Source organism: Lycium barbarum, chromosome 4 (assembly GCF_019175385.1).
Source record: "Lycium barbarum isolate Lr01 chromosome 4, ASM1917538v2, whole genome shotgun sequence".
Lineage (NCBI taxonomy): Eukaryota > Viridiplantae > Streptophyta > Magnoliopsida > Solanales > Solanaceae > Lycium > Lycium barbarum.
Window position 1 is genome coordinate 128618904 of NC_083340.1, and position 72089 is coordinate 128690992.

General features: G+C 35.7%; 6 protein-coding genes across 7 annotated transcripts; 4 read left to right on the plus strand and 2 right to left on the minus strand.

Annotated features, from left to right (window-relative positions):
• The first annotated feature begins 11465 nt into the window (after positions 1-11465).
• On the plus strand, positions 11466-16688 carry LOC132636426 (TPR repeat-containing thioredoxin TTL1-like). Its single transcript, XM_060353280.1, has 7 exons — positions 11466-12900; positions 14165-14360; positions 14451-14632; positions 14715-15048; positions 15139-15343; positions 15421-15527; positions 16006-16688. Exons 1-7 carry the CDS (start codon positions 11939-11941, stop codon positions 16156-16158), a joined length of 2139 nt encoding a protein of 712 aa, XP_060209263.1. The 5' UTR covers positions 11466-11938; the 3' UTR covers positions 16159-16688.
• Positions 16689-17584: 896 nt separating this feature from the next.
• LOC132638580 (anther-specific protein LAT52-like) lies at positions 17585-18913 on the minus strand. Its single transcript, XM_060355414.1, has 2 exons — positions 18675-18913; positions 17585-18093 (listed from the first exon to the last, which is right to left on the minus strand). The coding sequence occupies exons 1-2, from the start codon at positions 18826-18828 to the stop codon at positions 17762-17764; spliced, it is 486 nt and encodes a 161-aa protein (XP_060211397.1). The 5' UTR covers positions 18829-18913; the 3' UTR covers positions 17585-17761.
• Positions 18914-32232: 13319 nt separating this feature from the next.
• LOC132637771 (uncharacterized) lies at positions 32233-32865 on the plus strand. Its single transcript, XM_060354809.1, has one exon. The coding sequence runs from the start codon at positions 32233-32235 to the stop codon at positions 32863-32865; it is 633 nt and encodes a 210-aa protein (XP_060210792.1).
• Positions 32866-33558: 693 nt separating this feature from the next.
• On the plus strand, positions 33559-37899 carry LOC132636427 (multiple organellar RNA editing factor 8, chloroplastic/mitochondrial-like). The gene is made up of 4 exons (XM_060353281.1): positions 33559-33971; positions 36127-36224; positions 36324-36389; positions 37019-37899. The coding sequence occupies exons 1-4, from the start codon at positions 33643-33645 to the stop codon at positions 37741-37743; spliced, it is 1218 nt and encodes a 405-aa protein (XP_060209264.1). The 5' UTR covers positions 33559-33642; the 3' UTR covers positions 37744-37899.
• Positions 37900-38994: 1095 nt separating this feature from the next.
• LOC132636428 (uncharacterized) lies at positions 38995-45731 on the minus strand. Of its 2 annotated transcripts, none has more exons than XM_060353282.1 (6): positions 45588-45731; positions 43836-44236; positions 43702-43754; positions 43313-43350; positions 40045-40474; positions 38995-39490 (listed from the first exon to the last, which is right to left on the minus strand). In XM_060353282.1, the coding sequence occupies exons 1-6, from the start codon at positions 45611-45613 to the stop codon at positions 39245-39247; spliced, it is 1194 nt and encodes a 397-aa protein (XP_060209265.1). In that variant the 5' UTR covers positions 45614-45731; the 3' UTR covers positions 38995-39244. The 2 variants fall into 2 exon arrangements, with proteins under 2 accessions (XP_060209265.1, XP_060209266.1); XM_060353283.1 differs by lacking the exon at positions 45588-45731 and adding an exon at positions 45226-45559.
• A 2092-nt stretch (positions 45732-47823) lies between these two features.
• Positions 47824-50721, plus strand: LOC132638581 (transcription factor GTE1-like). Its single transcript, XM_060355415.1, has 7 exons — positions 47824-47888; positions 48021-48078; positions 48976-49053; positions 49157-49381; positions 49565-49663; positions 49792-49850; positions 50694-50721. Exons 1-7 carry the CDS (start codon positions 47881-47883, stop codon positions 50704-50706), a joined length of 540 nt encoding a protein of 179 aa, XP_060211398.1. The 5' UTR covers positions 47824-47880; the 3' UTR covers positions 50707-50721.
• Positions 50722-72089: the final 21368 nt, after the last annotated feature.

A 72089-nucleotide genomic window follows, 5' to 3' on the forward strand; every position in this document is an offset into this window, starting at 1 on the left:
AGATACTATTGCTAAGGTACGTACTCAAACCTGGTAATTTCTTAAACCCATTATTTAACCCTCACAGGTAATAAGCATAAACGAAGCGATGATAGTCAGATTTAGGTCGGAAAACACGTGTTGCACTTTTTTTCCCTTAGCCCAGTTTTGTCCCAACTTAGGTTTTCCGACAAGGTTTTTAATGAGGCAACAACGTACAGCGTGTTACTTAAAAATCTCAAAGACTGGCTACGAGTCGGGACTGGGGACTCCCTGTTAGCAACGATAGTGTTTTTCTTCTCATACTTCGAACATAAAACACTGGGCGGACTAGAGCATAAGACCCCGTGAGATGTGGAACCTAAGGCATCGAAGGGTTTTTTGTGTTTTTTGTAAGGGCCAAACGAGCGTATGAGTCGTGCCCTGATAGATTATTTGTAAGGGCCAAACGCCCGAATGAGTCGTGCCTGAATAGGATATGTTGCAAAGGCTAAATGACTAAATGAGTCATTCCCTTAGGCTCTATAATCAATTGTGATTACGAAATGAGAAAAACACTTCGGTTCAAACATTATGAAGTTTCGATCTGTTCATATTTCTGTTTACTCCCTATTCGCAAGGGACTCACCGTTATAACAAGACAAAATAAATCATGAACCCAAACAAATTCTAAGAGAATTTAAACTCGATGCAACCATAAAGGCTTTAATAGTCCGGACTAAGCCTGATCACTATCTAAGTGCTTCTGAGGTCGAAAAATATTGACCTAAAATGCTCAACGTGCTGATTCGGAGACTTCCGGATACACGAATAAAAGATAGGGCCCGTGATGGCGTAAAGGTCCGAAAAATGGCCTCAAATGGATAAGACGAAAGTTCACGTTGCTCTGGGAATGAGCTTACTTCGATCTGTCAGTCCGAAAATATGTGTATTGTATTCGGCCCAAGCATCAAAGCATCAAAAGAATTAAGGTTACAACCCAAAAACTATCATATATATATGCATCGGCACAAAATATGCCGAATCATTTCATGCACTCAGCCTTTAGAATGGAACGTTCAGTGGCCTACTAGACATCGGCAACAGCTTGATCTTGGATCCGAAGGCGAGCTGCCAAAGACTGGTTTAGTTGGGTGGTCAGATTTTCCATGACCTTGGCTTGATCAGCCGTCACATTTTGGGCCATTTTTAGAGTCTCACCCTATGCAGAACGCTCAGCCGTCAACTTTTCAAATTCGTCCTTAAGAGCATTAAGCTCCTGCCTAAGGTCAGAGATGGCAGCCACCAGTTCATCGAAGGCCTTGGAAGATATCTCGGCCTCCATAACCAGTCGTTCTTTGTCCACCTGAAGAATGGTGTACTTCTCGGCCATGGCCGCCAATTCATTCCCAACTCGGAGGCTCTCTTCCCTAGCAAGGGCAAGCTCAGTTATTGCCACCTCGAGTTCGGCCTTAGCAACATTAAGACCGGCCTTGACGGCGTCGAACTTGGCTTTGAGGATGGAAGTATCATGGGACTCCGATAGCCGTTTTTCGGCCTCTCGCAAAAGGGTCTCGAACTTGTGGGTTTCGCGACTATGGGCGTCCAATTGACCTCGGGCATCGTCAAGCTGACTTCCCAACTCACCACTCTCTTTCGAACCCCAGAGAAATCCCTCGTGCAGCAACACCACGGCCTGCATTTGAGAACGGGTTAATATGAAAATTTAGAAGGAAATAAAGGATAATTCACCAGTACATACCCGGTTGCAAGCGTGCATACTCTCCTTCAGGAGACACGGCCACAATACACCATCTATCTTCTCCTAATCTTCATGGGACACCAAAGGTCGGAGGTAGCTGGCCACATCGACCGGGCGGGATAAAAAATGCATATCCTCCGGTATAGAAATAACGGTAGATCTCATCCTCCTCGGGTCAACACTTGGCGCAGGAAACGTGCCTACAAGGTGAGGTCGAGAACCCGTTTCAGTAATATGCATAGGCCGTCTCCTACCTTGGGGGATCGGCAGGTTAAAACCCGAGGGATCAGCCCTAACAACATCAGCCGGGGCAGCCTCTTCCAACATAGTATCGAGGTCGAGGCCTTCTCCGTACAAAGAAGGGGAAGAGGAAGCCCCGGGTAAATTAGTCACATCGGTGGCACGTTCCATACCGGATTGATAGTCCTCGATCGTAATAACATCGCCAGTGATCCGGACTGGGCTCTGTGAAGGCTGCAAGTTCACGCCAGCCATAGTAGAGCTAACCACAGAGGGTGCAGTTTGTTGCACACGGAAGGCGATCATGAAGTCCTCATCATCCTTTCAAACACATCCTTTAGTGACCATAATGGTTTACTATGAGCCATGGCAGGTTTCCTTCTTTTTGGGCCCGTGAAAAATGAAGGTTGTGAAGATCTGCTCTGTTTCCTACTCGGGGCCACCTCGGCAATGAGTTGCTCGGTGTCGGTCAGATCGAACATTGAACTCTCCCTGGGGGACACGGGCGGAGGATCCCTCAGTTGGGCCTTGTTTCGCTTTATGCCTACGAACATAGCAGGAAGTCACGAGCCAAAAAAAATAGAAAAAAAAGGGGGGGCGTAAAGCCCGAGAATACTCACTGTGATTTTTTGCTGCCCATTTTCCCGCCGACAAATGGCTCCAAGATCGTAGTACATGGGGGCACTGGGACATAAGGTCCTCGAGCCACTCTTAGAGGTTATCAATAAAGCGGGGGACCCATTTTTTGGCTATAAAACAGTGAGAAAAAAACGTAAATAGATGCGTAGAAATGAACCGAAGAAAATTTTAAACACCAAGGTTACTCACGTCGTTTGTTCCACTTCTCAGGGAAGGGACGATGGCTCGGAGGAATAATTTCCTCAGTCTTGACACGGACATACCACACCATCTATCCCCGGTCTTTATCTTCCACACTGGAAAGGATCGGGAACTTTCCACATTTCAGTAGCTTCACTATTCCCCCGCAAACAAAACGAGCCGAATAAAGCCGGATCAAATGATGAAGATTAAATTCGGTGTTGACCTCGTTGGCCAAAAATTGAATGAATGTAACTACGCGTCAGTCGGGTTCAAATTGAACGTAAAAGGGAAAGTGTACACACTTCAATATCCCTCCACGTAGGTAGTAATGTCTTCATTGAGGCTCGGGATCACGATTTTCGAGGGGTCGTATCTCCACTCAACTGTAGGAGGTGGTGTTGGACTGACGTTCCAGCCACACTCAGTTCGGACCTTTGGCAGAATTGCCTTGGTGATAGTTGTAAGGTAACACCTGATGTCATAACCCCGATCCGCATTGTCTCCCTTCGGGGGATACTCGGGAGCAAATTTCAAGTCGAAGTTATATGCCAATGGCATCACATCCCTTCCCCGAGGTTCATAAGGGACCGTCTCGGTATCTGCTTCGGCTGCAGAGCCAACGACACGAAGGGAATCGGCCGGAGTATTTTCACGAGAGGAAGGTCTGGAACTTGAAGCCATATCAGCTTAGGAAGGAACAAATTTGGGTGTTGGAATATAAACAGAATGAACAGAGGGCTGCAAAAAATGTGAAGATCAAACAAGGAATTGTTGACGATGTGAAGTGAGTTTTTGAAGTTTTTTGAAGAACTGGAGCAAGATTTGAAGGTTTGAATGTTGGAAAGTTGAAAAACTTGAAGATTAAGGGGAGCAAATTTCAGAACCAGTAAATGGGATAAAGAAGAAGTGAGCTGAGTATTGATAGAGGATGGAAAACGCTTCCTATTCATCGCCTCCCACACGATCGGTCGCAAATCGACACGTGCCCCATACTGACCAATCAGGAACTGACGCGTGCCCCGAAAGGACCAATCGGGAATCGACGCGTCCCTCGTGTTAGTAAAAAGTGACGTGATGGGGCGTTTGGATTTCCCGCGTATTCCCAATGAGTGCTTAATAGTTGTCTGAATAGTCTCTCTGAGCAAAATTAAGTTCGAAAAAGACAAGTCGGGCTACGAACCAATTCAGAAATGAAATTTCAATTAAGCATCCGAACAAGAAAATTGACATCGGTCAAAACGACCGTACAAAGCAAATAAACGAGAATTGACATCGGTCAAAACAACCGTACAAAGCAAATCAACAAGAATTGACATCGGTCAAAATGACCATATAAAACAACTAGAATTGACATCGGTCAAAACGATCGTACAAAACAAAATCCTAAACGTCTGGGCTCTAGACCTCGTCAACCTTGGGCTCGTCAAAATCTCCTGATAAAGCAACTTTAAGCCAATCGTTCTCTGCCCGAAGTCGGGCAATCTCCTCAAGAAAGTTCTCCTTTGTTCGGGCTGCAGGAACTTGCAACAGCCTCTTCTTCGGGATCATCCTCGATCACGATCAGGTGGGACCTTCCCCAGAAGATGCTCTTCGGGAGATTCGGCGATATTTAACCCTGGCACCAATTCCCGAACCCACAGTTGATGCCTTCGGGATGACACTTCTCTTCGGCGCCTTAGCTGAACCGGCAGCGCTTCCTTTGGCAGCGTCTTTGGGGTTTACTTTGGCGGCCCTTACCGTTGAAACCTTCTTCACCGGAAGCCCTGATACACAGAGAAACAGGTTAGGTTGAAAAAATTGTAAATAATGGTAGCAAAAGAATGGGATTCACCATGATTATTGCCCCTCCATCCAATTGGGCCTAGGTTTTTCCAAGAACGACCTACGCGTTCAACCGCACCCAATACAGCGGTTAACCATTCAAACATCCCTGGTAAGAATTCGGGTTCAACAGCAATTGATTCGGAATTCCACTCCTCCGATAAGGATCAGGATTGGCACGTTGAAGTTGGGCCGTTCTCAGTATAACGAACCGATGCAACCATCCCCGATCAAAGTCATCCTTGGGGTCAATCAGGCCCCGAGGGATCAGATGCACAATGCCCCCACAGATGACCCGGGGAATGTAGATATGGATTAAATGGTCCAAGGTAACTGGGACTCCGGCCATATCGGTCAAAAATTGGATGCAATAAATGAGTCGCCATATCTAAGGAGCAATTTATCCTAAGCAAATCCAATAACGTCGGCACAAATCTTCGATCACCTGAGAAACCGGAAGCGTGAACCTGATGGCAAATGGATAAGTGTATACAAGAGAATAACCTGGGATGTGGTGATTAATCCGTACACCCTGCCCAGCAGATGAAACCTCAACACCGTCGTCTAAATGACACTCTCTCCTAACCATAGGAATTGTGGCATCGACAAGAAAAGATTCAAAGTGCCTCACATGGTCGTAGTGATGGCCAACTTTGCAGTCGTCCTCATATTTGAACCCAGCCGGAACGATTTCAGCCGCTTGAAGCTCGAGGTCTTTCATGTCAACAGGTTCAGTGGGACATTATGGGGGAGAAGATTCAGTAAGAGATGGAGGAGGAGAATTTAGAGGCAAGGCAGTATCGGTCAACAATAATAGAGAAGAAGACATCATGAACGAGGGGAAGAAAAGCAAACAAGCGTCAAAAGCCAAGATTTTCAGAATATATAAAAAACGGATGCAGTGCATGGCTTTATATAACAAAGGAAGCTGAATTTGAAAAGGTTTCTAGTAACGTTACAATATGGAAGGCCAAAGGATTCTGACAAACACACGTTTCTAAGGCAAGACGGCGGCGCAGCATTAATTGGACTCGGACTCGAGCTAGTCGGGTACGCGATCGAAATAAAGCACGGTCTTGGGGAAGAACGATGTTTGTTTAATCCATTTCCCGCATTCATTTCTTTACTCCGGAAAATGGAAGGACTATCTGTGTACGGTGAGAACTTAGAGAGTTCACCTCGGTTCATCGAAGGCTCATACGAGATGATTATCGATCAGTCCGTGAATACGGAGGGAACGACTCGGACGTGCACGAAAAGAGTTTGAGAAGATAAGCCTCAGTTTATCTTTTTGCCGACTTCTCCAAAAATCACGCCCTCAACCGACGTGTCTGGGATTTCCGGAACTATTTACCCATGTTGTTGTTTGAGTCGTGTAGTTAGTTTAGGACTCTAGCACTATAAATGCACTTGTAACAACCCAATTAGAGGGCATCTTGATCTTATCTCCATCTCAAGTTAGCAATTAACACTTAAAGATTACTTTCAAAGCAAAAGTCTCATCTCTTTTAGTTTATTTTCAGTCCAAGCAAGGAGATAAAACCTCCTCCCACTCGGACTGGTCATTTACACTTGTTAGACAGGATATCTTCTCCTTAATTTTATGTTGATTCTGTATTTTTTTATTGTTCATTTTATACTGTCAACAAGCCCGATCAAATATCCTTTAAACCACGTACAAATTCAATTGTTGCTCTCCTTTGAGGGTAAACAAATACAATTCCTCCCTCCTCTCTACAAAGTTATTTGTTTGCTTCTTTTATTTATTTGCAATTATAAAGTTTTATAACAAAGGAGTACATTTTGGACAACCATTTTTACATTGATTCTGTATTTTTCAATTGTTCGTTTTATATTGTCAACAAGCCCGATCACATATCCATTAAACCGCGTACAAATTCAATTGTTGCTCTCCTTTTGAGGGTAAACAAATACAATTCCTCCCTCCTCTCTACAAAGTTATTAGTTTGCTTCTTTTATTTATTTGCAATTATAAAATTTTCTAACAAAGGAGTACACTTTGGACAACCATTTTTACATTGATTCGGTATTTTTCAATTGTTCGTTTTATATTGTCAACAAGCCCGATCACATATCCTTTAAACCGCGTACAAATTCATTTATTGCTCTCCTTTTGAGGGTAAACAAATACAATTCCTCCCTCCTCTCTACAAAGTTATTAGTTTGCTTCTTTTATTTATTTGCAATTATAAAATTTTATAACAAAGGAGTACATTTTGGACAACCAGTTTTAGAAATTTACCTATTTTATAAATGTCATCTCCACCAACACATATAGAAAGTTGTATGTGCAAGCCGCGTCATGAGGATGGGACCCAATAGAAGTATGGTGAACACATGGCCACCTTGTTGCCAAATCACCATACCCTTTTGTTAGCTACTTGTCAGTTGGCATGGCCATGGCCCACGTGGGGAGAACTTTTTAAGGTAACGCAAACTATACTGTGGAACGTAGTTGCAGCTGATACTAGGCCCCCATGCCTCTGTAGAGTCAATTATGTTGCTGACCTGGCAGGATGGAGACACCACAATTGACGGAACTTCCAAAAATATCTCCTCTTCGGAAGAGACTTGTTAATACGGCTGGCCATAATATGGTTCAAACTGAAAAAATCGATCGAACCAAATTGAAGTTAATTTTTATTTCGGTTTTTCGTTTTATTGGGTCCGGTTTGGTTTAAATTTATAAGATTTCAACAATTCGATTTTCGATTTATGCAAAATTTAATTCGGTTAAATCGAAAAATCGAATTTTAACAAGCCACTTTTTTCTTGAAACATATATTATATATTCCTTGTAGATTTTTAACAAATTTTCTCAACAATGTATCTTAGAACATCCATTAGCATATTTTCTTGTGACAATGGGTTATCTTAGTAATATTAACATTGCAAATTGTGAATAAAAAACTCTTCTTGGTTAGTGATAGGAAGTAGGGGTGTTCATGGTTCGGTTTGGGTCGGTTATTGATTAAAACCATAACCAAACCAATTTAGTCGGTTTTTAAATGTTTAAAACCATAACCAAACCAAATAAAATAATAACCACCGGTTTGGTTATTGTCGGTTTGGTTCGATTTTTAGGTTTATGTCTTTTTTTTATTCAAACGATAACTTTTATTTATAGTTTAAGGTAGAACATACATCATAGAAACATTTTCACTATTAGTGATAGTGTAGTACTCAAGTTACCCAAAGTTGCTAAACTATTACGTATAGAGCTAAAAACTAACTTAGTAGTGGTTGCACCATTTTTGTCATCTTAATACACATACCTAGAAATAAAGTAGAGCATAGGAGTTTTTAGTTGTTGTTACAAACATACATATTAATTAAACATAAAGACTACCTAAAATTAAAATTAAAATATATGAAATAAAAAAAACTTTGTGTACTGATCCCAAACTTTGGGGCAGTACTTGCATTTTGCCCTCAATTCTCCCATTTTATTAAAAATACTGTGTAATGATCCCAAACTTCAGATGTTTTTCTATCATTATCCCCAAGGTTAGGGTCTGGACTACAAGGAGTTATTCTTTTCTCCTTAAATAATCATGTGAAATAAATAGACCAAAAATCAAATTAATGATTAAAAGGTATAAAATATTTATAATTATTTATGAAAAACTAATATTATACATATAAATAATTATAAAATTTATCGGTTTGGTTCGGTTATTTTTTAATAGAACCATAACCAAACCAAATATTATCGGTTTTTAAAATTTAAAACCAAATCAAACCAAACCAAACCAAATGTCAGTTTTTTTATTCGGTTTGGTTTTGATTTTAACCAAAACTGTGAACAGCCCTAATAGGAAGATGTGATACAACAAAGTTTGACAAGTAGGAACTACTTATAATCTCCATTCCCTCTGTCATATCTCTTGGATTGTAGAGAAGATGATACTAGTAATGGAGGACTTGAGTGAAATGTGGGGAAAGTTCTGCCACTGCATTAAATTGTATTTTGGCTGATGAATAGATTATTATGCAGTCAACACTTCTGTTGTCTCACACCGAGCTCTATTAGGATTTTCTGGAATGATGAAGTATCGGCTTGATGCTTAACTATGTCATTCATATCTAAACCGAAGAAACCGACCGAATAAACCGAATCGAAATTGCAAAAATCGAATTGAACCGAAGTTATTTCAGTTCGGTTTCGGTTCTCATTTTTTACAAACCGAAAACCGAAAAACCGAACCGAACCGAACCGAACGAACGCTCAGCTCTACTTGTTAAGGTGGCATCATTTGGGAATCTCTTTTTTTGAGTTTACAAATTCAGTATTAATTTTTTTCAAAAAAAACATTTTTTTTCCAATATTGTGAATGTGGCATCATCTTGGAATCTTTTTTTTTTTTCTTTTTGTGAGTTTACAAAAAAAAAAAAATCAATATTGTTAAAGGTTGCTTCATTTTGGAATCTCTTTTTTTTTTCTTTTCCTTTTTTGAGTTTACAAATTCAATATTATTTTTTTTTCTAAATAGTGTTACAACATGTTCGGCCAAACTTCTGAAAAGTAAAAAATATTCTTTTTTCTTCAAAAAATACTTATTTTAGAAAGGCTTCAGAAGGGGAAAGCACAAACACATCGTCGTCCATCAACCTACAAAAAGAAAAAGCACATCCGACGACTGCCCCAAATGAAGTAGCTTCTCCTATCTCTGTCGTCCCCTTTCCATATTAATAAGAAGGAATCACAGGGGGCGACAGTGTAGAAAGCATCCAAAGAACGACCTTTGAGTTTGAGGGGAGTTGAAGTGTTTGACCAAGCTAAAAAAAGTAATTTTTTCCCCCAAAACATTTCTTTTTTGGTAATTTATTGTATATTCTTAACAACCAAAAGTGAATAATTACAAAGGGTGCAATAGGTTAACACAACCTGCTTAATCTCCAAGATCTGATCCCCATAAGCATTTTTGGAATATTGATCTTCACAAAGTGCTGCTCTAATACTGTAATTGTGTTTTTCAAATTGATTAGTCAAACACAAACTAACACTTTCTAAAGGTAATTTTTTGAAAAACACTTTTTAAAATAAGCAAATTTTAAATGCTTGGCCAAACATGTTAGTTGATAAGATTTTTAAATCTTAGAAATACTCCAGGTGTTTCAAAGATTTGAAAAATCGAGTATTAAACTACCACTTCATTTTTTGGTAAAAAGTCATACGTATTTATATTTTAACAAACGGCATCTTAACGAGTATAACTTGCACATTTTAGTAACCTCAAATCAACAAATATTATATTAACAGTTTTAATAACGTGATATGTTTCAAAATATTCTGACATTCCAAGTCGATCCTTATTATTACAATTAATTGAGTATCACTTCAGCAAAATATTTAAGGGAGATATAAAAGTAATTTAGACAAACACTATTATAATATGACAATTAAATTTCTTTCTATAAGGGTGTACGTAATAATTGAAAGATATTAATTAAGCACAACTAAACGCCAAAGTAATTCATATCCTGTAGTCCATTCGTCCTAATTTATATGACATTGTTTGATCAGACATAAAATTTTAAAAAGAAAATGATTTTTTTTTAAAATTTGTGATTTAAAATAAATTTTAAACATTTGTATTGTTATAAATTATTCATTAACGATAAAAGAGAAATTTTAAGTTAAGTTATTTTTAATTACTATAAAAATATAAATTTTGTTAAAATAAATTAAATATAAAAGTGCGACACATAAATTGAAACGAAGGATTAATATTATCTCAATCGGTTATAATCAGCTCAGCTGGCGGCGATTGTAAACACCTATATATCCAGCTGGCATAGCAGTCTCATGCACATGGCCAGCATAAGCAGTCAACACTGTAGCCCCATTTTACTTCTTTTTGAATATGATATCAGTATGTAATAGGCGCCCTATATTTTAAAATCAAAATATTTATATTTTCGATATTATATAAATCTTATATTTATATCTTGTATGAAGTATATTCATAATTAGAAATATTTAAAAAGTAAATTGAAAGCACTAATATGAAGTTTTTATGGAGTACCTATTTTTATGAAATTTACAAAGAAGATAAACATTTGGATTCAACATCTTTATTCATGCATTTAATTAAAACAGAAAATAAACATTTAAAACATTAAATATGTATCTCTTAAAACTTATAAATAAAAAATGAACAAAATTTATTTAATAAGATTACCAATTATTAGCAACCCTGCACTTTTGAACACATAGGTTGTTTGATTTTTTATTAATTACTTATAATATTTTATTATGTAGGAATTTCTCATTTTTATTCAAATGTATTTACTTATTTTTTTGCTTCAAAATTATTTTAAAATTACATAAAAGCTATTTATTTAGAATTCCAATTTGTCTTTGAATCATAATATTTTAATAAACTTAATTTTCAGTATAGGAGTTGTAAATACAAAATATAAATATTTTATTTTAAATTGTAATATGAAACTGAATCATATTACAAGGATATTTAGCGTAGTTTACACTAAAAAAAATAATTGGGTTGTGTGTGCAGGGGCAGATTTACATGATGCCGAGGGTGTTCACCCGAACATCCTCGGCAAAAATTTTCAGTGTATATATAGGGTCGATTTTCTATGTTTAACATATATTAACTTTTGAACACTCTAAATAAATGTAAAAAAATTAGCTCAAGTGGTTTAGGGTGTTCAAAATTGTCTCTATCATCCTAGGTTTGATTCTCATCAATAATTTTATATTTAGCTTTTGTTATTTTTTCGAACCCACGAAACACTTCTTTTTTCTTCTTCACTGTTCCCTCTCTCTCGTAAAACCCATAATTAAAATCTCTTGTAATTTCCTTCTGTTTCTGTCTGTCTGTCTGTCTTTTGCCAACGCTAGCATTCATTCTTTGCTTCTTCCTTTTATATACTCACGAGATCCCCCACCTTCTCCTTTTCTCTTTCTTTCTTTCTTTCTCTTATTATTATTGAGTGCCACTTACATTCAAAACAAATAATACTCCAACATTCCCTTACACACAGAGAAACTAATCCAAACACACATTGCATTACATATACAGTGATAAGCAATAGAAAGAAAAGGACATTGAACCCCACTTTCCCTAGAAATTAAAACTTTCTAGGGAATATATTACATATACATTTCTTTCCCTAGAAATTAAGACTTTAAGTTGGATATTACACTGAACAACTATATTTCTCGATTGTATTCTCTGTGAAATTTGACCCCAACCTTATTGAATTTTAGGAAAGTTGGGTATTACACCGAACAAGTACATTTACTCTCTCTGGAATTCGACCCCAACCTCGATTGAGTTTTCAAAAATGTCGAATTCAAGAAACCCCATATCAGAAATGTGCCTCGTTGATGGGCTAACTGATCGGTTTCGAAACTCTCTGAATTACACTGAACCTAACAACAATGGTAGCACCGACATTAACAAACCTGATTTCAAAGAACTGGATCTTGGATCACCCGTTTCAACTTTACCGACCCGACCCGCCACTTCAACAACTAGCAGTTCCAGCTCATCGGGGTCAATGTCGGGTCAAAACCCAAACCGGGTCAACCCGAATTACTCAGGTGAGCTTTCCGGGTCAGTAGAAAGCTCACGTCGGTTTAAACCGGGTCATACCCGTTCCAGGTCTGATTCTTACCCGTTAATCTACTCTGGTAAAAGTTCTGTAAGTTCATTTCCAATTGGTAATATTTGCCCTTCAGGTAAAATCTTGAAAACTACTATTCCTAGTAATAAGTCTGCGAAAAATGACATTTTGGGGTCATCAAGAACTGGGAATTATGGTCATGGTAGTATAATTCGGGGCGGTATTGGTGGTGTCGATAGCGGTGTTGTGAAAGAAAAAAGTTATGATCAAGAAGAGTTGAAGAAGAAGGGTAATTTTAAAACTGCTATTCCTAGTAATAAGTCATCGAAAAGTGACATTTTGGGGTCATCAGGAACCGGAAATTACTTGCACGGGAACATAATTCGTGGCAGTATTGGTGGTGTTGATAGTGGTCTTGTGAAAGAAAAAAATTATGATCCAGAAGAGTTAAAGAGAATAGGGAATGAGAATTACAAGAAGGGGAATTTTACTGAGGCTTTAAGTTTTTATGATAAAGCGATAGCGATTTGTCCAGGAAATGCTGCGTGCCATTGTAATCGAGCAGCTGCGTTGATCGGTCTGAAACAGGTGGTGGAAGCTGTGAAGGAATGTGAGGAAGCTATTAGGTTGGATCCTTCATATTTTAGGGCACATCAAAGGCTAGGATCATTGCTACTTTGGTAAGTGTAGTAATGTTGAGATCTTTTTAATCTATAAGCATGTTTGAATATTAATTATCATATACTATTTTAGCAGTGCTGTGAAATTTCTGTAGCTTTTATGTGGGATTATGATTAAATGTGTTAAGTGTATTCACATTGCCAACATGGTTTTTTGATACTATCGAACTTTCTTAGCTGATGCATTGTGTGTCTGTTAACCTGCCAAATCTCAAACCGGGATCTACCAGATGTGATGACTGATCTTAGTGTTGCCTACAAAGGTTCATAGTCTAGTGGTATGGAGTTAAACTCACAATAGGTGTGTAAGTTCAATAGGTGTGTGAGTAAAAAAGAGATCTTGATTGGTACCAACTGGTTCATTTTGTCATTTATCAGATCCAATTCCCTTGGAAGATATACAGTCAATGATTTTGACTATTTGGATTACTATGACCATTGTCCCTGTTACATATTCTCTCTGTTTGGTCCTTTATATAGGGTTGTCCTTTCCTTCCAGTTCCTGGTTGTCATTTATTAGCAGGTTAGGAAACCTTGTTGTTGTTCAGTTTTAGGGCGACTTCACTGTTGGTTTATTGGCTCTCTTGAGTGGTAGTTGGCAATGGACTGTCAGTAGGCATTTGGACATATTTTGGTGGAGATTTGAAAGAAAATAATATTTGAAGTTAAGTTGAAAAAGAGTATTTGGAAGTTGAGTTTGGACGATGAAAACAGATTTGAAGTTTTGTTAGTGAAAACTTGAAAAACTCCTAAAACCTGTTTTTCAAACTTCAGTTTCTATATTACAAGTTTGAAGTTGAAATAATGGGTCAGTTTGATAAACAAACACTTATTTGAGATAATATCTAAATATTATTTCGAATATTACAAACCTTATTCATAGCCAAACGGCTCCTAAATAAATCGGAAGCATCCTTGTTCAACGCCTTGTCTTCCGTCATGACTATTATTTGTAGGTGGTGTTGGTGAAGTGCGATATCTTTTTGCTGCCCAAGCATTATATGTAGCATGGTTTTCTAGTTCTTTTTTCTTTTGGTTTTTCCCGACTTTTCACTCGGAAGTTAATACTTCTTTTCCTTTCCCCTCTTAAGTCCTATTAGTGATTTTTTAGCCGCCAACAATTCTTTATCAACCATATAATTTTCTTCAAGAATTCTTAATTAAACTTGCTACAGCAGTCTACCACGTCCTATCTGTATTATGTTGTTAGAAGTTCCTTTATTTCATTTTTTTGAAAGCCACCTAATTCCTGTTAGACTTACAGTTTAGGACAGGTTGAAAATGCCAGAAATCATATGTGTATCATGGGGCATCAGCCAGATCACGGTGATTTGCTGAAGTTGCAAGGAGTGGAGAAACATATTGGAAAATGCACTGATGCCCGTAGGGTTGCTGATTGGTGGAGTACGTTAAGAGAAGCTGATGCAGCAATTGCTTTTGGAGCCGATGCATCTCCTCAGGTAAAGCAATGATAAAATTCAGTCTATGTGAAGAAAAAACTGCATGAAAAGTTAAGTGCTGTTACTGAATTATTGAAATTGAATTCACAGCTACTTGCATGTAGAGCGGAAGCTCTTCTGAAGCTACACCGATTAGAGGATGCTGAATTGAGCCTATCAAATGCTCACAAGCTTGAATCATCTACTTTGGGATCCCAGTCAAAAAACTTTGGGATGCTTTCTGAAGCATACCTACTCTTTGTTCAGTCTCAACTGGAAATGGCTTTGGGAAGGTGAGTTAAGACTTATTTGCTTAAATTGTAACAGAATAGGAGGTTCAGCAGCGGTAAACAAATGAATCATGAATATTTGTAGGTTTGAAAATGCACTTACCACCATTGAAAGAGCTGGACAGATTGACCCTCAAAGTATTGAAGTTTCAGTTTTATCCAAGAATGTGAGATTGGTGGGACGAGCTCGTGCTCGTGGCAACAATTTATTTAAATCTGAGAGATATACTGAAGCTTGTGCGGCTTATGGGGAAGGTCTCAGGCTTGATTCTTCAAATGCAGTTCTATACTGCAACAGAGCAGCTTGCTGGTACAAACTTAGGCAGTGGGAAAAATCAGTGGATGATTGCGATCAAGCTCTCTGTATTCAGCCAAATTATACTAAAGCCCTACTTCGAAAGGCTTCCTCAAACACCAAGGTGACAGACCTACCCTCAAATCCTTATATGGGGTATGTTTTCCTTGAAAACTTTTAATTTGTTCTCACTTGCTAGTTTCTCCAATTATAGCTAGAAAGATGGGCTGAAACTGTTAGAGATTATGAAGTTTTGAGGAAAGCACTCCCATATGACAATGAAGTTGCTGAATCATTGTTCCATGCCCAAGTTGCATTAAAGAAATCACGTGGCGAAGATGTTTACAATATGAAATTTGTTGGGGAGGTGGAGTTGGTCTCAGGTCTCGAGCAATTTCGAGCTGCAATCTCATCACCTGGTAAGCTTCCCTGCATCCTTATCGGATCCTCACGTTGTTATTTACTTATGATTCAATTATTATATTGGAAACTGCAGGTGCATTTGTTGTCTATTTTGAAGCGGCATCAAACCTACAATGCAAGCAGATATCTCCGATTTTACATACATTAAGCTCTAAATATCCTTCCATACATTTTCTCAAGGTAAGCAATGACGGGCAATTTCTTGTGTTGGTGGGGTATAGAGTACCTAGGGATCGTCTGGTTGTTGGTTGCTGGTTAGAGTTACGCAGGTATTAGTAATGCAGGGATCAATTGTGCAGGGATTAGTTGTGTAGGGTTTAGTTATTCCATTTTCTACCATGCATAAAATGTTACATAGATTCCCTCGTAATTTATACATGTATTTGTTATGCGGGACTGTAAGCTGGTAACCAAACCCCGTACTTGGTGTACTGAATTTTATACATAGCAACTAAAATGCTCTCAAACATGGTACTAATTATGCTGGTTTTAATACATGAATAATTCACTTCCTAACCAGCAACCAAACGATCCCTTACAGCTTTTATCTATGACCAAGAAACCGCCATGTTTGAAAATAGGGTTATATCTTTCTTATGATTTTATATGCATGGCAGAGGAGAGAAAGCTTTATATTAATCTTCTATATCTACTGAAGGTGGATGTGGATGAAAGCCCGGCAGTTGCTACTGCTGAGAATGTCAAAGTCCTACCAACATTTAAGATTTACAAACAGGGAAACTGCATGAAGGAAATGGTTTCTCCAAATCCAGAGGTGTTGGAGTCCTTGGTGAGGCATTACACTATTTAAGACCATGGTTGCCATTTACTTTGCTTCTTCGCCTATTAGCCTTGCTCTGCTCTCCCACCTAAAAGGATTGATATCGCCTGTGACGTGAATCAGAGATACCACGTAATGATCTCATAGGAGCCAATTCAAATGCTGGTGTCCTTTAGAGCGATGGTTTAGTCTCTGTTTTCATCCTTTTAGTTATTTATTTCATCCAACTTTTTCCATCCTCTTTTTCTTTTTCTTTACACTTCATAGGATTGCCTCCCTAAGTATAATCCATCTTATGTTTGAGGAGAACTAGTGAAACATGTCAAATTTATTTTTTGGCCATATGGATGGCTGAACACTTAAAGAGAAGTGGCTGGCTAGCTGGCTGGTTGTAGATGAAGATCTACACATTGTATATATGTGATGATATATACAAAAGCATTGGAAACGAAGGAAGGGATATTGATTATTGGGCATCAACAATATTGGAGGACGAAATTGTTGATATTGATGTTACTTTGATAAATTATTCTATCAATAAAGTTTGTCATTTTTTTCCATTTCCATTTGTCTTGCTATACTTTGCTTTTCTTTTTTATTAACGCCTCCTGAAGAAAAGCTGTTGAATTTCAGTAGGGACAATCAGTCCTTGTAATCTCAATAATATGCTGCACATTGCCAATGTACTGCTAAGTTGATAAAGTTGTTCTAGGGGTAGGGTTTATTTCATTTCATTTTTTGGCATATCGGTCTTGTCTGGCCTTCTGGGTCTCCCCTTCTAAAGGTTCTATTAGTCCATCTTCATTGTAAAATCTCTCACATGTATGCATTTAAGTTGCAAACTTCATTTCTCTTTTTGGGATAGTTTTTTAGGATAGTTGTTTAGTAAATGATCATCTTTTATTTCTCTTGTAATTTATGGACCTTTTGAAAATTGAAAATCATCCGAGAAAACATTAGACCGTGGTCTAAAATGATAGAATCTCCATAAATAAAGAAATGGAGCATATAAGTTGGGTTTTTGGCTCGCAATAAAGCTAGGTATGTTATTGCAAACGTTAGACAACAATATAATGATGTTTGCAAGGTTGAGAAGAAATATATGATCAAATATTAGATTTGAGTCTAATGTTGTTCAGGAAAATAGAAAAATATGGACTTTCAATCAAGATACTCCTTGGAAGCCGATTCCTTGCCTCCTGAATAGGTGCTGTAATTTCATATTTGAAGAACCTTTTACAATAGGGACAAACTCCAAATGGAGGCACAAAATCAACCCAAACCAGTCGCCCACTACTTTAAATTCTCAATGTCTGCGCAAACTGTTTGAGAAAAATGATTGTGTTTGTGACAAATATTAACATGCCAAAATTTGTTATGAAAACAGAAAGATAACAAAGAAGGATGTAAAAGATCGAGCATCAACCACTTCCAAACACAAAGAGAAAACCAAAAGTCTGTAAGAAGCATCACAATTAGAAGCTACTCATGAAAACTCCTTATTCATTAACAATTCATTGAACTTTTCAGTCCATGGTGAGTACACATACAGGAGAAGTCATCAACACTTTTTTTTTCCTTCTTCTTGATTCACCAAATCAACAAAAAGGGCAAAAGCTAATATATAATTTAGTTAAAATTCAAGTGGGAATAAACCCAACTCATCAAGAACCTCTTTGCATCCAGCAACAGACTCGCTCTTCATGAAGAAAAGTGGGTTAGCAAAACGAGTTGGATTGTGCATGCCAACATTTCCACTGCACACAACTCTTGAGTTCTCAAAACCAAGAGCAGGGTCCTTGCAATCCTCTCTTGGGCTCTTGACAATACCCACATCACAAAGTGAATTCTCATGGTCACCTTCTACTTTTAGCGTGTATTTGCCATTCTTGTCTGTCACACCTTCTACTGTGTATGTCTCCTTTTCTGTCTCAATGTCTCTGCACACCAGCCTCACCGTTGCACCTATACAAACAACATTTTACTATAACAACCAAGTTTTCATTGGAACCTATTTTTCATGTTATACTATGTCATATGTTTTCTATAATAGCATTTCGCTATAGCATCTAAAAACTATTCGAACAATTGACACCATTTAGCTCTGTAAATTAATGAACCTAACATGTTAGAAAAAAGTGGACTGACATTCTATTACTTTGAAAGATTTTATTTATGTCTTACCTTTGCGGATTTTATGGTAATCTATAACGAGAGCCCAATATAAGTGTAAATTGTTGTTGAACCGTGCACGTCATGTGCTTGGTGAGTCTAGCAAGGCAGTGAGTGTTGGCTAAAGCATGATGTGACGACCCATAGTCCCCCCTTCTCAATTCCATAGTATATACATGCATTTTGTCTTCTTCAATATACATTAGTCAATCCAACATAGCTCAAACTGGTATGGCAATTTTCTAACTAATCAATATGAAATTTTTTGTTCTAATATCATATGTTTCATGCATCTAAGGAGTTATTGTTTTAAATTGCTAACACTTTTTTTTTTTTTTTACATATTTACAACATTCATATCACGATATTCATACCTTCGATGTACTCGCTGAGTCTGGTCTCAAATTGAACACGGCAAGTGTCACAATAGACACTGCCTTCAACATTGAGGACCTGATCATGGCATTGAGCCAAGTTGGCAAAGGCCAAAATGCAAAGTGCAGAAAGGAGCAAAACAGCCTTTGCCATTTTCCTTTTTGGTTTCTTTGGTTTTTTTTAATTTTTTGTTTTTCTTTCTTCTCTTGATGTGTGTCACGATTTGAATACAAATGATATTTCAACTATTTATAGGGAGAAAAGAGCTTAAGGAACAACGGTAGAGCGATTGATCCTGGAGCAATTTTAGGATGATCCTATATTTAATATGAGGTTAGGAAGCAATTGACTTGTTCTTTTGTTTTATACTAATTTTATTTGGTTGAGAGAAATACTTTATAGACTCCTTGAAACCACAGTCTTAATTAACAATATGGAAATTTCCATTTGACGGGACATAATATTTTGAAGCTCATTTATTTAGTGAAGTAATTTATCATTATCGTTTCATCAAACCTTTGAGTTTTTTTTTTTTTTTAAATATCATTACCCCTATATAAATACTAGTGAAATAATGATGGAATAATTACTTGGCATAGCTACTTTTAAGAGGTAATTATTGATAATAACTACCTTTTAATTTATTTATATTTAGTAGCTACAGTGAGTTTGTAAATTATCATTCGTAGTTATATCAAAATGCATCAAGCTTCTGTGGCTGGAGTGGCTATTGGGTGTGGCTCTGCTCTTGCCCGCCCAAGTTCAAACCTAGCCAACCACATTAGTTTTCTTACATATTTTTCCTAGCTTCTTCTTCTTGTATATGAGATACATAAGGTTATTTATGTAAGTTTACCAATAATGATTGTGCTATGGACGGGCTCAATTGTGTTGTTGATATTAAGCATAAAGACTCCTTGAAATAATCTCTATATCTTTGACTTTTTCAGATTGAAAATTGTATACCAATTAGTGATTCAAGAATTATAGATAATCTTTTTTACAAAATTATTGTATTAAATTTGGGTGATTTGCACAAATTGGATTTTCTGGTGTCACCATTCAAATTTTAACCTTGTTAAAATAATTATGAAAATAATAATTTTTCCATCAAAATATGAAAGGTCCTAATGATTGATCGTATTGCACAAATTTATTGTACTATTTGAAAGTATTATTAATTACTCATCAGAAATATTATTTTATTATTGAGTACTACTACTTAGGATTCACGTTTGATTAGGATTAGGTTTCTTTAGTTATTTTAAGCGTCAGTTTTGTATTAGCTATTGGTTACGTATTCCTACATTCTAGGAGTTAGTTTAGGATAATTGGTTTATTTCATTGTTAGTTTAGGATAATTGGTTTATATATATTCTATATATTATTGAAAACAGGATAGTCTAGCCTAGGATTAAGCCAAGTGGTATAAGTAGATCTTGACATGTGTACAATTTTAGAACAAAAAACTAACTCTAATAACTAAGTTTTAAAAAATCCAAGTGGCATCTCAAATAGAAGCCAAATGTTATATTTTTAGACAAAGCTAACTACCTTTTGTACCTAATACAGTATAACTTTTGAATGTTAAAATTTTGATTTTTATTTAAATTTTCACTGTAAACATTTTGAATTGAATGATGGTAATCCCGCAACATCCAATGCACGTAATATTTCTGTAATGGAGAAACCAAAAAGGAAAAAGAAAAAAAAAAAGATACTATTAATCGTGGTGGTTATTTTTCTTTACAGATACAACACGTTCTTAGACACCGTATTTTAAGACATGTTTATACATAAAATTTGAAATTTAAACTGTGTATCAAAACAAAACAAAGAGGGTGTCTTTCCACTTGAAACATGGTAGGTAGTTTTCCATCAAACAACTACTTCCACTTCCCCATTCCATCCCCACGATCACACGCCCTCACACCACCATATTTGCTCAACTAAACTTGACATATGTATATAATTAATCAAATCTGCTCAACTTCGATGGAACAATTTGTTTCATGAGCACATGATCGTTCATTTTGTTTAGCTCTATCGCAAGCCTTAGCCCAATTAAAAGAGGATGCTCCATATCATGTCCCGTTGGTCATTTTCGGTCACATGCACAAACAACACAACGTGAATATCGGACGGCGCATCGCTAACCCTCACTGTTGCATAAATTTCAAAGGTCGGAAGAGTGGAGAAGATACAAGAAACTTGAATTTAGTAATCGGAGACAGAGCAAGATTAGAGGACGAACATATACTGTTTAGTAGTCCAAGCAGCGGTTCGGTCCATGCCTCTCTTTTGTAAATGCAGGACGCGTATACTGATAAACAATGCAACGTGAATGTGTACACGGATAAATTCGTATATGTAACATGATCTCCATTTTGTTTGCGTGTGTATAATGTGAGCTTCTTAATTTAATTATTTGCTACTCAAAAGTTACCTTATATATATATATGGCGACGAATGCTATCATATCACTTTGTTTAGACTGAGATTTTAATGCTTGCTTATGCAAAGGGAAGAACGTGAAAGTGGATTCATATATATATCTTTCTTTCTTTTTTTGTATACTTTTGAAAATTATAATACTAACTCGTGATATGTAATAATGAATTGTTTTTATTTGCTTACTTTTCAAAGTTATATACTAATTCCTAACCTGTATTGTTGTTCTCTTATTTGCAGAGAGATCAAATCCATGCAACCATTACAAGGTTTGTGAATCCATGTATTATAGCTAACAATATTTATCTCAATATTTAAGTATTTTTATGTTGAAGAATCTTTTAGTTATTTTATATGCCTAATGAATATGAATCTTAACTGAAATGGAGGTCATCCTTTTATTAATATTGTGGAATGATTATCTGGGTGGTAAAGCTAGAAACTCACGGCTGAAGAGTTCATTTAGACCTCTTACTATTGCCTAAACTTATCCTTTCATATCTTAATAAAATGCATTTGACTACATTTGTTTTTCAAAAAAAAAAAAAAAATAACTTCATCGCATTCTCTATTTTATTCTTTGGTAATGATAAAATTTTATAAGAATAATTGATAAACTCAATTTGTGATCATATATTTGAATTTTAATTAAACTATAACTTGAATATGTAGTAGCATGAAAGAAGTTAAACTGCAAAAAAATTTGAATTTATATTAAAAAAATTAGTGATGCCACAAATTCAATTTTGTAATTTGCCTAATGCCACCATCATCATGAGGTTTCCAAATCTACACAATTTGAAATAATTTATGTTTTCAAATGGTTTAATTTAAAGCACTTATAATACCTATAAAATAGAAATAGAAAACTTTTTTACACCAAAAATATAAACAATACGAAAAATATCTTATTCGCGAAAAAAAATATTGGTAGAAATAAAATAAAATTTTGGCATCCAGGGATGAATTTTATGGTACCTGCAGTGATTCTTCTGCCTTGTCCAACAAGGGATTATTTTATGAATAATAATTTTTTTTAAAAAAAAACATATCTATAATAGAGATAGAAAATAAAAATATCTCATCTCAGATTCAAATAATTCTTATTCTTCTATTTTCTAAACTAGTATTCGTACCCGCGCGATGCGCGGTTGGTCTCAAAGGAAATTAATCTTAAAAAAATAGTTACTTATGTGTTTGATATAAAATCAATTTTTTTAGATAATAAATATAACTATTAAGATAATAAATTTAACGTCATCAATGATTTATACTTAAGTAAAAAAATTATATTAAAAATTTAATTTGACACTTAATATCCTATCACAATTGCAATTAATTTAAACATTTTTTATATGGAAAGAATATTCTTATCGTATAAAATTGAAATATTTAGAAAAGGTTATGATATTAAAAAATAATTACTAATTAGTTGACTTCTATATTTATTTGCTTAATCTGTCAAGACATGTGAATATAATTTTATCTTTTAAGTCAAATTTAATATAATCTTCCAATTCAAATTCTAGGCAAATCATACTTAGTTCTAATACATTATCTTTTAATTACAACTCAAAAACTAACCTCGCTTAACTTTATTATATTGCCTATTAATATTGTAAAAAATTGTTACGCCTTTTATTGCTAACTTGTCACTTGACTTAATATCTTAACTCAGTATTTTCCTTTTAGTATTGGGATAATTTAAGAGAGAAAAATATTCAATTTTTCTTTCATAATACCAACCTCTCCGAATATTCTCTTTATGATTATTCACTAATAAGAAAACACAATTATTTATCGATATGAATTATACGGTTTATTTTTTTCAAAATATTTCACATTATGATTATCATAGTTTTAAAACCTTTTTTCAATAATAATAAAGAAAAAATGAAGAAACTCAATGCATGGTGTTTCAAAATGCAACTTGTAGTATTTTTCATGTAGTTTTCAAATATATAAACTTTAATCTTAAAATATTGAGTTAATCTAATTCAATTTAGCTTTAAGTTTAGCCAAATTGACTCTTGAAAAGCAAAAAGTGTCACGTAAGTTGAGACGGAGAGAGTAATATATTTCCCTTCCTTTCATAGATCGTCTGCAAAGTTAGAATTTTAAAAGAAATAGTTTCATGGCAATATTTACTTAAATTAAGTCAGAAAAGTTCAAACCAAAGATAATACTCAAGATTATAGCAGGATCAACAATGTAGAGAAAAGAGTATGATTTCCAGAACTAATAGATGATAGCCAAACAGTAATGCAACTATTGTTGTCACAAGTACACGTGAACACGAATACTTTCAAGAGGTTGTTACTGAGAAAATCAAAATCGGCATCATGATCAAAACCAACATGTCCAAATGTATCTATTTAAATTCTACTAAAAATCCAATTTATAATCTAAGAGAATGTTGTCAATAGCCGATGTAGGAAAATATGTAACTAAAAATAAAAATTATTATCTCACTAAGTATATTAATCTTAAATTAAATTGTGCATGTCATCCATAATTTGATACTCATATATACTTTTTAAAAATTATTTCTCTAATATTAACAAAAGTATTCTTCAAATAATTTGGTCAAATACAAATTGATACAACTCCAAAGCACCTTTTTCGGGAAAAAAGATAGTATGTTTATTTCTTATGCTTTCAAGGTTCAAGCGAAAAAGACTTTCTTATGGTGCCACCGAAAAAACATCTTTTCCTTGTAGTCAAATGGAAAAACAAAAATTACAATGTATAATATATAATACATATAGATATATTATTTTCTTACTCTTAAATAAATTTAGTATATTGGTAAGAATTCTCTCATTGTGTAAATAATTAATACAGATAGATATATTATTTGTTTTCACTTACAATAAATTTTATTATATTGTTAAGAACAGTGTTTTAAAAGGCGGGGGCGTAAGGCGGGGCGTTTTACATACGCCTCGACGAGGCGTAAGCCTCGAGGCACGGGGCGTAAGCCCCATGTGGTATTTAATTTTTAGTATTTCTTAAAATAATATAATTACAATAAATATTTTTAAATAGATAAAATTACATAAAAAAATAAAAGAAAACTGTAAATAAATGAAATATATATATATATATATATATATGTATGTATGTATGTATGTATGTGTGCGTGTGTGTGTGAGCGCGAGTGCGCTTGATCCTCACAAAAAAATGATCAAAGCAATCCATTATACACCGCTTATAACTTGTAATTATATATAACATAATTTTACAAGTATAAACAATACAATGAAATAAAAGCTTTTATGAAATGCAAATCAATTCTAACATTTTAACTTTCAAACACGGAAAAAAACACAATTTCTTAAAACACTATTACTATCATACTATTCATTTTATCTCCCTATAAGCAAATAATCAATAAAATTTATCAATATTACAATTAAAACATAACTTCTTCATGAACAAAAAATAAAACTATATGATAATTCTGATACATAGGACTTATGACCAATGACAAGTGAAAATGTACAATTCCGCTATGTGTTTTTTTTTAAAAAATTAAGTGATATTCACCCTCACGACGTTCTCAAATAGTAAATATCCAATACTACGACTTGTTATATGAGTTACACCCAATCTTCTATTTCTATAGATGAAAAACTATTAAGTATCATTATTTTGTTAAACAATTATGAGGGTGAATGATTTCAATTAAGGAATTTAAAATATAATTTGTGTAAGAACTGTTAGGCGAGCCCTGGGCGTTGGGCGTTAGGCGTGTTTAGGGCGTACGGTTGGGCGCTTAGGGCGTAAGCCTCATAGGAACTAAGCCCCGCACGTTAGCCCCAGGGCGTTTTGCCACTGCCCTGCCCCGAGGCGAGCCCCGGGGCGAGTCCTGACACTGCCTTTTAAAACAATGGTTAAGAATTATCTCATTGTTTATACTTTATGAATAATATCTTTAAGTATTTTTTATTTATGTTATTTTATTTTAAATCAGTTTGAAATACCAAAAGAACTTTTTTTTCCTTCTTATTATAGCTTGAAGTAGAAATGCTCCGCCAAAAAATTTTCTCAAACGATTTAACCAAGCATAGCCAGGTATAACTTCAAATACCTTTTTAAAAAAGATAGTTTTCTGCTACCTCTTCTATTTTACTCCTACAAATAATAGAATGACATTTTTTATTGGAGTTCTTTTATTTGTTCATTATTTTTCGTCACTTAAACTTTAGTTTTATTCTTTTATATAAACAAACTATATTCTTATATTTTATTGTTAACAAATCCTCTCCCTTAAATTCATTCAACTTAATCAAATTATTTTTTGGTCAATAAAAAGCTAAATGAAACTAAAATTACAAATAATGCTAAAAGATATTGTCAACTAAAATCAGAATAAGCATTCAGGCTAAAATCAGAATAAGCATTCAAGAATAAGTGCAAGCAATCAGCCTCTCAAAAGTAAATATCAGACCCTCATTATTACTGTTGCATAAGAAAAAGTTACAAAGTCTAGAAATCGTACCTTTCCCAATTAGATAAATAAATTTGTAAGTTTAGAGACTATACTTTCTCCTCTGCACTATGAAGCCTCGTTGAAATTGTTTCTACAACACTCGTCTAAATTCTAATAATGATTTTAATAGCCCGAGGAGGAACATATCATTATACGAAGGTTTTTTATCGTCATCAATTTTCATCAAATCGCTTATAATCAGAGTAATGGAAGGACTTCAAATAAATCTGCAATAAAAACAGCACACAAGTTAGGAGAAACTTGATAAGCATGAAGGTAGCTAATGATGAACGATACAAAAAGAGAAGAAGCCTAACGTTAATTATATATATATACAAAAAGTTGGGACTTCATTCAAATTCAAAATTCTTTTAAATTCAAATTCGAAAATGACACCAGTTTGTTGGGATTAGTTTTTTCAAACAATGTATTAAAAAAGCCTTATCTTTATTTTACTTATCCTGATAAGTAGGTTAACCTTATCAATTTTACTTTAGTATTAAAATGTGGTATAAACCTAATAGAAATTCTCTTTAAATTGATTAATTAAAAGTTCATATTGATTTAAAATTGTCACTGCTTATAGAAACTTGCCGAAGCAATTCTAATATAATGCAATTTTAAATAAATAGAGTTGAAAAATGTTGTTATGTTTTAATATTTAAGGTTAAATAGTCTCACTTCTATAGTATCGGTATTTGGTTTAAAATTCAAAAATAGTTTATATATATTTTTTTTCTTTCTAATTACTTAAGATTCATTCAATTTGCTCTGAATCAAAAGGTGATGAAATCAAATTATAAATATCTCAATTTAATTTATAACTATATTTTCTGCTAAAATTTTAAATTTTTTATTAATTTTCTATTTTAAACTTGATTTCTTTATCTCCAAAAAGGAGATAAACTCAAAGATACACATTATGATATATATATTACCAGATTCTCTCAAATTCGATTTGGACTTTATATATCTATATTATCATATGTTTAACTTGAACCATCTTTATCTTTCAATTTTTTTTTATCTCAATTAAAATAATCTTACTACCAATATTAGCTTGCCACTTGACTTAAAAATCTAACCACATGATTAAAATTTGGAATTTTGTTTTTTGAATTCAAAATGTTAGATAAGTATTGAGTTGATTTGTAATCAAACTCCTTATAAATTGCTTTGGATCACACAAAGTATATTTTTTAAATGCATATTGCTTGGAGACTTAATTTTCAATCAAAACTTTTAACTACATGGTTACAATGTTATTTTCAATTCAAAAGCTTGGATAAGGTTAAGTTTATTTGGATCAAGCTCCCCATAAGATTTTTTCACACGGAACATATTTTATATATTACATGCAGATTCTAGATGAAGTTTTGTTTTCAATTTAAATTAAAAGTTACAATGTAGCAGTTTAAATAATATTTTTCATGTATATATATTCAATTAAAAAAAAGGAAATTGATGACCTGGAATGATAAGCATTAAAAATATTTTTATTATTATTATTATTATTATTATTATTATTATTATTATTATTATTATTATTATTATTATTATTATTATTACTGTATTTGTATTTGAATGGACGTTGCATCTACAAGAGCGTGTAGTGGATATCACACTTTAGATTAAAAAAATTAGTGATGCCACAAATTCAATTTTGTAATTTGCCTAATGCCACCATCATCATGAGGTTTCCAAATCTACACAATTTGAAATAATTTATGTTTTTCAAATGGTTTAATTTAAAGCACTTATAATACCATAAAATAGAAATAGAAAACTTTTTTACACCAAAAATATAAACAATACGAAAAATGTCTTATTCGTGAAAAAAATATTGGTAGAAATAAAGTAAAATTTTGGCACCCAGGGATGAATTTTATGGTACCTGTAGTGATTCTTCTGCCTTGTCCAACAAGGGATTATTTTATGAATAATATTTTTTAAAAAAAAAAACATATCTATAATAGAGATAAAAAATAAAAAAATCTCATCTCAGATTCAAATAATTCTTATTCTTATATTTTCTAAATTGAATTGCATTTCAAAATTATCCAATCCTCCTAAACGGAAATTAACAACAGTCAATTTTATTAGATAGATATACCCAAACGATACAATATAGGCACATATTCAAGTTATGGTTTAATTAAAATTCAAATAGGAAAAACCAATTGAAGTATTATAAGAGAAAAATAAAACGTACAAAGAGGGAGATAGAGAATAGAGATACTTTCAAGATATCAATATGTTGAATTTAATTCAAAAATAAAATAAAGTAAGTAATTAATACTCAAACATATTACTAATGTCCTTTAATTTCATAGGTGGATCATCCTGTAACTCTAAGTATACTGTGAGTAAAGCTTTGGGGAAACTGCCCATATTCTAACGGATTTCAAATTTTAACTTTCAACAAACCTTTGTCGACTTCTTAATTACAACCGGCTATACTTCCAACCTTGATGTATGACTAACACATGACTCAAATACTTTATGACGCGGCCTACTTTGCACGATGAGTACTTCTAATCTTACTCTGAAAAATGAACGGAGGGAGTAAATGCTTACCCTTTTTTTTGCTAAATTAGATAGAGATTCTATATATAATAATTCAAGCTTACCAAAAATCCTAATACAAAGTTCTAAATTTGATTTGAGCATAAGAATGGTTTAAGAGGCTAAAAGGAGAAACAATATACCAACTATTTTGTAAGATCATGGGCCATCTCAAGCTTATTATTGGGGAGTTAGGGGAAATTTTATTTCACGTGGTATATGATTTTAATATAGTATTGTAAAATATCGTTATAATTTATAAAATAATAATAAATCAAATCTCTGTTTATAAGTTACAAAAAGTTCAAGCAATCAAGTAAAATCATACTAAAAGATTGTTAAATTATTATGTTGAGATGTCACCAATATTCTTAGGTCTATCTCAAGTTCGTATTGATTTAGGTTAACTATTAATAATCCAAACTAAAATTCAATATATCATATTGAAAACAAGATATAATTAGTTCAAAATTATTATTTGGATTATCGGTAAAACACTAAATAAAAGGATTATAGTAAACTAATGCCTACAAGAGGATAATAGGGATTGTGGGAGGATATTTATGATTTCGATTAATTTGTAAAATAAATAATTAAATAATGCTAAAAGTTATGGTATCAAATTTAGATAATGAACCAAGCTTATATGTTGGTTTTTTTTTTTTTTTTTTATAATGCTAAATATGCTAGCATTCGCTCATATAAGCTTTATAATATCATTATATTTTACAACAACTTGCATCTTGAAATTGTTCAATAAACATGTATATTCATGATTACGTTTACCGACTGACCGCTCATCGCGCGGGTACGTATACTAGTTTCATTTGTATATAAACTCCATTGGAGGATTATCAAATACATATACTTTAATTTTTCATTCTACTTCTCTGCAATTATATGGTATCAAAGCCACAAATAATCTAACGAGTAAAAAGGAATAAGAGCACAAATGACGCCTTCCACCCCAGTTGTTAATGTTGATGCTGCCTCTGTTGTCAAACAGTAAAGTTAATTCAACTCATCATCTCCACTGCCCACAAACTTTTTGACAGCCACAACTTCGCCATATGGAAAGCCCAAATTGACATGTTGCTTCATGGCCATGACCTCTATGGTCATTTTGACGGCACTAAGTTGTCCCCTCCTGAAATAGTCACCACTAACGGTCTTGAGACTATCAACCCCGATTACAAGGATTGGTTTCGTCAAGATAAACTAATTCAAAATGCTCATATGGCCTCTGTCGATGCCATAAGCGCATTCACTGTCGATGCCATAAGTGGGATAAACTTCACACTTCCTTTGCAAACAAATCATAAACCAGCATATTCAGCGTCCGTCACCTTCTCAGTCGGGTCATCAAAGACAATAAAGCAGTTGTTGAATATATGCGAGAGATTCACTCTGTCTGATGAACTCATCACATCAGGTTCAGCCGTAAAAAATGAATAACTTGTGGTGAAAATATTAAATGGACTCCGTCCAGAGTTATGTGAGATCTTAGCAGCTATAGGGACACAAGACTCTCCAACTAGCTATGCAGAACTTTTTGATAAGCTTTTTGATCATGAAATGTTCCTCAAACATGAGGACCTCAACAAGATGACCACCTAGACAACAACAGTTGTTGCTCAACGAGTCATAAAACCTCTATCGGCCCCATGCAACAATCAATGCCCACCCAACAATAACAACAATAATTGGCATCCCCCAAACAGACCTAAATCAAAGCACCACTTCCTAAAATCCGACAACTTCCCACACCAACCCTGACGAGTTTGTTGTCGACTCTATGATAAATTTGGACATATGACAAATGTTTGCCACTCCCGATCCCACAACCACTTTAAATCTAAAGCAAATTTTGTTGCACAAACAATGCCAAATGACCCTTGGATTCTCGATTCGGGTGAGTCTCACCAAATTACCTCCGATACCAATTCCCTCCATAATGTTTAGGACTTCAAGGGGATCGAGAAAGTGACAATGGGTAAGGGTAATGTGATTCCAATTACTCAAACTGGTACTACTCATTTATTTGCATCAAATAATGCCTTCAAACTCTCTACTCTTTTATGTGCTCCAACTATCAAGTCCAAGCAAGCTTCTTTCAGTTTTTCAATTTTGCAAAGACAACCTAATTTCAATAGATTTTTTTTCTTTTAAATTTCTTATGAAGGATGTGACTACATCAGCACCTCTTCTGTGCGGCCCAAATAAAGCAAGACTCTATGAATGACCGTCATTGTCTCGCCCAATCATCAAAGTAGCTGTTACCTGCCTTTCCTTACATCCGTGGCATCGAAGATTGGATCACCCCTATTCTTGAGTTTTATTTTTCGTTCTAATTAATTCTAGTCTTTCTTATTATATGAAAGACAATTACTCATTGTAATTCTTGTTGCTACAATAAAGCCCATAGATTTCCATTTTTATTCAAACACACAATCCAGCAACTTTCCATTAGAAACAATTTCCAATGATTTGTGGGGGCCCTGTTTGGTGCTCTCAATCAATAAAAGCGATACTATTATATTTTTATTGATTAGTATGGCAAATACACCTGGTTATACACGATGAAAAACAAATATGAAGTTCAATTATTTTTTCCAAACACGGAAAATCAAACATGATATCACAATAATAATTTTACTAGTGAGTTACACTCGATTTACACTATATATTTTTTATATATAAGCTACAAGTTTTTAATATCCTACGCCAGACCATATGTTCCATTATTTTTTATTTTTTTCTTTTAAGTTCTTTATTTTTCCAATCAATTATATGGCAAAAAATACAACTTATCAAAAAAAAAAAAAAGAGTTACACAAACCAACCAAAAGAAAAGAGTGACACAAACACAAAGTTGTAAATGGAATATAGGTGTACTATTTCCAAAGGAAATTTCATAAACAAGGATTCCCTTATCCCAAAAAAGAAAAAAAAAATGAACTGAGGATGCATTTCACACATTTTGATAACATTCGGGACCAAACCAAACATTAGAAAACATTTCTCAAGGCGGTGTATTTTGATCTGCATTTCCTATTAAAATCCGATACACCCTCCCAACTAATCAATCACTCTCCTCTTCACACTTCACAAGCAATTATTTTCTTGTGTTTCAGTAATTACATACTCGTCCCGTCACAATTTTGGTGACATACTTGACTGAATACAAAATATAAGAAGATATATTTTTTTTAATTTATGATCTAAAATAATTTTAATATATTTATCTGATTATAAATAATTATTTCATTCAGGATAAATAAAAATTTATGTCAAATTATTTCTGAATATAAAATATGTCATTTTTTTTAACATACTATAAAAGAAAAGGCGCCACATAAAATAAGATAGAGAAAATATACCAGTAAAATCCTTACAAGTCTTAGAATTCACTCGTTTTTTACACTTTTTTGGTTGTGATTTGTCTCTTTTCTGCTAACACATTTGGCCATGAGAATTATTCAATTTTCCTCGGAAGCTTTTTTTCACTTTATTTGAAAATTAGCGTTTGGCCATGAAAATTCCAAATAAAATTAGAAATTGTATATGAAATTTAGAAAACACCTAAAATCCTTTATTTTACCTTTTTTGCATTTTTAACTTTCAGTACATTCAAACAATCAAATATTATTTGCAAAAACTATAACCAGATAGTCAAAAGAATTTCTTCATGGATTGCAAAAAAGCTTTCATATGCAGGGAGGATTCAATTGGTGCAAACTGTCCTGTTTGGAGTCCAATCTTACTGGTCACAAATGTTTCTACTTCCTAGCAAGGTAGTGAAGACCATAGAAGCATATTGTAGAAGTTATGTATGGTCGGGAACTAACACAATTACTAAGAGGGCATTAGTGGCTTGGGAAAAAATGTGCACGCTAAAGTCTGTTGGGGGTCTCAATATTATCAACTTACAAATCTGGAACAGAGCAGCTATCTCAAAGATGTATTGGGACCTCACTCATAAGTAGAACAGGCTGTGGATCAGGTGAATTCATGCATTTTATATCGAAGATTTGGACCCTCATACAATGGTTGTTCCAAAACAGGCAAGCTGGATAACGAGGAAGATTCTAGAAGCTAGGCAGTTCTGGATGCAGTCGCAATATACGACTACCAATAATGCAGGACTCATCATACAAATTTATTTGAAGATGCTTGGTGATGGGGATAGGGTGCCATGGAAACGTATGATGTTTGGAAATGTTGCACGAAATAAAGCTATATTCATAATGTGGTTGCAACTACAAAAGAGACTCCTCACTAAAGACAGGCTGCTGAACTGGGGAATCGATGTGAATGCGGATTGTGTCATGTGTCAAAAGGCACTAGAATCCATGGACCATTTGTTTGTGCATTGTGAGTTCACGCAACACTTATGGACTAAAATTTTAAACTGGATGCAGAGGCATAGTTTCAACAGCAATAACTGGGAAGATCATCTCATGTGGATGATTCAAAGGGCAAAAGGGAAGGCTCAAAGGGCCCAAATTTTCAAAATGGTTTATGCAGAAACAGTCTATGCTATATGGCATGAAAGGAACCAGAGGATATTTGAGCAGAAGGCAAAGGAAGCTGATGTTTTTGCAAGGAATGTGGCCTACGTGTGTAATATTAGAGCTCCTGGTGGATCCAAATATCTAGTTCAATCATGGATGATTTAAGTACTTTATAATGTAACTAGGGAGTAGTAGATAGCAGCGGATGATAAAGTAGATATAGGAGGAATGTGGTGTTTGTTAAGACTAAGCTGACAGAGGGTGTTGGCTGTTTTGTATTTCATATTAAGGTGATTAATAACAAAAGTTAATTACCTAAAAAAAACTATAACCAGACAAAACTTCATCTTCAACTTCAAAAATTTCAAATAAAGTGAAAATTATTTGGTTTCTATGACCAAACGCCTACTAAGAAGAGATAAGAATTGAGGATGCACTTCACAGAATTGAAACTTTAGGGACCACATTAGAGAAAATGATAAAAATGGTTTGAGGTAGGTTCAAACTAGTCCATTTAGTATGCACTGAACAATTTTGATCCTTTAAATTTGTCAAAACTTAACACTTTTAGTCTCCATCAAATAATTAATAATTTAAGTGATTTAGATTTGGAGACAATGGAAGGGAAACAAAATCATAAACATCAAGAAAGTATCAAAATCCTAAAATATAAAACACAAAATACAATCAAATAGACATATTTCCTTAATCATTCAATGGAGACTAAAAGAGTTAATTTTTGACAAACTTAAAGGACAAAAACTGCTCAATACATACTTGAAGGGACTATTTTGAACCTAATCCTTAAAAGGGATCATTTTTGACATTTTTCTCACCATTTCTCAAGGCGGCATTTTCATTTACATTTTCTATTAAAACCGCATAAACCCTCCCAAATAATCACTCTCTTCTTCACTAGGGTTTAACGGAGCCAAAAAAAAAATGGCTACTCGTCATGTAACTCGTTCACTCGCTACTTTCACGCGCACCTACACCACGCGCCTTCGATCACTCACCACCATTACAAACAACCTACGTAATGTCTCTCATACAACGTCGTTTAATGTTCGTGGCTTTGCTACGCGCCAAACATCGTCGTCGCTACGTGACCCGAACCCAAACTGGTCTAATAGACCACCAAAGGAAACAATTTTGCTTGATGGATGTGATTTTGAACATTGGCTTGTTGTGATGGAGAATCCCGAAGGTGACCCGACCCGAGATGAGATTATTCATAGTTATATTAAGACTCTTGCTACTATTGTTGGAAGGTTTGTCGAAATGCTCTATGGTTATATGTCGTTTCATAATGTATTTTATTATAATGTATTGTATTGTACTATATTGTTGTGTTGTTACGTAATGCCAATGCCATGCAAGATAAATATAGAAAAGTAGGGTACGGGATAAAGCTATTATAAAGAGTTATGGTGAAGGATAAAATAGGATTATTATATAATTAGGAAAAGATAAAATGATAAGGAAATGATTTTGCTTGATGGATGTGATTTTGAGCATTTAGCTTGAATTTATTAAAACCTAATAATAATTGTTACTGTTTCATTACTTTTGGGGACTATCAGAGTGTGTTTGGTATGACTGAAAACGTTATTCAAGAAAATATTTTCTCGGAAAATAAGTGATTTTTTTACTCATTTTCTTGTGTTTGGTCCGCAAGTGGGAAACAATTATTTTAAGAGTATTTCTATATATTCAAAGCAAAACACTATGAGTTTTTTGATTGGAGTGGTGGGTGGGAGGTAGGAGGCGAGATGGGGTAGGGGGTGGTTGGGGGTTGGGAAGGGGGTTAGCGAGGTCAGGGTGGGGGTAAGCGGGGTGATGGGGGTGGGTGGATAGTGCGGGGATGGGCTGGTATGCGTTAGTGGGTGTTTTTATTGATTCAGAAAATGTTTACCCTCAAAATTTTGAGAAAAAACATTTTTCAAGATATTTAGTGCAACCAAACAAGGGAAAATAGGAAAACATTTTCCGTCATACCAAGCACGCCCTCAATATTTACTTGTTACTCCCTCTGTCTCAAAATACTTGTCGTTTTTTTTTTCATTTACACGCCCCCTGAAAAGACATTACTTAGGAGTTTTGTTTGACTATTTTACTCTTATTTAAGTCTTAAGATATGGTCTCTTTCATTGAATGTTTAGTCATAATGGAGGTGTTTGTATTCTTCAAGAACAATTACTGTTAAGGGTAAAATGGGGAAAAACAATTAATTTTGTCTTGAACTTCTAAAATGAAAAGTATTTTGAGACGTATTTTTAGTAAGGAGGCCAGTATTTTGAACCAGAGGGAGTATTTTGTGTGGTGTTCTGTTATTTGCTACTGCAGCAAACCTGCCCAATTTGATTATGTTGTACCTCTGTTCAATGAGAAAATGGGTCAATTACTACAACATCAAACCTATGAGACCTAAGGAATGATATTAAAAAAAGTGAGGAAAAAATAAATGTGAAGTAGAAGAACCAAGATTCCATTTATATGATATAAATTTGTATGACGAGGCAGATTTGTTTGTGGCCTAATGTTTTCTCAAAGCAAAGCATTTTCTACCAAAACAAGGAAATCAACTTCCATACTTGTGGTGGCAAGTCTTTTTTCTTTGCCAATATAACAAATTCAACTCCATATCACTTGCTTTGTGGAAAATGTTTTTTCCAAATAAAGTATTTTCCACCAAAACGAGGAAAATAATGTCTATGCATTGGTAGCTGGGGTCATTTCCCTTCAAATTATCCCAAAGTTCGATCGTATATCACTTGCTTCAATCAGCGCTTTGACATTTGTGTTAACTTTTAGTACTCAAAAAATATCTTAAAAACATCCTTCTCACAATGTGTGCTAATCCTAGTAGGACTATCTATGTTACCTACTATTATACCCAACCAAATATTTTCCTACATACTGAATACACCAAAACACCCTAGTTTAATTAAACCCAATTATGATGAATAGCTTAATCTTTTTATGCTTCTATTGAGCCGAGGGTCTCTCGGAAACAGCCATCCTACCTTGGTAGGAGTAAGGTCTGCGTACATTCTACCCTCCCCAGACCCCAAGATGTGGGATTTCACTGGGTTGTTGTTGTTGTTGTTGTTGTAGCTTAACCAATGAGAAATGGGATAGAAGAAGGAAAAGGGAACTTCCTGTGCCTATACTTCTATTTGGAAATGTTACTTCTATGCCTTGTGTGAACCAAAAGTATACTTCTTTTGCCTAATACAAAGTCGTTAGCTTGTTTTGATGAGGAGCACAAAGACTGTACAGTGCTTGGCATGATAAGTACCTGGAAAAACGAATAAGCTTGTTTTTTTTTTTTTTTTTTTTTGTTAAGAATTAGTTTTTTTTCTTTTGATTATTAAAAATTAGTTTATTTCTTCGGGTGGCTTATGTTAATATTTAATGTTGCAGTGAGGAGGAAGCCCGGATGAAGATATATTCTGTCTCAACTAGACATTACTTTGCTTTTGGTGCCCTTGTATCTGAAGAACTTTCTTACAAACTAAAAGGTAATGCAGTTGTTACCCCCTCCCTTTTTCGGTAATTCACGACGGTGAGAAAAGAGGTGGAAGAGTGCTAATCACTTGTTTCTTTCCATTCATGTGCAGAGCTGCCTAAGGTTCGTTGGGTGCTTCCTGATTCGTATCTCGATGTCAGAAACAAAGATTATGGAGGTAGGTAGTTCCATGTTTTGCAGTCCTACCAGCTTGCTGTGTCAACACTAGCTTAACATTTCTGGGATAAGTTCTCTTTGATTATTGCACTTGTTATGAAATTAGAATAGGTTTATTTTGTTCCTTTATCTAATTGTGAACAAATAGTAATTTGCTTTGTTGCACCCTCTAGGCTTGGGACATAAGAGTGCTTACTTTTTAATTGCATCTTCTGCCTAATTGAGCTTCCTATCTGCAGTTGTTGTTTTTACCATATATTTTAAATACTTGTAGGAAAATTATATATTTTGAAAGTTAGGATTAGATGTTTGATCCAAGTCAGTAATTTGATGTTTTCATTTCAGGCTAATAAATTAGATAAGCTTCCAGTATTTGTTTCAGGATGAAAAGAACATAGGTGGCATGTCTTGGTTCATGCTCTGTCACTTTATACGAAGAAGTTGGAGTAAAAAAATCATCAATCACCCTTTTCTGTTTTCCATGTTACCAGCATGGCCATTTTACTCCAGTGTAGACTATCTTCCAGTATATTATGGCATATGGTTGCTGAAAGTTGCAACTTCCAAGTGTGTGAGTGAGTATACTTGGCGCAGCAACTAATTTTAAGACTATTGTAATGCATGTTGCAGGGGAACCGTTTATCAACGGACAGGCTGTGCCATATGACCCCAAATACCACAAGGAATGGTTGAGAAACAGTACTCGTGCTAAGGAGAGAACCAGGCGCACTGACCGACCTCGTGATTTTGATAGATCCAGGAGCTTTGAGAGAAGAAGAGAGATGCGGAATCAACCCAATCAGAACCCTGGATCCAACATGCCAGCAGGGGGGCTACCTCCCAACATGGGCGGAATGCAGCAACCTAGCATGGGAGGGCCATCAAACATGGGCGGGATACACCAGCAGCAAGGCATGGGAGGGCCACCCAATATGGGCGGGATGCACCAGCAGCAGGGCATGGGAGGGCCACCCAACGCAGGCGGGATGCACCAGCGAGGCATGGTAGGGTCACCCAACATGGGTGGGATGCATCAGCCGGGCATGGGAGGGCCACCACCCCATGCAGGCGGGATGCAGCAGCAGGGCATGGGAGGGCCACCACGTGCAGGTGGGATGCAGCAGCAGAACATGCCACCCAACATGGGAGGTGTACCACCAAACATGGGTGGAGTGCCTCCCCATAACTACGGAGCGCCAAACAGTGCACCTAGTTTCCAATACATTGGTGGACCAAACAATGGAGGCACGCCTTACCAAACAGGTCCAGGGCCAAACCAGAGCTATGATGATCGGAACTCATACCAGAATCAAAACATTTCTGGAAGAGATATGCCCCCTCGTAATTACCAATAAGCAGCTGTAGATACGTATGAAGTTGTCAATGCTAGAGGTTTTATTTCACCAAGTAATTTACCATCTTATGGTGTTTCGGTAGAACGTTCTCATTATAATAGTTGGAAGTACGAATGATTACATATTGAGTTATGCAGTGCCACAAATTATTGGAAGTTCTTCTCCCAGCTAATTCAGTACCATCATTTCATTAAAAAAAACAGGATTCACTACTGGGATTAATTTTGCTTGAACCAACTATAATCCCATTTTTTTTCTCGACAAATGCTACGCTATCTTTATTTTGAAGGTGCAAGACTAGTGTAGCTGTTTGTTAGTAAAACTTAAGATTATGTTCTATTTTTCCTTTTAAATTCAATCTTGCCCACCAATACGTGACCGTAGAAACATAAGGTTTTTTCAGGGCAATGGATCCAGACTGTCCAATGAACAATGGATCTTCGCAAAATATCTCCCTGTTTATTACTCCCTCAGGTTCAAAATAAGTATTTGCTTAGTTTTTAGCACACTCATTAAGAAAGTATTAACTTTTAGAAAAAATAAAGTATTTTCATTAAACTACCTTTAGTGAATGCTCCCTAATTAATAGTCTTCTTTTTTTTTTATAATGAAAACTCATAGGGGTAAATTTGGAAGTTAATAATTAATTCATTCTTTGATTAGGTAGGTGGACACTTAGTATGAACCGGAGGGAGTGCCTGATTCTAAAATAACCAAGCAAACAATTTCTGCAACCACTTCAAATCTTGTTAAATTGCAGTGGACTATCATTTTTCAGTTGCGGTTTCAGCAAGAACAACTAGTGCTAGCAAATGCACATGTTGGACTGACTATGGGCAGGTTGATATACACCGAAAGACTGCTGAATGTAACTCCAAAGAGTAAACTAATTTCAACTTAAACAAATCCATCAGGAAATGAGACTGGGAACAGATGGTTTTGCAATTCCAATTTTTACAGCTTAATATCAAAAGATGGACGACTTATCCCCTTTTCTTTTTCTACAGGTAGCTTATGGTAATCCTGAAAAACCGAGAATTTCAACATATGTGTGTTCTCACTTCTCTCAATCAGATGAGTGATAGCCATTACATTGAGCTTCAGATCCCAAGAATGACCTAAGGACACAAAGCTCCCGAAGAACACTGGCAAAGTTGTCCAGACTTTCTCATATGCCAATGCAAGTCATGTAGTGAATATCAAAACAGTTTAATATAGAACCAAGGGATGGGATGAGAAGATGCGAGGATAGAAAATGAAATATGATTCTATCTTTCCAACATATTTGAACAAGGGATTAAGACTTCAAGTACAATGATGATTAGCCTTGTTTACTATTCGCTTGTTTTTATTACTAGGAAAATCAATAGTTATTCCTGAAAGTTATATATATAGAAAGAAAGGGAGGGTCACAAGCTATGAGGAAAGATCAAGCTAGTTTTCCTGAAAATATGAAGAAACTGGAAAACTATATTAGTGAATGATTGAGAAGATAGTCCTGTCATTCCGTTTCCACTGTAAAGAATGTTGCCTCTGCAGAAACTTCAATAGATTGAGAGCCAGGGGATGCACTACTAAAGGCTTTTCCATTCACATCCTCTGTTCTCTTCTTGGCAGAACGAATCTGATCTGCAAGTGAAACTTTTTTTTGTACTTGTGGACTCTTTATGAACGCTACATCGAGTCTTTCCCAAGCTCGTCGATGTTCTGTACAAACATGACTGAGTGTGGACTTCTTCTTCTGAATCTGTAAGCACACAGGATATGGCATCAGTTATAAAACACAAATAATGCACCAAAATGACAAGTTTTTAGCCGCACTCACGTCTGGAATTCATTTTGGGATATTTTCTACTTTGGTGCTAACTTGCAGCAGTTGTATTCCCTTTTTCTAGAAGGGAATTGTGCAGACAGTTTAAATTTTGATGTTAGGGAGAATATAATCAGACTTCATTTTGGCAGCCACGGTAATTTCTTGGAATGGCCAAAGCAAAAGCAAATTATTTTGGAGGGACCAGCAAACAAAATTTAAAAGGGTTTTCAAAATTTTCCTTGTATGTAGGGTACGAGATATGAATTTGTCAAAAAAAAATGGGAGAAGCCACGGCACCCCTAGCACCACTCGGGTTCGAGTTATCTCCGTAATTGGACCCAATTAAATGATCAGTAATATGCCATTGTCTTGTAAAATGAAAATTAATAGAAATTGATGTATGGGATCATCTAGGTGAGAGTATACCATATTCAACCATGCATCTTTTACTCATTGTTCAATTAAGAAAGGTTATGCTGAGTTCTGACCTTCACTAATTTCGCCTTGAGTTTTAATTCTTCAGCAACAGCTAACTCTTCTTTCTCTTGCTTCGACCGTCTTCTTGGTCTCTTTGTTTTTACTTCAACTTTTTGCTTTTCTTCTCGTTCTTTTCTCCTTTGAGCAAGTCTCTGCATCTTTTCTGTCTTTCTCTGTGCTGCTCTCTCAGCTCGTATGCGTGCCATTTCTTTTGCCTTAGCCTTTTCTGCAGCCCGCTGAAGCTGTTCGAGAGCTATCTCTCTTTTAATCTTGTCATAGCTGTCCCATTCTAATTCTTCTTGGTCGGTCCCACCTACCTTAGCAGCATTTGCAATGTTTTCAGCCCATGACTGAAAAATTTTCTCCCTTGACCTTTTCCATTTTAATCGTTCACCCCAGAGCTTTCTGAGAGATGAGCGTATTCTCATCTTGGTCTGATTGCTGCAAAAGAGAGTTATTATTGACTTCCAGATTTAAGTAAAAAGGTTTATTTTGCGCAAGTTATTCTTTGTGGTGAGTTATTCATGCTGCAGTTAGAGATAGTGACATCGAACAATTCCTGTCATTGACTATTAGAGCAAAGAGAACAATTTCTGTATACTGGCAACTTTCTAGTAAAATGTTCGCACAGAAGGTCATGACACCACATAAAATAAAATGGAAGCATAGAGTAGTCACTCCCTCCGTCCCAACTTATGTGACACTCTTTCCATTTTAGTCAGTCCGGAAAAGAATGACACCTTTTTATATCTGATAACAATTTAACTTTAAAATGCCCATTTACCCTTAATGGGATGATTTATAGTCATACAAATATCTATGGCTTATTTTAGACCACAAGTTTTAAAAGTCTTTCTTTCTTGTTTTGATCAAGTAATATATTTTCATTCATAAACATGGCCAAAAAGCTGGCCGTATACAAGGGGTATACCAAAAGATAAAGAATCTACAAAAAGAAAGTGATCCTCTACAAATTCCACCCGATCTTCTATACAAACAGAGACTCTATGGGTGCACCAAAAAAAATATATATATTAAGTGAGCGGAGACTACTCCTCAACTGAGAGAAACTCGACTCTACCCCGTCAAAAGCTCTCTCCCATTTCTCTCTCTCCAGAAAACCCACATTAACGCGAGATGGACCACATTCCATGCTCTGCATCTTCTTCTTTTTCCCCCGCTTTTCCAATAGAACACCAACTCTTTCACAGTTTTTGGTATTGCCTATGGAGAGTAGTCAACAGTGTTTGAAACTCTGTTACCTCCCAATCGTGTAAATCCCTTCTAAATCTCAAATCCCAAAAAAGCTCACCACGTTGTGCCCCCCTAATCTGCTGGATAGTCGAGTCCCTTTGGCATAATATTCTGAAAAGACTCTGGAACACAATCTTTCAATAAGCTGCCTCCACACCAACTATGACCCCAAAAGTTAACTCTCCTCTCGTCTCCTACCTTGAATGAGATATACACTAAAGTCATCCCATCCCTTCATAATATTCCTCCACAAACCTCACCCAAAAGGCATAGTGACTTCTCTAGTTCTTTCTTAAACATGACACTAGTAAGAAATAAGAAACTAAAAAAACAAGACGCTAGTATGCAAAGGAAGAGACCCTCTGCTAAATAACTTCTAAACTTTCAAACCAGTGACTTAAAAGAGCCTAAAAAAAAATATTAAAAAGGGAGCGGACTATTGCTTGGCAATTGATTTTAGACGTCATCACACAATCTATGCATAGCATGAATGTGAAATCCTGAAAGAATGAACATCTAATGCTCAAAAAAGTTGCAGATGTTACCTTCTCAAAAAAAAAAAGTTTCAGTTTATGCGGCTGAGCAGGAGCATGTGTTCCTAGTTAGTCAATTATGACTGGTTATATACACAGTTATCTGAAACAAGGCGCAAGACTGCTAAAATTTGCCTCTGGGACTTAGAGGTAGCTTTTAAAGCTCTAATAGCTTGATATTCCTGTTCAGAATCATATGGAGAACATTTCAGCCAGGGTTGTTCCTTAGGACCCCTCTTTTCATTGGAGGATGGCACTACCTACTTCATCTGAAGTTCAAAGACTGTATAACTTAAGCTGGAAATGGCTCGCCAGAACAAACTTTCTGAGAACAGTGGAAGATTAGCTGCTACAGCATTTGTTTAACAGTTACAGCAATGATGAAATGGCCGCCTTCTCCTACTGGTAGGTTCTGTTAAGCTCACTTGTCTTGCTTCAAGCCTACTTATACTGTTGAACCTTTCGCGGAAATTTGGTGGGAATTATGACAAAGAGTTGTCAAACATGCTTTTGTGCTTTGTCTTATCTGCTATGAAAGACTTTCCACTATACGTGGATTATGAAGTGGGCTTAGTTAAGCCTGCTGATAGTACTTTCTGTAGTGATAACAGGAGTTATTTACCTCCTTTCTTCTTTTGTCCCAGCTTCAATGAGTGATGGCAGCAGAGATGCATAGAGAGCCACAGAAGTCGTATGCACAGACAGATGGGACAGTATGATTTCTTCAGATTCCCACAGTGAACATTTAAAGGCGTGGCAGTCAAAAACTACCATGCAGTCTATTTGTCGAGGAAAAAAAAAAAAAAAGAAAGAGGAGGAGGGGGACTTATGATACATCTTTGTTAATTGTTCTGGTCAGAAATGACATAAGAGGGGGTTACAAAGCTCCGGTAACCGGTAAGGCAGCTGAAATCGCTTGAATAGATATATCATTAGCAATGAAAATGGTTGTGGCTAGTCAGAACTCAGAAGCACATACAGAAGCAAGAAGTACTGGGAGCTATCAGTTAGAACATTAGGCAAAATATATTTGCTTAATATAGTGTTTTCTCTGTTATCTCTCTTTGCCAAGGGGTATTCCCTTCTCTATGCGGTAGTATTTTATTCTCAATAGTATCTTCAGCTTGAACTTGGACACACAGAGAGACAGACAGTCAGTCTACCAAAGAGCTGACACAATTCCCATCGACTTAAGTTAGTTTCCCCTGCTCGGCTGTAACAGTTCCTCAAGATTGTCTCAAATCATGAAATTCAAGCTCTTATACAACTAAGCTAACTCTTGCACGCCTAAACAAAGCCGTCAGTGTTATTTAGTCCTTAGCAAGGTAGAACATGACCTCATAATTTGAGCATTAACTTCCATTACATATACCAAAAACCCTAAGCTTTTCGGAGCACACGTAGCGGACTTGAATCTTATCAAGACGCAATGAAGTATAGCTATAAAAGTGCATTTAACTTCCAATTATAAGAAAACAGAGAGGTAAAGTACCTAAGTGAGCGTGGACATTCAGACATCTTTCGTCGTACCTGAAAAAGATAAAATAGATTATAGGAAAAAGAGAAAGATATATATATGTGCCATAGTGATCAGTACGTTATCATGCTACAATTGTCAGTTTCTCTCTGGCAGAAGGAATGCTTTGAAGGGAAAAAAGGAAAGTAAAAAAGAAAAAGAGCAGTAGATGATATCGTGGTCTTTCATTTGCAAGTCAAAACTCCAAAGCAGAACCAAAGTATAAATAATTTGGAGATAAAAAAAAAAAATCGTGAATCAAATAAACTAATTTATTCCTCCAATAATAGCACATGTTTCATATCTATTTTAAAAGTAAACGCAACGTAAAGGACATCGTACAATTGATTCTTACATGACTTCACCTTGGGATCACTCAAAGCTTCTTTGGTTCTCTGTCTGATCTTTTCACGAGTCTCTGCAAGGTACTGCAGAATAGTTAAAACTACAGAGATATATGTAGTAGAAATTAACATATCACCGTTTATATAAACCCTACCTGGACTGTGTTTTCTGCCTTTGTTCCATGGCACTTTTCCTGTGTTTGCTAATCCAATCTTTCTTCTTCTTTCTACTTCGATCTTTTCCTTTTCCTTACCATCGTTGTCCTCTTCCTGAAAGTCTTCAGTCAAAACTTGCTCCTTGGACACATCAGCACTTTGTTTTCTTGCATTACATCTCATTAACTGCAATATCTCCGCCGAGCCATTTCCGGCATAGAACAGTTTAAATGAGTCTTCTCCTTTGGATGAAACAGAACTGTTCTGAACCATAGATGCATGATAGATTAACTTTAATATGCTCAGTCTAGTTCGTGTATACTCGGCCACACAGACCGAAGTTGGGGAGAGAAAAGTGCTACATGTGGTATTGATAGGAAGGTGAGAAGGAGATAATTTCCTGAGGAATAAACAAATACACAGATCAGAGCTGTTTCCGTTTGATAACCAATATTAATTAGAATACATGCAACCCAAACTAAGAAATCAGTTGAACAATCATTAAAACTGAAGCAGAACTAAACATTTGGAGTAAAACTTAAGCAGAACTCAAGTGAACAGTCAGAATATGATTCATAATCGTTTTGACTTCCAAGATAAAACAAGGAAATAAAAAGAAGAGAAGGAGAGGAGAAACAATGAGACTTCAAAAGTTGGCTCAGAACTTCAGATACATGAAACTAGTGCAAAACGTGATGGCTGCAAATGACGATATTGTATTACAAAGCCCATAGGAAAATGTCACTAATTAGTGAAAAATTCTTCAATGCTTAAATAATTTACCAAGTCCATATCTGTCCCAATTCTTGAACAGGAATTGTGGTGGCGTTCATTTACAAAATTTTAACAGAGCTCAACTTTATAAGCTTCATATAAAGTACTAATAATTCGAAGCACACCCCTGGAATTGCTAACCGAAAGGACCAAAGTACACCTCACCTTTATTCATCAAAATGATAGCTGGATAAATATCAACAATTAACTTAAACTAAGTAACCAAGAATTCCAAATTACCCTTCCGTATACCCAATGCCATGCCTATCCCTCAACAATCTGTTTCTAGGATGGTTTTAAAGACTAATTTCCAAAAATGGTCAAGGAATCTTCTATACATTTAGGATTAAGCTCCTTCAATGTGGTCACATTGCTGAATTTTGTATACACTAAGACTTCTCAGCGGAGCTACACCTTTGACTATGGGTTCGGCAGAACCCAGTAGTTTTGGCTCAAACCTTATATTTGTGTTTGAAAATTCACTTAATATGTATAAATAATTTATCAAGAACCCAGTAAGCTGCATCCTTTAAAATTCAGAACCCATAAACTCAAAATCATAGCTTCGCCTCTATCTCGATATATAACATAATAGAATCAACATAAATAATTTACCACTTAATATGAATAAATAGTTTATCAAGAACCCAATAAGCTGCACATTTTAGAATTCAGGACCCATAAACTCAAAATCATAGCTCGGTATACGAACATAATAGAAGCTTTATAAAGTACTCGATAAATTCATCCACCTAACAAAAACAAATGGATCAATGCAATGCCAGTAAATTTACAAAAAGAAAAAAAAGAAAAAAAACCAGAAAGCATTAGACTTTGTTGGAATTAAGGAAATGGGGTTTCTTGAATTTGCTACCAAATTACAGTCAGTTTTTTCTTTTTTTTTTTTGGGCATAAACCAAGAGGAATAGTGAGACAAATTTAATTTCAAGACTATAGAGAGAGCGTGGGGAGCTTACATGGGTGAGAAGATTGAGAGGCGCATCAACCATACGTTTTGTGATAACAATTACTCCTATTACACTCTCTTCCTCTTTAAGTAACTTCTTTAAAAAAATAATAATAAAAAAAATTGTAACTTCTTTCTTTTTCCTTTTTTTTTTTTTTTTTTTTTTTGATTTGAAGATTTCGCTCCTGGAAGTCCGACATTGATTAAAACGCTCTTAATAAAGGTGAATTTATACTCAATAGGACTCGAACATGAAAACTCGGGCTAAAAATCCCATTAATGGAAAAGGGTCAAAAATATCCCTTTGCTTTGTTTTAATGACTAAAATATCCTCCTAACTAATTTTGGGTCATTTACACCCCTGTCGTCATAAAAGTTAATAAATACATCTTTTCTATTTTACCCGCCCCGACCCACCTCCTAAAATAACTCATTCTTCCTTCTCTCTCATATTTTCTCCTTCAGCTGTCAAGCCCATCGATTCCATCAATTATAACCAGAAGAAAGACTAAGAAGTGGTTTTTAAAACTAGAAAACATTTTAATTAAATTTCATCTTTGTCAAACATCGATAATTTATAAACCAGTTATTCATTATTTGAATAGAAATTATGTTCAAGCTCTTCCCTTTAGAAAGAAAAGCACAGAACTACATACCTTTAAATAGTTAGTACTACAGAGCAACCAACTAAGCAATAGAACACTACCTTATCACTAACCTATGAAATGAAGTAATGGCTAAAAGAGTTGACTCCATTACCTAACTAATTATGACTCCTAACATGACTTAGCTGAAACATAAAAATTATAGCTCCTAAAACATGACACTAACTTTTGAATCAGTCAACGGCTAAAGAGAAAGCAAGTCTCACTACTGGAAATTAGGGCTATGGCAACGCCTTCCTCTGCAACGATTATACAACCGTTGCTGTAACCGAGGTACTGCAACGGTTATACCCGTTGCACAAGGACAGAATGCTATAGTTACACTTTAGCGTCTAAACCGTTGCAATTGTATCTAAACCGTCACCATACATGTACCTAATGGGACGGTTTTCTTTAACCGTTGCAATAGTTTTAATATGGCAACAGTTTTGTTTCTATTGCAATGGTTTTAAATTCCCTCCCAAATTTTCCTTATTTTCACTGTAGACCCGCCTAAAACAGAGACCACATTATTTTTCCTTTTAGCCAAAAATTGTGAAATCTGTATTGAGATCACTTTTGTTTTCCTTTAACCAAATTAAACACTGAACTCTCTCTCTCTCTACTAAATTCATCACCCACTTCACTCTATCTCTCTCTACTAATTTCTACTTCACTTTGCACCCTAATTATCAATGCTCTACTGAATCTCGTAGCTGTTGTACTCAATTCCAGGTTATCTTCTCTATTCTCTCATCTCTTTTTTTTTTTTGGATTTATTTTGCATGTTCTTCCAATTCTAAAATAAAATCGTTGGGGGTATGGGTTTTGATTATTTTTTTTTGAATAGTATGGGCTCTGATTTCTTGATATTCCTTTTTTTTTTGTCTCAATCTTTTTACAATATCTGGTTGCTTATTTTGTTGTTGTAAGAATTTGGTGGAATTACTTCGATTTAGTAAATATCTAGCGGAAAGGTGTGAGCTTTACTGTTTTTGAAGTTAATGCTGTGTCTAATGTTGGATTGTTCTGATTTTGTTGTATAAAATGAGCTTGTGAGACGCGATTTTTTCTCTCAAGAATCTAACAGAAATTAGGTTTTCTTTGCTCTTGGAATTTCCTTTCTTTTGCTTCTCATTTGTGTTTGTTTATTCTTGTTCTAAACTCGTTGTCCATGGTGAAAGCTCGAAGCATTCTCAACTCTCAAACGCCTCAATTCGTTGCTCGTCGAAAGGTAATTTCAATAATATTTTGTAGCTCTTACAATTCTGTTTGATATTGAATTTTATATTGGTTTCGTTGGTAATTGAATTTTATACTGGTTGTTATTTAAAGTCCCATTTTCATCTTCTTAGTTTTCAGTTGGCAAGTTCGTTTTCCAAGAACCTTCAGCTTTTAGCCAGTTCTCATTTGTCGTAGTTGTATTAGTAGATGGGTCAATCAAAATTTTTTCTACTGATTAGTGTTGCATCAATGCTTGTACTTTTTCTCAGGCTGCATTCGTTCCTGCATCAGAAGGTGCAACGGATACTAGTTACTTCACAAGTCATTTCTCTTGGAATCTTTCAGATGAACAAGTATATGCAGCCAGTGAATATAAGGATTTTAGTGATGATGGCAGTGTTAGTGGTAGTAGTAGCTGTCTAGATAATCGCCAAGATGAACAGGTGTGTTGGTTATCACCCACAAAATAAATTAAAAAAAATAAAAATAAAGGACTGGCATGTTAAGTCTCAACGTGTCTTGATCTCTCTTGATTTTTCATTAAGTAGGTTTAATTTTGATGAAATAATGTCCAGGGTGATCAGTATGCTAATGCAAGAACTTGTGCGCCAATTTGGTACTATAATACGTCAGGTAATCTCATTGTTTTTCAAGTGTCTCGACACCTTTTTGTAGGTGTAAAGCTAGTAAGTAGTAACTTTTTTTAACCTTCAAACTTCAATGATTGTCAAATGAAACCATTTTGTATCCCGAAGCAAAACTGCAAGAGAACACGAGAAAAGGTTTGAGAAAATAGTGGTACATGCTGAACTTGCAGGAGTAGTAGTTTTTCTGATAAACATGGGGCCTGTTTGGATTATAACTTATGGCTTATAAGCCATAAGTTAGGAATCCTAACTTATGCCTTTTGGCTTATTTTTGTTATTATTCTGGCTTAAAACTAATGCTTAAAAGCACTTTTTTATCTTACCCAAACACTACAAAAGTGCTTAAAAGCTATTGACTTAAAAGCACCTAAAATAAGCCAATCCAAACAGGCTCATGGAATGTGCTGAGTGTTGAAGAGATGTTAATATGCTTAAGCTAGTATCTTTCGTCATTGTGATTTCCTGTTGCCTGTAAAATTATACTCTGATTTCCTGTTTCCTGTAAAAGTATACTCAATTTTGAAATCCCTCACATCATTTGCTCCTTTTTTGCTACCAATGATGTTGTACTCTTTTTAATTTTCAACGGAGGTACATATCGTTGTACTTGTCCTGCTGTTAATTATGCATTGTCTCTCCTTAGCGAGTAAGTTTGCTGATTTACCAATTGAAAGATGTCTGTTGTCTGATCTTAGCCTTCATCGTTCTCTATCTATGTAACTTTCTTTAGTTTATTTCTTGTTACTGTAGGAAATAATGGTAAAAGAAAGAAGGGTAGCGTATCTGAGTATATTATGATGTTGCACCTTGTTTAAGAGTGAATGTAGTTATTATTTGCTCCAATTAATTTATTTTTATACTCATTGCTTAGTCTATTTGTCAGATCACTCAGCACAAGTGGGCAGAACCTTTTATGGAACCCGTGGATGTCAAGGGTCTTGGATTGCACGATTACTATGAGGTAAAGGCTTTGAATTTTCTTGTCCGTGTACACTTATTATATCTATGATGTTCTTACGAATCCTATGCTCCTTTTATTTCTGCTAATACACGTGCTTTTCTAGGTTATTGAGAAGCCTATGGACTTTAGTACTATCAAAAGCAAGATGGAAGTAAAGGATGGTTCTGGCTATAAGCATGTCCGAGAGATATGTGCAGACGTTAGGCTAATATTTAAGAATGCAATGAAATACAATGAGGAAAGGGATGACGTTCATGTAATGGCGAGAACCTTATTGGGAAAATTTGAGGAGAAATGGTTGCAGCTTTTGCCAAAAGTGGATGAAGAGGTACAACTCATATCCATGTATTATCCATAGTCTTTTTCTTTAGTATCTCGTGTAAATTGCTAAGGTAACTGAATCATTTTCTTCTAGGCTATTGAATATGCTATATATGAGAACGAGATTAGGATTTTAATTGGATTTTTAAGTAAATAATTGATACATTAATCTATGAACTACTGCTCATAGGAAAAACGGCGAAAGGAAGAGGAAGCAGAAGCCCAACAGGATATGCAGCTCGCTCAAGAGGCTGTTCATGCCAAAATGGCTAAAGATTTAAGCCTTGAGGTAGTTAAGGCTCAGATTCCTTTGCACAAACATAAAAGTTTTAATCATATTGTCCTGACTGTTTATGATCTTCCTCTTCGCACATATTAAGCTGTAGAAAATGCTTAAACTTATCTGTTGAATTCCAGCTTGATGAGGTGGACATGCAACTGGAAGAACTCAGGGAAATGGTCCTTCAGAAATGCAGGTTAGAACCTTAACAAATAACTTTCTTCGGTTAAGCTGTGCGTTTATTAATTCTTAAAGTAGCTGATTGGTTGTAAATATACCTTGTACTCCAGTCCTGTCAAAAATGCTAAATTACTGGAGGAAACAGATCTAGCCTAATTAGAATGATAAAGTGAACTTGTGTAACTACAAAAATCCACACATTCCAGCAGGTGGTGGAAATAGAATTACATCAACTGTTATAACATCAACCCCAATAATCTACTATTCTGAATAATAAACCAGTTTTTGACCAATCTTGCTAAGAAAATTGTTTCTTTGAAGTGCAATTCTATTGTTAATCTGCTGCACCTGCTGAAATTTTGTATGTGTCCCAAGTCTGGTCCTTTTGGTGCACAAATTGGCAGTAATGCAAAAAACCAGCAATAGTGCTGAACTGCTACCAGTTGCTGCAGTCTTTCTTTGAAAAAACCAACAGGAGTCTTGCATGTGTGGCCTTGTCTTGTGTCCTTGTATGTTGTCTCTGCTATATCTTGCATTGTTGTCCAGACCTGTTGAGATGCAATAGCAATAATACCAAGTTATACATGCTTCTGATACCATCACAGCAGCCATCCACCACCAACAACCTTATTTGCACAAGCTGTCCAGCCTTTGTGCAACTAAGCAGCATACTATGATGTACCTCTTCATATCCCATTACCCATGTTTGTTTCAAGTTTAGATTTGTTTAAACCTCAAGGAGTTAGTTATTCAGTCCCTGTCCCTTTTCAAAATTGGTATCTGTTTATAATAAGTTTTATCTTTGTATTATGTGCGCGTGCATTTGAAGGGTAGTGACATTATTTATTCTCTTTTGTAGGTGTCGAAAATGAAGAAAGGGAAGGAGACAGTGAAGACGTTGATCTTACTTGAGAAGATCTTTTATGAAGCTTTCTACGCGTTCTAAGAATCTTTTTGCTATCGAACATTTTGAAACTTATCCTAAATCTTGAAATGTAAAACTTAATTATGCATTTTGGGTTGAACATTTTGGTTTTACGGGTATATATGCTGGATTAGGAATGTTGGATATTTTGGATTATGAAAAATTTGTGTTTTCTGATTTATGTAATTTGTAATGTATTATATATATATATATATATATATATATATATATATATATATATATATATATATATATATATATATATATATATATATATATATATATATATTTATAACCAGGGCTACTATTTCAGATAAACCATTACAATAGGTTGTTCCAAATAATTGCACTGGATTTTTGTACATACAAAAAGACCGTTGCAATAGACAAAAACCGTTGCAATAAAGGAAAAGCCTGTTGCAATAACCTCTACGAAACCGTTGCAATATCCTCAAAAGTCATTGCTTAAAGGGATATGGGGACGGTTGGAAACCGTTCCGAATACACACAAAAAACTCGTTGCAGCAGAAAGAGGAACAACCGTTGCTGTAGATATGGCTATAGCAACGGGTTTTACCAACCGTTGCAGAAACCGTTGCCATAGATATATTGGAACGCGAGCAAATGGAACACACGTTAAACCGTTGCTATATATCTATAGCAACGGTTCGCATGTCTATAGCAACGGTTTTATCGGTGTTGCCATAAGCCTATTTTCCAGTAGTGTCTCCATCGACGGGCTTGATAATTGGAGAAGAAAATATGAGAGAGAAGGAAGAATGGGTTATTTTTATGAAATTGGGTTATTTGAATAATTTGGGAATTTTCGTCAAATGAAGGGTATATTTGTTAACTTTCATAACGGCAGGGGCAAGAAAGATCCAAAATTAGGTCGGAGGATATTTTCAGCCATTAAAACAAAGTAGAAGGATATTTCTGACCCTTTTCCCTTTAAAAAAATGATAAGAAAACTTTGTTTGTTTTTTTGACTTGATTTGCTCCTAGAAGTCCGACATTGGTTAAAACACTCTTAATAAACGTGAATTCGTACTCAGAAGGACTCGGACCTGAAAACTCTGGCTAAAATTGAACGAGTAATTATAACTCCATCACAACCTTTGTGTGTGTAACTTCTCATGGGTACGCGGTAACTCTGCTTAGGGTATAAATTGTTGTTGGTTTAAATAAAGAAAATTATAATCACACTGAATAACTTAGTATATATTTTAAAGTTTAAATATAAAAAATTAAAAATATTGAATCGAACCAAATAAATTAATATACCACAAGCGACATGTCAAGTAGTTCTCGTTGCACGTTTGTTTCATATCAAGCACCACAGATGGTATAAAATGTAATTAAACATGAGCGTGATGAGCAATAAATAATAGTATAAAGAGAAAAGTGCAAGCCAAAATTAATGAATAGTAAGCCTATTCTATTGAGTTGATTGTTAAATGGTAGATGATTAGATATAACCTGAAAAATTAAAATTACTTAAACAGATATAATATATGAGAAATGAAAAGACTTGTAAGGTATAAAAATAAAATAAAACTAAAAATTGGAAGTTCAAAGGATAATTCTTTTTCTAACCAACTACTGGAAAGGATTAGGCCTTTGTGGCAGATGTTGCCTAGCGACTCACCAAGGCAATGGAGTTTTAAGGGAAATAGGAAATAATAGAGTAACAATTTGACATAAAAATTAAAAGATGAAGGCTAAAGCGACTTGAACTGTATATCTCTCTATCAATAAACAGTTACGTGTTACAATTGAAGTGTTCAAACTAATAGCAAACAGTTAGTGTATTTGGTGCATCAGTAGATACCAACTAAATTTCATCAATCTCATTTATATTTCTATTCATTAATATAAAATCTAAAGCAATATCAACAAACACTATAAAACATATTAGGCGCGCGCACGCACACACTAGTTCTAGACACGTGCGTTGTACGTGCGTGTGAAATAATAACGTAATTTTTTTTGGAGTTACAAAATGGCCTAGATATTTAGTAAGTTTCTAAAATAGCCTAGTGTAGTATCTTAGATATCTCGAAGAAATATCTAGATATTCTAGATTATCGTTAGAAGATAAAGTTTACTAGATTTTTCTTATAGATATATCTAGAAGAGTTTCTAGAACCATCCCTAAACAAGTATAAACACGGATGACCTTAGTCATTTGTAGTGACATCAATACGACCTAATTTTACCCAATTCACAGCAAATTTAAGAAAGTCGTCTTCCATTAAAGTTCCTTTCATAGCTTCCTCTTCTTTATTGAATCTTCCTTCCTTAGTTAAAAATCTTGGGCTAGCAGAAGGTCATCCCAATTTAATTTTTCTTCTACTATTTCTTTATAGTGCATCCCATGTCAAGTAGCACAGATAGTATAAAAAATAATTAAACCTGAGATGAGCAACAAATAATATAAAGAGAAAAGTGCAACCCAAAATTAATGAATAGTAAGCCTATGCTATTCGATTGATTGTTCAATGGTAAATGATTAGATATTGTCTGAATCTGAAAAATCAAAATAGTTGAATGGATAAAATGTATTAGAAGTGAAAAGACTTGTAATGTATAAAAGGAAAATTAAACTAAAAATCGAAAGTTCAAAGGATAATTCTTTCTAACCAACTATTGGAAAAGAATTAGGCCTTCGTGGAAGATATTGCCTAGCGACTCACCAAGGCGGTGCAGTTTTTGAGGGAAATAGGAAATAATAGAATAACAATTTGACACAAAAACTAAAAGATGAAGGACAAAGGGACTTGAAGTGTAGATCTTTTTATAAATAAACAATTACATGTTACGATAGAAGTGTTGAAACTAATAACAAACAATTAGTGTATTTGGTGCATCAGTGTTAGATTCAGAATAGCGCCAATATAATTTCATCAATCTCATTTATATTTCTATTCATTAATATGGTAAAATTTAAAGCAATATCTACAAACACTATAATTTATTATGCACATATCTATATATATATATATATATATATATATATACTAGTTCTCGACACGTGCGTCCCATATCAAGTAGCACAAATGGTATAAAACATAATTAAACCTTTTCTTAAAAGTACATCCCCATTGGGATATTTTATTAATAAATAAAGGGAAACAAAATATATTGCAATAATAATGAAATAAATAAAGCACCTGATCTAGAAAGTAACGAAATCAAACACCAAGTCTAATTTAGAAACTAGAGTCGGCTCTTTCATGAGTTTCATCTCAAAATTTCACTCTGTTTGATCTTGAAATTCAGTGCTGGAGCTCCTAGATGAAAGCCTGCCGAAGGTGTAATCCATTCCTCTTAGCTTTGTGATTGGATTTTGCATCCGATTCTGTTGAGGGTGGTGATTTGAATTTGAAACGCCCAGTTGATAATCTTGTCTGAGCTGAAGGCTTGTTGATTGTTGCTCTTCTGGTATGTTTTCTAGTGTCTCTATTGAATTATTTGTGTTTTTGTTAGAATTTATGTGATATTTGACGTTCCCTATATGCACATATAGATTTTTTTTTATTATGCGCGCGCGCACACGCACACACACACACATATATACATACACACACACTAGTTGTCGACACGTGCATTACACGTGCGTCCCATATCAAGTAGTACACATAGTATAAAACATAATTAAACCTTTTTTTAAAAGCACGACCCCATTGGGCTATTTTATTAATAAATAAAGGGAAATAAAATGTCTTGTAATAATAATGAAATAAAGAAAGCATCTAATCTAGAAAGTAATGAAATCAAACACCAAGCCCTAATTTAGAAACTAGAGCCGGCTCTTTCCTGAGTTCCATCTAAAATTTCACTCTGTTTGATCTTGAAATTCAGTGCTGGAGCTCCGGGATGAAAGCCTGCTGAAGGTGTAATCCATTCCTCTTGATTTTGCGATTGGATTTTGCATTCTATTCTGTTGAGGGTGGTGATTTGAATTTGAAACATCCAGTTGATAATCTTGTCTGAGCTGAAGGTTTGTCGATTGTTGCTCTTTTGGTATGTTTACTAGGGTCTCTAATTGTGTTTTTGTTAGAATTTATGTGATATTTTGCGTTCCCTATATGCACATATCTATATATACTACTAGTTCTTGATACGTGCTTTGCACGTGCGTCCCATATCAAGTAGCTCACATGGCATAAAACGTAATTAAACTTTTTTTAAAGTACGGCCCCATTGGGCTATTTTATTAACTAGTAAAATGAAACAAAATGTCTTGCAATAACAGCGAAATAAAGAAAGCACCTAATCTAGAAAGTAACGAAATCAAACACCAAGCCCTAATTTAGAAACTAGAGTCGGCTCTTTCCTAAGCTCCATCTTCAAATTGCACTCCGTTTGATCTTGAAATTCAGTCCGTGATGAAAGCCTACTGAAGGTGTAATCCATTCCTCTTGGCTTTTTGATTGGATTTTGCATTCGATTTTGTTGAGGATGGTGATTTTAATCTGAAATGTCGAGTTGATAATCTCGTCTGAGATGAAAGTTTGTCGATTATTGCTCTTCTGGTATGCTTTCTAGCATCTCTGTTGAATTCCTTGTGTTGTTGTAGAACTTATGTGATTTTTGGCGTTCCCTATAGGCACATATAAAATTTATTATGCACACACACACACACACACACACATATATATATATATACCAGTTCTTGACACGTGCGTCCCATACCAAGTAGCTCAGATGGTATGTTACATGATTAAACCTTTGTCTAAAGTACGGTTCCATTGGGCTATTTTATTAATTAATAAAGGGAAATAAAATGTTTTGTAATAATAATGAAAGAACCTAATCTAGAAAGTAACACAACCAAATCAAGCCCTAATTTAGAAACTAGAGTCGGCTCTTTCCCGAGTTCCATCTCAAAATTGCACTATGTTTGCTCTTCAAATTCAGTGTTGGAGCTCTAGGATGAAAGTTTGCTAAAGGTGTAATCCATTCCTCTTAGCTTTGTGATTGGATTTTGCATTCGATTCAGCTGAGGATGGTGATTTAAATCTGAAATGCCGAGTTGACAATCTCGTAGAGCTGAAGATTTGTCGATTGTTGCTCTATTGGTATGTTTTCTGGCGTCTCTATTGAGTTCCTTGTGTTTTTGTTAGAACTAGCGTGATATTTGGCGTTCCCTTTATGCACATATAAAATTTATTATGCACATATCTACATATATACTAGTCCTCGACACATGTGTCCCATATCAAGTAGCTCAGATGGTATATTACATAATTAAACCTTTTTTTAAAGTACAACCCCAGTAGGCTATTCTATTAATTAATAAAGCGAAATAAAATGTCTTGCAATAATAAAGAAATCACCTAATCTGGAAAGTAATGCAACCAAATCAAGCCCTAATTTAGAAACTAGAGTCAGCTCTTTCCTGAGTTCCATCTAAAAATTCCACTCCGTTTGATCTTGAAATTCAGTTTTGGAGCTCCGGGATGTGTAATGACCCGTTTGGTTGTTATGGACATTCTTTCCCTTTTCTCCGAAATACCCTTGGTTGGATTTGTTCTGGTAGCATTTTACGCGCGGGATTAGTGAATAAGGGTGACCTATAGTCGATTTGGAAACAAACTGATCAACCTAGGATTTCTGAACAGGTGCTAACTCGACTGCTTTTGCAGAGTCTTGTGAAAATTAAAGAATCCGCATCTGTAAATGTGGCATCGAGTGGCGGGCTGTGGCTCGCGTATGCGAAATTCGCTGAATTAGATTAGTATTTAATTCCCTACTTCAGGATTTGCTCTCATTTTCACCCCCAAAATGTTCTAGAGCTAGATTTAGAGAGATTTTAGATGACTTCTGTGGTTTTGGGCAGGGGTAAGATCTAAACTCTACTTCATTACTCCTTTCGAATCTCTATTTCTTCCATTAGTTAAATTCAAGTTAGGTTTTGGGTTTGGAAAAAAACCCTTTTGACTTGTAAAACCCTAGGGAGGTAAAATGTTGTTCTTCAACTAAAATCATGGGTTAGTTTGAGAGGATTTCATAGATTGTAGCTTGGACAAGTTATTTTCAACTCAAATCTCAACTCCTAAAATGGATTTTCATGTGGGTTAACTTTTGGGTCTTCCTTGAACTTTGGGGATTTTAGTAATTAGAGGAATCGAAAGCTCATTAACTTTGGTTGTTGGTTAATTGAGCTTTAAGTAGACTAATTTTACGTAAAAGTTTCGATTTTTCCCTTATGGGCTCGGGGTCATTTTTGTGTCCTTCTAGGAGTATGGTAACTTGGGGGTTCATAAATTCGTTTGCTAATATGGAATACTTATTTGATTAGACCTCGCTTCGTTCGGATGCATTCCAAAAAAGGGAGAAGCTCAAGGTGGATGGTTCGTGGATCATGTTCGGCTTCAAGGTAGGTTATGGTTTACTATTATTAGACTTTGATCAGGGAACATATTGTCACGTCCTGAACCTGGGCCTGGACGTAACCCGATATCCGGTGCCTAACTAAATGTGACCAAGAGAACCAACTGGTTGGATGAATTAACATGGGGTATACAAATATCTAAAAGCGGAAAATAAACTTAACTCATGTTGATCTGCTAAAGTCTGACTAAATAAATAACTGAAAGTTCGGAATACTGAATAAAGTCTTAAATATAAATACTATAGCCCACAAGGCTAACATAAAGGACTGTGACTCTGTCTAACTGCTAATATAGTCTATGAAGCCTCTAATGAAGTACTAAAAATTGACTGTTGTCGGGACAAGGCCCCCGGCATACCTGACTGTCTGTAAATGCTATAAAGATTGTACATAAATGATAAGGCCCTGAATGAACTGGGACTCACCAATCAGCTGATACTGGAGATTCTAGCGAGCAGATGTGTTACCCTGTAAATCATTACCTGTATCGCAAAAGCAACTAAAAGAAAGAACTGTATGTACTGAAACTAAAACTAAACAGATAACTTATAACTGATAACTGAAGTGAACAAAAAAGTAAAGATACAAATACTTCCTGTTCTGAATACAGATGCGCTTGTTTAACTGAATTAATAATATGTGTGGCCTCGGCCCAATATAAATGCACAAATCAATGGCCTTGCCTAAGTAAGTGTGTCAGTCAATGGCCTCGGCCAAATATACGTATACATAAGACTGTGCCCTCAGGCAATCACATATGTTCAAAATTCATTTATTATTAATAAGGAACTGAGATCACTGGAATAATGAACATTACTAAGCTGAGACATGTATTCAAGGACCAATTATGAGAACTGAAGCTTTAACTAGTTTATAAACATGCTGAATATTTGATACGCTCAAATTACACCTATTAATGGCGTAAAGCGGACGTTGTCAAATATAGTAACCCAACAAGGTTGGGGTCGAATCCCACAGAGAATATGGAGAGAAAAGAGTACTAATCGTATGCGATATCTTTAAAGGCTTTAATCATAATCCTGATAGTTTGAAATAGTTGTTGAATAATGTAATTAAGTATTTTGACTGAAATTGTATTTAATGCGAAATAGAGACTAAGGTTGTGTTCCCCAATTTGATTAGATATTATGCTTCAGGTTTCAATGTGATATACTTCTAATGGTTGTTCTATGAATATGCACTTGGTCTGTTAAGAACTTCTTAATGTTTTCCAACAGTTAAGTCGTATTTCCTCTTTATGATTCTTCCGAATGTAAAAGAGTTGCAATCGAAGAATGACCAAAAATGCCAATTTAGACTTATTCTCATCCCTAAGTTAGTCTATTAAACGAGGGTTAACGCCTCGAGTCATTGTAATTCAATCTTACCAATACTAACTTTCTTTCCCAAGAACAGTTAATATAATGGCTTAGGATAATGCTTGCAATCATCACCCAGCGCTAAATTATAAAATCTGAATGAATACAAACAACCATTATGCATATATCAATAACAGAAACCCATTCACATAATATCCATCATGGGTTCCACAACCTTAACTTTAAAATTAGCTACTCATGATTTTGGATAACAAAGAAAGCTTACAAGTAAACATAATGAACTTAAAATGCAAAAATACAAGATGGAATGAGAGTGAAGTTGTTGCCTTAAATGCTCCAACCACTTCTAAGATTAAAGACCTGGGGTTTTTGCCTCCAAAAGAAAATTTGAATCATGAATTAAAACCCTACATTAAGTATTTATAGAGACAAAAATCGCGCCAAGTTTCTGGACAAAAATGCCCTTACGCCGCATTGTTACGGACCGTAACCTGTGTTACGGTCCGTCCTTCAGTTCGTCATTTGTCAGCTTTGATGTTACGGCCACCATGCGACGGACCGTAACCTGTGTTACGGTCCATCCTTCGGAGGCGTAACTTGTGACTTTACTTGGCAACTCTCTGGAAATTTGGCTGATGTTACGGTGATATGTTACGGACCGTAACATGAGTTACGGACCGTAACACTACACCGTAACATTGATGGTTTCATTGAAAACTTTCTGGAAATTTAGCTGATGTTACGGTGATATGTTACGGACTGTAACACCACACCGTAACACTAATGGTTTCAATGAAAACTTTCTGGAAATTTAGGCCCTGTTACGGTTCAATGGTACGAACCGTAACATCAGTTACGGATCCCGTTACGATCCGTAACATGAGTTACAGACCGTCATTTAGCTCCAATTTGTCCGTTTTTCAGCGTTTCATCTCATTTCCGATCCTTAGTTAATCAACCCTATAAAACACAAAAATATCATAAGAAATAATGTAAAAACACTTAAAAACAAGCAACACTTCTAGTTACAAAGGCATAAAATATGCCAAAATTCACGGCACATCAGTATTCTAGACTGAGACTCATAGGTATCAAACACAAGTCTATATTGATTACATACTGAGCTCACAACATTCAGAATGAAAGTCATGGACGAATTACGAAACTAGATTATAGAAGTTCTGCAACTATTCAAGGAACTAAGCTTAACTATATTTGTGAGGCAATTCGTAACGTTGTAAAAGAACGCTGCGTAGGGAGAATCATTAGCATTCCCAAACGTAGAGAGTTGTCCTCACATACCTTAATTTCCTGCTCTTGAGAGCAATACAATGTTCGTCAGCCCTTTCAACTTTAATCTATAGTGGTACAAGTCAAAGGGATTCCATATTAGCAATAATATCTAAGTTTTGGCCATCAATGGAAGTTGTGGAGCTTCATCACCCATATGATTATAACAATCCTAAGTAAATAATCCAAAACCCTACTATAGTTCATATGATTATCTTTATCAAACCCATTTACTTTTCTCTCAAGAATGTATCAATTCAAAACTGCAAATGCATAGAATGGAAAAGGATTACCTTTTTTATGCTCAACTCCTTTGAATTTGAATTTGAGGGTTGCCACGTCCAACGATAACGTCTCAATCAAGGTTATATGGATTAGAAGGGTTTAATAACGTTAGAAGGGTATTTGAGAACTTACCTTGGAGGGTTCTTGAGGCATGGGACTTGTTCTCTCTTCCATTAGAATGATTTTTCGTGATTAGGGATGTTAGGGAAATAACCTTAAGCTTATATAGGGTTAAAACACAAAAAATTTGACCTTTGACCCGAGAATCGGACCCATGCGCGATGGGCCCGCGATGCTGGACCACCACGGGACCCCCTGCAGGTCAAGACTTCAGAGAGCATGATTTCCCGTGCTAGTCCGTGTGGTCATCTGTGCAGTGTTTTTATAACGCGCATAACTTCTTCTACACTGCTCCGTTCGGCCTCCATCATATATCGTTGGAAAGGTATTTTAAAGATCTACAACTTTCATGTTTAAGTTTACTCAAATTCGCAACAGACGTTCATGAAATTGGGCTGGAAGGCAGACCTTCCGTAAACTTAGCCAATTCTATCGAATCTTAAGCTCCTCACTATTCGTCTTGATTTCAGAAAAACTATTTCCATCCAAACTCATCCTAATAGTACTTCACATGTCGAATGATTGTCTTGATTGTAACTACGACTAACTCTGGACCTTAAACGTGACCGAATGAAACATGTGGACTCTGAACTATCAGGAACATATGAATATTGAACTGAGTAAACACTGTACTGAATAGGTATTGAACTGAATGACTATCGAACTGACTGGATACTGAAAGACATGGAGATTATAATATACAAGGTCTGAATGAAAAGGTTAGTTACCCTCAACATTTTTCTGCTTGCTCTTCAAAGAGATTGGGATACTTGGACTTCATGTCCTGTTCAGCTTCCAACGTAGCCTCTTCAACTTTCTAATTTCTCCATAAAACTTTTACTGAAGAGATCTCCTTAGTTCTTAACTTGCGAACCTGACGATCAAGAATAGCCATTGGAATCTCCTCGTAAGACAAGCTATCTTTAACTCCCGTGATCTCTGTTGGAACAACCAGCGACGGGTCCCCCATGAATTTCTTCAACATAGACACGTGGAATATTGGATGTACAATAGTTAATTCTTATGGAAACTCTCACTCATAAGTTACTAGCCCAGGATCCTATACGACCTAATATAACAGGGACTGAGCTTCCCTTTTTTTCCCAAATCTCATAACGCCTTTCATGGACGAAAATTTCAAAAATACCTAATCATCAATTTGAAACTCCAAGTCTCTGCACCGCACGTTCGAATAGGAATTTTGATGACATTGAGCCGTCTTCAACCGCTCCTGAATAAATTTGACTTCGGCGACTTCGAAACAACCAATGGTAATTGGGGTGATCATTTGCCTCTCATTGAGGTTGTTCCTAATTATAGATATCATGCCAGTGTCAAGGCGGAACCATTTGAAGCCCTGTATGGGCAAAATTATAGATCACCTATTAGTTGGTATAAAGTTAGGAAATTAGAATTTTCTATGGCCATACTTGGTTCATCAGGTTATGCAGAAAGTTAAGTTGATTCAAGAGCATTGAAGATGACTATGAGTCGCCAGGAATCCTATTCGTATGTGCGGCGCAGAGATTCAGAGTTTTATGTTAACGATTGAGTGTTCCTTAAAAGTGTTTCCTCTGAAAGTCATCATGTGATTTAAGAAGAAAGGGAAACTCGGCCCCAAATATTTTTAGACCATACAGGATTCTCCAAAGGATCGGTCAAGTGGCTTACGAGCTAGGATTAACACCAGAGTGGTCGTTCTACACCCATGCCATGTCATGACATTTAAGTATCCAGTATTCAGATCTCATGTCATGATATTTATGACTTTCAGTATTCAATCAGTCCAGTATTCAGTCAGTTTAGTAGTCATTTAAGTATCTCAACAGTTCAGTAATCATGTATTCATTATGTCACGACCTAACTAGGGGCCGCGACTGGTACCCGGGGCTAATCACCGAGCACCGCTCATTCTATTTCTCATTATGCTCGTTTAGTGCTCTTTTATCACACTTATACTCAGATCGTAAGAAAATCATATTTCATATGGAAACATAAATACTTTTATGTACTTGTGCCTCTCGGTCATCAAAATAATATATGTATATATGCATAACAACATCTCGTGATACCATCTAACCCACACTGCGTATCTACGAGCCTCTCCTGGAGTGCTAGACATAAGGACGGGACAAGACCCCGTCATGCCCAAAATATATATACAAATGTACACAAAAGAATAATCATAAGCACCTCCGGAACAAAGGAGTGCTTTCAATCAGCTAGCAGCTACTACGGATCTGGGTCAAGCTCTCCTCCTTGTCTACCTGTGGGCATGAACACAGCGTCCAAAGAGAACGGACGTCAGTACGAACATTGTACTGAGTATGAGAGGCATAAACAATGAAATAAGACAATTATATAAAGGAAAATATCAATATGGAACATCTATGTCTGACTGTCAAGTATAAAGGAAACAATGTATGCTGGCTTACTCATAAACATCATCATGTCATGTATGTATAAATATGTAAGCTGCCCGTCTGTATAGGTACGGTGTGATAATTATAACATTAGCCTGCGTCCAGGCCTCCCGCGTCCGGGGTATCATCTCATGCCGCCCACTAGTGGTGCTGCCCGTGCCATATAGACACGATGTAATCATCTATAAGCCGCCCGCCTGAGCGATGTTGCCCGGCCTTATAGGCGCGGTGTAATGTCATCAACATGTACTCATCATAATGCATGCACAATAACTCAAAGTTCATTACACTTTATCGAGGTGACATAAGGTCGTGAACCCCCAATTCCATTATGGACATTTCTAAGTATTCTGCCTCACCTTGAAGGAAATAGTATATAAGGTGGGTATACACACGAATAACATCATCAACTTTATAGGAACATCATATCGTGAACTCTAGAATCTTTATACTTAACTTATCATCATCATTATTGAACTCATAATATATCTCTCATCTCATAAGGCTATTCATGAACATGGACTATTAGTTTTCCGGGATATAAAGGATTAATGAAGAGCGAGGAAAAATCATACCATAGGATTCATGCCATAGAAAGAAAGGACTAGCCTCACATACCTTTCTCGTTTAATTAGTCTAGCGTTCGCTTGTCCTTCTTCAATATCACGTTTCTACCTTCAAGAGAGAATTCACATTAACGTTAGTTAATCGATTATAAGAAAGCGCTACTATTTCTAGGGAAAATTGGGCAGCACTTCCTTTGTTTATACTACTTTTCCCATATTCTATATCCACTTTCAAACGTTCATATCAACATCAACAATATGGCAAACAACAATCATCATTTATATACATTGACCACAATCCACCATTTCTCTTCAATTTCTCCACATTTATGGTTATAGCTCATTATCGCGTTTTCTCATCTATCATACTTATTTCATGGTCTAAACGTCATTTATAATGTATTCATATTCACAACACACCAACATTCATGATTCAACCCAACTACCATTCAACCATGACACTATTTACTCATTTATGACCCATTTGTTATGTCTTCCTACAATTCAAGTATCTTAGTCTCCCAATACCATAAACAACATGGTATAGTCATGAAACTTACCTTAGATGGTGGTTGAACAAGCTTTGAATGGAAATACTCTTCTAGCACCAAAACCCTACTTCACTTCTCTTGGGTTTTCTTGAGATGGATGAACTTTGGCTAGGTTTCATACACTTGATTCCCTTGAATTCTTGATATTGATCTTTGATTTCCTTTTTTTTCTTGTAGATGAAGAGTGGAGAATATTCTAAAGGTTTCTAGAGAGAAGTGGTATGGAAATGAAATGAATTAATGAGCTTGGGTCTCCTTTTTAATGACTTGAAATCTGATTCGTAATGAACAGTAGTTGAAAGTGCACAGTGGTCGTAAACTCAGTTTATGGTCCGTATTCCAGTTTATGGGCCGTATTTCATGGGCGTATTTAAGCATAACAGAACCAGAAAGTCAAGCTGAGGACATGGTGATTTACGAACTCAGTTTATGGTTCGTATTCCAGTTTACGGTCCTTATTTCAAGTCGGATTTGACCATTCAAGTCTTTGGCAGAAAGTTGAAGTTTTGGAAGTTTAAATACGACATGGCAGTTTACGGCCCGTAAACTACTTTACGGTCTGTATTTCATTTTACGATCGACTGAGCCAAGTGCAAATCTGCAACTTTCACATTTTCAGAACCTATAATTAGTCATTGTGGAGCATAAGCTATCTCTTATTGCAATTGCCTTTGAAATCTTACTTAGGGTCGTCAAACGTCGTTCCCTTCTTATTAAATCGTCGTAGACTCGTATTATTCGTTAGTCTATTCACTGTACGTTTACGGGGAAATTCCCGAGGTGTAACACATTAAATTCAGTAAGCATGTGTTCATGTCAGTTCAGTGATCACGTGTCTCAGCTAGTCAGCTTCAGTCATCTTATTTACAGAGCAAGCTCTGCCGAAGTTTCCGTAGAGTCTCAGAAATAGTCGCAATTATAGCCAAGACATTCATTTGATGAAAAATGATCCCAAGGGGGATATAATTTAATACCTCGAGCCCTCAGACTAAGGTAAGACTCGTATTAAGAAAGTCAAATGAAATTTAGAAGGTTTTATGTTTTTGCAAAAGGGGCCGGTGTCTACTTGGGGCGATCGTAACCCTTTGATTAGTTTGAATTCGGAAAAACTCCTTAATGAAAGTTGTAGTACTTGAAAATAATTTTCAATCCATATAAAGATCAGGTCAAATAGAGATCGGAGCAAGAGGTTATGAAGGTCACAAAAACGCTCAGAGCAGCAGGCCATGCGCGTTGGCCGCGCATTAATGTAACACTCCTTAAATTTAGAATAGGTGTGGATGTGTTAAATAAGTATGATGGTGAATTTTAGACATGTGAAGTACTATCGGGATGAGTTTGAGTGGAAATAGTTGTTTTGGAATGAAGGAGAATAGTGGGGTGCATAAGATTCGACAGAATCGACTAAGTTTATGAAAGGTCTTCCTTCCCTCCATATTTCGTGAAAATACATTGTGAATTTGATAAAACTCAAAACATGAAAGTTGTATCCCTTTGAAATACCCTTCCAACAGTATATTGTGGAGCCAGAACGGATCTATGTGCAAAAAGTTATACGCGTTTTACTGGACAATGGACAGTCTGCGCGATCAGCTACGCGAAGTACCCGCCAGGTGCGAGATCACGCACGCGAGGCATTGTCACTGCCCTTGTTGCACGACCAGCTACGTGGTTGGGCCTTCAGCTATGTGAACGCACACCGAGAAGGTCGTTTTAAAAGCCTTACTTTGTTCCCTACACCCCAAACACGAAAATTTGCTCTAGCAAGGGAAGCTTTTAAGAACCCAACTTCCTCTTAGGTCCCTCCATCATCAAAAGTATGTTCTAATGATGATTCTAAGTTAATTTTAATTCTCCAACACCTTATTAACATGTGTAAAACCATTCAAATCATTAGATATTCGATTGAGACATCATTGTTGGGCAAATAAACCCTAGGTTTCGAGTTCAAGGAGATATAACATCAAAAAAGATAACCCTTTCCCCTTCTAATAATTTGTATTTATCAATTGATGAATTATTAAGAGATAAATACATGGGTTTGATGAAAAGAAGCATATGAACTATAATAGGGTTTTGGATTGCTGACCTAGGATTGTGATAATCTTATGGGTGATGAAGCATAATGATTGTTATATGTGTTTGGGATTGTAGAATCACCTAGAAGAAAGGGAATGGATTATTGGGTGTAGAAACACCATTAATAAGGACTATGAAGCTTTATGCCCACCAAGTATTTGATAGAATAAATAAGTGACCAAAACATGGATATTATTGCTAATATAGAATCCCGTTGACTTGTATTGCTATAGATTAAAGTTAAAAGGTGTTGACATATGTGGTATTATGCTCAAGAGCAGGAAGTTAAGGTATGTGAGGCTAACTCTCAACGTTTGGGAATGTTATAATTCTCGCTACGATACGGTTTATTGACTATTATGATTTGCCTCAGAGTTATAGTTATGCTTTAGTTTCCATGAATAGTTGCAAAACCTCTATTCTTTAGTTTCGTATTTCGTTCATGATTTTCATTCCGAACATTGTGAACTCAGAACACAATCTGAATTGACTCGTGTTTTATACCCACGAGTCGTAGTCTAGAAACTCTGTGTGCTTACAAACAGTTAAGGCTTCAGGTCTCATAATCAGTTCTAGAATATATGTCTCAGTTCTGTAGGATTCATTATTCCAGTGATCTCAGTTCCTTAATAATAATTAATGAATAATTGAACATATGTGATTGCCCAATGGCATAGTCTCATGTATATGTAGACTTGGCCAAGGCCATAGTTGTGCATTTATTATTGGGCCAAGGCCATAGTTGTGCATTTATTATTGGGCCGCAGCCCAACAAATATATAACACCGGTAAACAGATGATTCGAATGCAGAACAGGAAGTACTCACAGCTGTACTTCCCTTGTTTATTTCAGTTTCAGCATTTATTACCTTTTATTATTTGGGCTACCACTTTCCCGAGCGTCCCATTTACAGTTCTTTTTTTCAGTTGCTTTACATACCAGTGCAATTCAAATGTACTGACGTCCCTTTTTGTCCGGGTCCTTCATCTCGCAATGCAGGAAATGATTAATAAGACGACGCATCTGCTCGCTTGGATCTCTTGTAACAGCTTATTGGTGAGTCCTAGTTCTTTCGGGGCCATATCATTTATTTATAGTCTTTACAATATTTCTGCAGACAGTCAGGTATGTTGGGGGCCTTGTCCCGGCAACAGCTAGTTTACAGTAGTCCATTAGAGGCTTCATAGACTATGTCAGCAGTCAGTCAGATGTTTAGCGGGATTTTGGTGTTAGCTTTTTAGGCTACTTATTTATACTTACACACATATTCGGTATTTCCACATTTATAATATCTCAGTCAAATTGTAAGTCGTTCAGCATGTTTTAATATTATTTCCGCATGCAGTTATATTTTGATATTACATGTTGATTTAGTTAGTCAGTTGGTTCGCTCGATCACATGTAGTCAGACACTAGGTGTCGTGTTACGTCCAGGCCCAGGTTCGGGGCATGACAAAGCTTGGTATCAGAACACTAGGTTCAAGCGTCCTAGGGAGTCTATAAAGCCGTGTCCAGTGGAGTTTCCTTTATATATGTGTGCCGGCTATGCATATAAGTGATCAACTACCAAGACATTTAGAATTGTCTCATTTCTTTCTACTTTAGATCGTGCCATGAAGGTTAGAGTAACAAGTAACATTCAATTCCTATCGAACTACGTACGTCTCGAATGCGCAAGCGACGAGCAGGCATTCAAGGTCCAACTGAGGATGATTACCCATAATGGTACAATTGTGAAGTACTTACTGGTAACGAATGAGACTTGAGGTGATATTAAAAGTGGAATAAAGTGTACGTCGCCCGAGAAGGGGTGTTGTATATTGAATTTGGAAGTTAAATAATAACGATGTACTTGATAAAGGAGAATGAGAGACTACAAGAAGAGAATAACAGAGAAATTAGCAAAGGAGCTAAGTTTGCAGGAAATGTAAATCACGAAGGATCTCAGGGGGGCAAAGGCAAACAGTTTTTCAGTAGGAGGTCATCAGGACCCGCTCCATCTATAGCCAGTGCACTAGTCCCAAGGTCCAGATATGATCAGAAAGGTTAGTTTAGTCGGTAGCAGAGCTTCAGAGCACTAGGTCTCAATCACGAGCCAGTATGGGCCACAGAGGTTTTCAGAATCCCATGTGCAACAAAAGTGATAGGAGACACCAAAGGGTGTATCGTTCAGGCATGGATGTGTATACTGGGTGTGGAAGTAGGGCCACTATCTGAGGGACTGCCCATCAGTAAGACAAGGGCAACAGGCGTAATGTGACTCAGTCTGCAAATTCAGCAGCTCTCCATAATTCTCGAGCCCAAGCCGGATGTAATGCAGCTAAGTTTGGCAATACAGGTGAAAGTCAGAACCGCTTATATGTTTTAGCAGGTCGTAAGGACTCAAAAGCATCTTCGTATGCCGTACAAGTATAATGATGACAAATATAATGTAAGACCCAGTAGGGCAACATGTTATGATTTTAGTCACCATGGGCATAGATTGATCACCTTAATTAGTTTTGTACAGAAAAGAGCCTATGGGAAAATTACCCATGATTGTAAAGTGTTATGATTGTTCATATGAAATTTTTGTACTAACTATGCCTGTGAGTAAAAGAGATGGTGTACGACATGAAAACCATGAGCAGACGACATTACATTTCTGGGAATATTCTTTGTTTGTTTAAGTTTAGTTAGGCCAGAGTTAGAGAGTACGATGGGAGTAAGTTACTACGAGAAGTAGATATTACTATGAGATAAGAAGATGTGAAAGTTTCGTCTTAGGTTATGTGGTTAAGTGGTTGACCCAGATATGTATAGTTGGACATGATTTTAAATTGTATAGAAATTTTGGGGTTAGGTATTTCAATCCTTCATTTAAAAAAGATGCAATTGCCCTAAGTTTGGTCTATGTCTATAGCTCAAGAAAAAAAAATAGTACGCGACCTCAGAATAGGGTAAGATGATGAGGGAAAATTAGAAATAACTTAGGCTATTCAGAGCATAATAGGGGAACATGAGGCCATCAGGTGGTTAATTGAAGAATAGTAAGTAAGTCTTGAGCAAATACAGTTACTTAGCAATTTCATTAGAGCTATGATTAATTCCTCTAGTCTGGATAACACTAGTGAAGTGGGTAAAAGTATGAATATAATCCGAATGTGTGTTAGAATCCAAAGGGTTTAAGTTAAATTTGAGGTATAGAAACTAGTGAAAAAAGAAATCATCTAAGCAGTAAGAGAGCAAACTACAGAAGAAGAGCCTTTGAAAGTTATCAGAAAGGGGTTTCCCCAAGACTGACAGGGTGATCAAAGTTAAGTCGTTAAGACAGAGTATTCCAGTTATGAATACATTAGCAACCTGTTCATGTAAGTAATCTAGTTTTTCCCAGTGAGGAAGATTTGCTCAGAAGTGAGTTAAAAATGAGACGTCAGTGTTGTAGAGTACAAAAAAATCATAGAAGATAAGGAAAGTTAATTGGATCCCAACAAAAGACAAGAGTTCGCAAGTATAAGACGTTAGCCTTTGGTCAAAAGGGGGAGATGATGATACTCTAAGGTACTAAGGAAAAATAATGCATCCCAGATGTAGATAGACATAAAAAGAGGATTATGGCTAAGGCGCACAGATTCAGATATTCTACCTACCCAAGCTCCACGAAAATATATCATAGCAGATTATGTGACTAAGTGTACAAATTTTTAACAAGCAAAAATCGAGCATCAGAAACCCGGTGGCTTAGCACAAAATACAGATATTCTTGAGTGGATATGATAAATATGGATCTTATAACACGGTTATCTTGCTTATTTCAAAAACATGATTTGATTTGGGTAATTGTGGACCAACTTACTAACTCAACACACTTTTTGCCAGTAAGGACCACTGACTTAGTAGAAGATTACACTAAGTTGCATATTCAGGAAATTGTCAAGTTGCATGGGACTGCAGTGTCCATCATTTCGGATCATGGTGCTCAGTTCATCGCAATTTTTTGGAAATACTTTCAGAAAGGACTAAGCACAAGGGTAAACCTTATAACAGCTTTCATCCTCAGATGGATAGCCAGGCGGAATGAACTATTTAGACTCTTCAGGACATGTTGAGGGCATGTGTCCTAGATTTCAAAGGTAATTGGGGTGATTATTTGCCTCTCATTGAGTTTGTTTCTAATTATAGATATCATGCCAGTGTCAACACGGCACCATTTGAAGTCCTATATGGGAAAAATTATAGATCACCTATTAGTTTGTATAAAGCCGGGAAATTAGAATTTTCCAGGTCCATACTTAGTCTATCAGGTTACGCAGAAAATTAAGTTGATTTGAGAGCTTTGAAGACGGCTAAGAGTCGCCAAGAGTCTTATTCGCACGTATGGCGCAGAGATTCAGAGTTTCATGTTAACGATTGAGTAATCCTTAAAAGTTTTCCCAATGAAAGGCATCATGTGATTTGAGAAGAAAGGGAAATTCGGCCCCAGATATATTTAGACCATACAGGATTCTCTGAAGGATCGATCAAGTGAGTGAGAATCAAAACCAGAGTGGTCGTTCTACACCCGTGCCATGTCGTGACATTTACGTTTCCAGTATTCAGGTCTCATGTCACGATATTTATGTCTTTTAGTATTCCGTTAGTCCAGTATTCAGTCAGCTAAGTATTCAGTCAGCTAAATATTCAGTCAATTCAGTTTAGTATATTAGCAGTTCAGTAATCATGTATTCATTAAATTAAGTAAGCATGTGTTCATGTCAGTTCAGTGATCACAAGTCTCAGCTAGTCAGTTTCAGGCATCTTAGTTACAAAGTAAACTCTGCCGAAGTTTCCGTAGAGTCTCAGAATTAGTCGCAATTATAGCCAAGACATTCATTCGAGGATGAATGATCCTAAGGGGGAGATAATTTAATACCTAGGGTCCTCTAACTAAGGTAAAACTCATATTAAGAAAGTAAAACAAAATTTAGAAGGTTTCATGTTTTTGCGAAAGTGGCCGAGGGGCCTACTTCGAGCAACCGTAACCCTTTGATTAGTTGGGAATTTAGAAAAGTTCCCTTAATGAAAGTTGTAGTATGTGGAAATACCTTTCAATCCATATAAATATTAGGTCAAATAGAGATCATCGCAAGAGGTTATGAGCATCACAAAAACGATCAGAGCAGTAGGCCATACACGTTGGCCAAGTGTCAATGTAACACTCTGTAAATTCAGAATAGGCGTGGATATGATAAATAAGTATTTTGTGGTATTTTAGACATGTGAATTACTATCGGGATGAGTTTGGGTGGAAATAGTTGCTTTGGAATCAAGAAGAGTAGTCACGTGCATAAGATTCGATAGAATCGACTAAATTTATGGAAGGTCTGCCTTCCAGCCCAATTTCTTGAGAATATATTGAGAATTTGAGAAAACGCAAAACATTAAAGTTGTACTCCTTTGAAATACCTTTCCAACAGTATATTATGGAGCCTGAACGGATCTCTGTGAAAAAGGTTATGCGCGTTTTACTGGTCAATGCGCGATCAGCTTGCCGAAGTACACGCCAAGTGCGAGATCACGAACGCGAGGCATTGTCACTGCCCTTGTTTCACGATCAGCTACACGGTTGGTCCTTTATCTACGTGAAAGCACACCGTGAAGGTCGTTTTAAAAGCCCTACTTCGTTCCCTACACCCTAAACACGAAAATTTGCTCTAGAAAGGGAAACTTTTAAGAACCCAACTTCCTCTTAGGTCCCTCCATCATCAAAGGTAAGTTCTAATGATGATTCTTAATTTCAATTCTCCAACACCTTATTAACATGTGTAAAACTCTTCAAATCGTTAGATATTCGATTGAGACATCATTGTTGGGCAAAGAAACCCTAGCTTTCGAGTTCAAGGAGATATAACACCAAAAAGGAAACCCTTTCCCCTTCTAATCATTTGTAATTGTGAATTGATGAGTTCTTGAGAGATAAGTACATGGGTTTGATGAAGAGAAGCATATGAACTATAGTAGGGTTTTGGATTGTTGACCTAGGATTTGATAATCTTATGGGTGATAAGGTATGATGATTGTTATGTCTATTTGGGATTGTAGAATCACCTAGAAGCAAGGGAATGGATTATTGGGTGAGAAAACACCATTAATAAGGGCTATGAAGCTTTATGCCCACCAAGTGTTTGATAAAATACCTAAGTGACCAAAACATGGATATTATTGCTAATATGGAATTCCATTGACTTCTATTGCTATAGATTAAAGTTGGAAGGTGTTGATGAATACGCTCAAGAGCAGGAAGTTAAGGTATGTGA

What these genes read in the sequence shown, in the direction of transcription:
- LOC132636427 (XM_060353281.1), top strand. Translation starts at nt 33,643, where the DNA reads ATGGCTACTCGTCATGTAACTCGTTCACTCGCTACTTTCACGCGCACC. An exon ending in CTTGCTACTATTGTTGGAAG is followed by an intron (nt 33,972 to 36,126) that starts GTTTGTCGAAAT and finishes TTAATGTTGCAG; the next exon opens with TGAGGAGGAAGCCCGGATGA. An exon ending in CAGAAACAAAGATTATGGAG is followed by an intron (nt 36,390 to 37,018) that starts GTAGGTAGTTCC and finishes TGCATGTTGCAG; the next exon opens with GGGAACCGTTTATCAACGGA.
- LOC132638580 (XM_060355414.1), bottom strand. Translation starts at nt 18,828, where the DNA reads ATGGCAAAGGCTGTTTTGCTCCTTTCTGCACTTTGCATTTTGGCCTTT. An exon ending in ACTCAGCGAGTACATCGAAG is followed by an intron (nt 18,094 to 18,674) that starts GTATGAATATCG and finishes TTGTTTGTATAG; the next exon opens with GTGCAACGGTGAGGCTGGTG.
- LOC132637771 (XM_060354809.1), top strand. Translation starts at nt 32,233, where the DNA reads ATGGTTGTTCCAAAACAGGCAAGCTGGATAACGAGGAAGATTCTAGAA.
- LOC132636426 (XM_060353280.1), top strand. Translation starts at nt 11,939, where the DNA reads ATGTCGAATTCAAGAAACCCCATATCAGAAATGTGCCTCGTTGATGGG. An exon ending in CTAGGATCATTGCTACTTTG is followed by an intron (nt 12,901 to 14,164) that starts GTAAGTGTAGTA and finishes TTAGACTTACAG; the next exon opens with TTTAGGACAGGTTGAAAATG. An exon ending in GAGCCGATGCATCTCCTCAG is followed by an intron (nt 14,361 to 14,450) that starts GTAAAGCAATGA and finishes TTGAATTCACAG; the next exon opens with CTACTTGCATGTAGAGCGGA.
- LOC132636428 (XM_060353282.1), bottom strand. Translation starts at nt 45,613, where the DNA reads ATGCGCCTCTCAATCTTCTCACCCAT. An exon ending in AAGCTTTGAGTGATCCCAAG is followed by an intron (nt 43,351 to 43,701) that starts GTGAAGTCATGT and finishes TATCTTTTTCAG; the next exon opens with GTACGACGAAAGATGTCTGA. An exon ending in GAATGTCCACGCTCACTTAG is followed by an intron (nt 40,475 to 43,312) that starts GTACTTTACCTC and finishes TCTCTTTTGCAG; the next exon opens with CAATCAGACCAAGATGAGAA.
- LOC132638581 (XM_060355415.1), top strand. An exon ending in GATTGCACGATTACTATGAG is followed by an intron (nt 49,054 to 49,156) that starts GTAAAGGCTTTG and finishes GTGCTTTTCTAG; the next exon opens with GTTATTGAGAAGCCTATGGA. An exon ending in CTAAAGATTTAAGCCTTGAG is followed by an intron (nt 49,664 to 49,791) that starts GTAGTTAAGGCT and finishes GTTGAATTCCAG; the next exon opens with CTTGATGAGGTGGACATGCA.